This window comes from Homarus americanus, unplaced genomic scaffold, assembly GCF_018991925.1.
Source record: "Homarus americanus isolate GMGI-L3 unplaced genomic scaffold, GMGI_Hamer_2.0 scaffold32583, whole genome shotgun sequence".
Lineage (NCBI taxonomy): Eukaryota > Metazoa > Arthropoda > Malacostraca > Decapoda > Nephropidae > Homarus > Homarus americanus.
Genome location: NW_024713129.1, coordinates 615743 through 687831, shown reverse-complemented (window position 1 = coordinate 687831; position 72089 = coordinate 615743). Strand labels below are relative to the sequence as shown.

General features: G+C 42.6%; 1 protein-coding gene across 1 annotated transcript; it reads left to right on the top strand.

The window, feature by feature from the left end:
* The first annotated feature begins 23441 nt into the window (after positions 1–23441).
* Positions 23442–49506, top strand: LOC121865841 (trichohyalin-like). Its single transcript, XM_042365395.1, has 7 exons — positions 23442–23643; positions 23831–24095; positions 24397–24538; positions 45295–45875; positions 46154–47006; positions 47099–49317; positions 49407–49506. Exons 1-7 carry the CDS (start codon positions 23442–23444, stop codon positions 49504–49506), a joined length of 4362 nt encoding a protein of 1453 aa, XP_042221329.1.
* The last annotated feature ends 22583 nt before the right edge of the window (positions 49507–72089 follow it).

The window sequence follows — 72089 nt, the reverse complement described above, 5'->3', positions numbered from 1 at the left end:
GTTTAGTTTGAATTAAGAGTGATAGTGAGGGGAGGGGTAAGGTGAAGGGTCAAAGTGGAGTAACATAACAGAGTGGTGGTCAGAGAAATAAATGGCGAGAGGAACCAAAAAAAAAGGGTAAGGTAAGGTAAATTAGGATGAGAAGGAAGAGGGGTTATGTGGTATGGAGAGGAGGTAGAAGAGATAGGGCTGGGAGCGGACGTAGAGGGAGGAGGATGGGGCTGGGAAGGGGAGTAGGATGGGCAGAGAGAGGAGGGAGTAGGTGGGGCAGAGAGAGGGAGGAAGTAGTGATGGGGCAGAGAGAGGAGGGAGTAGTGATGGGGCTGAGAGAGGGGAAAAGTGATGGGGCAGAGAGAGGAGGAAGTAGTGATGGGGCAGAGAGAGGAGGGAGTAGTGATGATGCTGAACAAGGGAGTAGTGATGGGGCAGAAAGAACAAGGAGTAGTGATGGCAGAAAGAGGAGGAAGTAGGATGGGCAGGAAGAGGAGGGAGTAGTGATGAGCTGAGAGAGGGAGTAGGATGGGGCACAGAGAGGAGGGAGTAGTGATGGGGCTGACAGAGGGAGTAGTGAATGGCAGGGAGAGGGATGGAGTAGTGATGGACATGGAGAGTAGGTAGGTAGTGATGAGCTGAGAGAGGGAGTAGTGATGGGGCACAGAGGAGGGGAGTAGTGATGGGGCTAACAGAGGGAGTAGTGATGGGCACAGAGAGGAGGGAGTAGTGATGGGCAGGGAGAGATAGAGTAGTGATGGGCAGGAGAGGAAGGACTAGTAATGGGCAGGGAGAGGAGGGAGTAGTGATGGGGTCCGGAGAAGAGGGAGTAGTGATGGGGCTGGGAGAGGAGTAGTGATGGGGCTGGGAGAGGAGGAGATGGGGCTGGTTGAGGAGGGAGTATTGATGGGATCGGAGAAGAGGGAGTAGTGATGGGGTCGGGAGAAGAGGGAGTATTGATGGGGCTGGGAGAGGAGGAGTAGTGATGGGGCCTGGAGAAGAGGAGTAGTGATGGGCTGGGAGAGGAGGAGTAGTGATGGGGCTGGGAGAGGAGGGAGGAGTGATGGGACTCGGAGAAGAGGGAGAAAGTGATGGGGCTGGGAGAGGGGGAGTAGTGATGGAGTAAGGAGAGGAGGGAGTAGTGATGAGGCTCGGAGAAGAGGAGTAGTGATGGGCTGGGAGAGGAGGAGAAGGATGGGGCTCGAGAAGAGGGAGTAGGATGGCTGGGAAAGGAGGAGTAGTGATGGGGTTCGGAGAAGAGGGAGTAGTGATGGGGCTGGAGAGGAAGGAGGAGTGATGAGGCTGGGAGAGGGAGTAGTGAGGGGTTCGGAGAAGAGGAGAAAGATGGGCTGGGAGAGGAGGAGGAGGATGGGGCTGGGGAGGAGTAGTGATGGGGTTCGGAGAAGAGGGAGTAGTGATGGGGCTGGGAGAGGAGGGAGTAGGATGGGGCTGGGAGGGAGTAGTGATGGGGCTGGTTGAGGAGGAGTATTGATGGGGTCTCGGAGAAGAGGGAGTAGTGATGGGGCTGGGAGGAGGGAGGAGTGATGGGACTCGGAGAAGAGGGAGTAGTGATGGGGCTGGGAGAGGGAGTAGTGAGGAGTAAGGAGAGAGGAGGAGTGGGGGCCTGGAGAAGAGGGAGTAGGGATGGGGCTGGGAGAGGAGGGAGAAAGGATGGGGCTCGGGAGGAGGGAGAAAGATGGGGCTGAGGAGGAGGGAGTAGTGATGGGGTTCGGAGAAGAGGGAGTAGGATGGGGCTGGGAGAGGAGGGAGGAGTGATGGGGCCCGGAGAAGAGGGAGTAGTGATGGGGCGGGAGAGGAGGGAGGAGGATACTGAGAAGAGGGAGAAAGGGATGGGGGCTGGGAGAGAGGGAGTAGTGATGGAGTAAGGAGAGGAGGGAGTAAGGATGGGGCCGGAGAAGAGGGAGAGATGGGCTGGGAGAGGAGGGAGTAGGATGGGGCCGGAGAAGAGGGAGAGGATGGGGCTGGGAGAAGGGAGTGGTGGGGCAGGGGAGAGAGGGAGGATGGAGTAAGGAGAGGATGGAGTAGTGATGGGGCTGGGAGGGGAGAGATGGGGCCCTGGAGAGGAGGAGTAATGATGGGCAAGGAGAGGGGAGTACTAGGGCAGGGAGAGAGGGGAGAGGATGGGCAGGGAGAGGAGGGAGTAGGTGGTGGACAGGAGAGGAGGGAGTAGTGATGGGGCTGGGAGAAGGAGAGGATGGGCAGGGAGAGAAGGAGTAGTGATGAGCAGGGTGAGGAGGGAGGAGGATGAGCAGGAGAGGAGGAGGTGATGGGCAGGAGAGGAGGTGAGTAGTGGTGGACAGGGAGAGGAGGGAGTAGTGATGGGGCTGGGAGAAGGAGTAGTGATGTGCAGGGAGAGGAGGGAGTAGAGATGAGCAGGGAGAAGGGGGAGTAATAATGGGCAGGGAGAGGAAGGAGTAGTGATGGACAGGGAGAGGAGGGGATGAGAGTGATCCCTGGTATTAAGGTATCTAGGATTCGCTTCTCACGCTGCATTGATGATCCAGTAATGGAAGACAAGAGGAGCTTCACGAGGGCGTCTGTGAGGCGCCCCTGGCCCGGCATAATGACCCAAGCTGCTCCGGTACTGCCCTAGTGTGTTACTCACGACCTCAGTGTGTGTGTGTGTGTGTGTGTGTGTGTGTGTGTGTGTGCACAGGGTGGTGTAATGTGTTTAGTGTGTTAAGGTGCAAGCACTGCTTGCTTCATATCGCTTTCAGCGACTGCCGCTGGCTAGTCCCCGTGGCGAACAGGGAAGCAAATTGCATAAGTCATCCCCTGCCAGTACACAGCCTCTTCACCATCAAGACTCCTGTTGTGCCTCCTCGTGGCAACACACGGTAACTGGGTGCCTCGTGGACCCAGGCAGGGAATCTCGGAATAACAGTGGGACCCAGAGGGACGGCGCATAGGCCCACTGGCATGTGAACACGTCCTGGTGCCTACCAACCACTGCCCCACTGCCTTGCAGATTAACCTTGGTAGGTATAAGGCTACGGGAGTAAGCACCTAATGAAAAAAATGCGGTGGAGCCCCGCATCAGGTAGACATGATTACAGAGCTCCAACTAGACCCCAACAGCAGAATAGGCGAAAGAGGTGACCAACATGGGAACCCAACGACTACACCGGCGGAAGAAGGCTCTGCATGATGGACAGGCTACTAAGGCGAAACACAGAGATTAGCCCACCCGAAAGTGTACTACTACTACTACTACTCCTACAAATAATAATAATACTGATACTACTACTAATACTACTACTACTACTACTACTTTTTTTTTTAAACGTGGCCTCGTGGCCTCCAGCCTCCCCCAATAGCCACACCTTCGCCTCCATTTTATTACCTTAATAATAAATACCCTAATACATAAGTAGCTATCCCAGCTGTGCCACACCTTCGCCTCCATTTTATTACCTTAATAATAAATACCCTAATACATAAGTAGCTATCCCAGCTGTGTTGAATTAGTTGAGCCGCAGATCTATGCGGCATTCAGTAACTGTAGCCTCATAGTCAATATCTGCAGCTGTTGTCGGCTTTGGGGCCGAAACTCTCGTTCCCCTGAGGCAGAGCAAAGCCTACCGAAGGAGAGAGAAGGACAGTCGACATCTCATCCAAGCTGTAACATAACTTCTGGGCTGCTGTTTCTGTTCGGAGATCACCTCCGCGAGTCTGGCGTAGAAACATCTTGCACTTGGTCCCATCCCACCAGAGGTTGTGAACACTAGAGGAGTGAAGCTGCCTTAATCAACGTTCTGAATTCTCTCCCCGTATGCCCTTATCTTGTCGTTCTCGTTCCTCCTGTGTGCAGCATCGAGAGCTAAGTTAAGGTGACATGCGGCCATGGGATAAAAAATTCTGATGTCGAAGAGGGCTCGCTGTCCCTTCGTACAGAATCCTCGAGCACTGACGTCAACACGGGCTTCGTTGGATGTGTTTGAAGTCCTATGTTGGAATTTCTCACCGTCCAATGGAAGGAGAGTTGGTTCTACCATGACATCACGGCAGATTTCTTCAACATATTTGCTGTGAGATCCCTTACTTCGTCATGCCTCATGCATATGAAGCCCCCTTTCTTGCACACCATGGTGTGATCGACGTCATAGGAAGAGCCACATCCGCATTGGGAGGGCAAACCTTCCACTGGCCTACCGTACCTTAGAGCATTGGCAGAGATTAAGTAAACAAATCACTATGTTCAAAGTATAAGAAAATACTTGTTTTCTCTTAAATAATACATTCCTTGTATTAAATATAACATTAATGAAGACTTCGTCACATAATTATATAATAGAGCTCAATCATCAAAATCATCATATTCCTCTTCATGGACAACGTCTAGCATACTACTGAGCTCAAACTCTTCATGATCTTCATCATCATTATCATCACCTAATATTCCCTAAAACTCAGGTCTGCTCATCTGAGCGTTTGTTGGTGACCAATAAATCGGCCAGCTCAGTTGGCATACTTCCACCGATCCATTTTGGAGTGAGTGTCCAAATGAATCCATTTGCCAGCCATTATTGGTAGCATGAGGGATATATGGCTGTGCATGGGTGGCATTTTTCCATATGAAAACTTGATAGTTTGCCCTCAGAATGTGTTGCTGTAATGATGCTTCACAAGGGGGCAATAAACTGACATCCACACCAGTTGAACTGCTGATGAGGGAACCGTGGGGAGAGTAGGACTGCACATTCTTTTGTATCTAACTTTGTTGACCAGGCGGTCATTCTGATATCCATAAATTTTACAAGTGAAGTCCTCCAAATCATTAACTTCTTTATTAGTTAGATCTGTACGTTCTTCAATTTTCTGAAAACATTTCATGAAGGTTGGATGTTTCACCAGGTACTGTAGGTCCATGGATGAACATTACCTCTACGATCGCAGCCCGTGAATGCATTGAGGCCGAGCAGAGATCGGCTTAATTCCCTTCCAGCTTTAGTGACAATGCTCTTTACATCTATCATTACCCGTTTATCGCCTGCTCCAGAATCCGTCATGACTTGGGTTTTGAAATTGTTTACAGCATAATGATGGACCGGCAGACATAACATATCTGTGTCAGATGAAATGAATTTTTGTTTTTGCCAATTACAGCGGCTAGTTTATTGTGTTCCCAATACTTATCCTGTGAACTATACGGCAAAAGGATTACAGAGTAGAGTTCACAAAGGGTCAGTATAACTAACCTCCGTGGCCAGGATATTATGGCATATTGTGTTTGGTTCTATACATGGGAACTGATATAGCTACTAAATGCAAAAAAATTGATACAATCTTAATATATCGGCTATCTTGCCGTTAGAGATAAAGTCTTGTGCCATTTCACACTTAGTGTGCTTGGACCATCCCTAAAAGGTTCTATCTTCACACAGTCGAGGATGTAGTGCTCGAGTGTGTGGCCACATGTCTGGCCACACACTTTACATTTAGTCTTGTTCACATCTGCTTAAGGGATATACTGGCAGAGGTACTTATACCCTATTGATATTGATATCGAAACAGTTTATTTAGCCAGAAGAACATAGATACAGAGTTGAAAACAAATAATAATATTAACGTGGCTGAGCCAGTGAGAGCCTGAGCTTTCTTGTAGACACCTGATATATACTGTACAGCCTAGTCTAACGGTTACAGCATCTTGTAATCTAGTAATCTTGTTACTTGTTCCGTATACATGTTTTACTCGATATATATCATTATGGTAAGGAATGTTTTTGTTAGACGTGCGTTTGGTGAGGGCATCAACTCTGTCGTGTTCTTTGAGGCCTATGTGGGAGGGGATCCACAAAAGCTTGATCTTGACACCCGAGTCGACAAGGTACGCATATTTGTGTCTGGCTTCAGAGACAAGCCCGTGACTCTTGAGTTGAGGGTGTCGAGGACAAGTAGTGAGGATAGAGAATCAGTGATGATAAGACTGTCAGTGACAGTGGTTTCAATAAATTTAATAGCTGTGAGTATGGCAACTAATTAAGTTTGTAGAGTGGATGCCCAGTTGTTAATTCTAACTCCTTTTTCAATTGTATTACCGTTAGGTTGAATCACAACGATAGCACTTCCAGCCTTCCCAAAGGCGGTGTTAAGAGATCCATCAGTGTATTCACATTCTTCTACCACAGTTCTCTTCCCAACTGGACTACAGTAGATAGAATGAAGCATTTGTCTTTGTTCGTGGAGTTCAGTCGAACTTCATTGAGTTTATTTGAATATTCAGGTTTGGACCGCTCTTTGAGGAGTAGGTCAATGATTTGTATTTTAGTACTGCTTACGCTTAAGAAATTCATCCAGTTTGCGGGAACTCTTGTCAATGGTTCGCTGAAGACGAATCCCTTTCCTGAACCGCGGGTTGTTCTTTCTTGATATCTGATGCTCAGCGAATGGTATGAATCAGTCACAAAGTTAACCCTACCCTATTTGACTCGTAGCAAGCATTGGAATATCATCGATGCCAGCCCTCCAAATGTACTGGGTTGCTTTTGGAGAGTATAAAGCAAAACATTTCCATAAATGATGTGCATGAGCTCCCCACTTGGAGGTTTTTCTTCAATGGAATCTTTTCTTATGATGTGTTGCAATATGGACTTGTCAGTTTTAATCAAGTATCCATCATGAGTTGCAAGGCTCCATGGAGCAATGCAAGTAGAAAATGAAAGGACTTTTTCTAAATCGATGTAATTTTTAGCTGCTCATACTGTTAACTGAGCAAATACATTGCGTGTGAGCACTGAGCAGTTTAGAAAAAAATCATTAAATATTTAGTTTGGGGGTGTAATAGGTTTGAAAACCATGCTAACCCCCTCTACCACTTATGAGAGTGCTAATAAGTGGATTCATATTGCCTTGGGTCACACCAAATTAGAAATACTCCTTAGCAAAATAGCCAAGGGGAGTTTTGGTCTCTTCTGCTGGATAATATATATATATATATATATATATATATATATATATATATATATATATATATATATATATATATATATATATATATATATATATATATATATATATATATATATATATATACACATATATATATATATATATATATATATATATATATATATATATATATATATATATATATATATATATATATATATATATATATATATAAAACGCTAAATAAGGATATTTGCCGATTAGCGAAAATCCCTATGTATTTATCGTTTTTCGACACAAACACACACACACTGTACAGCCCTGTAAATGTATTGAACGCATATCATTATGTCTAAATCACATGCAAGTTTGTATATTTTCAACCACCGGCTGCAACTCTATTAATAAACCGTTTATTATTATTATTACTATTACACACACACACACACACACACACACACACACACTACATCCCTGACCACCGTAGGGTCAAGACCTATTCAGGCGCTGCTCCTGCTGAGCAACTGCCTCCCTTGGCCAATGTTCTGCTCATTCCACAAGTCCTCTCCCCGACCCATCCCCACCACCGGGATATCTACATAATAAAAAGTGACAATTTCGTTTCGGAAAGAAGTGGGATCAGTGATGAATAGTGATGAACAGTGTTTAAGCCAGTGAATTCAGCACTAGACAGTACCAGTGAGAGCCGTGACCCACCAGTGAGATAAGCACCCCTGGGAACTGACCGCCATCTTCTGACAAGGAGATGCTAATCAGTCCACCCTGGAAACACCAGTGGGTCTGCTTCTCTCCTGACTTCGAAATAACACAACAACACCCAGTAGGGTGGGGTACTGTGACACCACCCGGTGTCCCCATGACCACGTGAGGTCCTTCATATCAACACCTGAGGACGATTTACTCCACCACGTAAGCACCACACCACCCGGTGTCCCCATGACCACGTGAGGTCCTTCATATCAACACCTGAGGACGAGTTACTGCACCACGTAAACACCACACCACCCGGTGTCCCATGACCACGTGAGGTCCTTCATATCAACACCCGAGGACGAGTTACTACACCACGTGAACACTGCACCACCTGGTGTCTCCGTGACCAGCCAAGGCTCGGGCCATCAACTGTAAACTATAATAATTTGTATGTTAAATTCATGCTCCTTCTTTCAGTAATGAAAGCTTGTGTTAAACGACCCACCCACCCCATGTCTTTGTATGTAATAAGTCATTGTTGTCCAATGTATATTTTCAGCCTTCGGGCTGCATAACTTTTTTAATAAACCGTTAATTATTATTATTACACACACATACAATATATATATATATATATATATATATATATATATATATATATATATATATATATATATATATATATATATATATATATATATATATATATATATGCTTATAACCACAAGGAAAAAGAAAACACGAAGTTCCCAAGTGCTTTCGTGTAATTCACATCTTCAGGGGTGAGTACAGACTAAGGAGAAGTACAAAACAAGGTATATATATACAGAGGAGGGTGAGATCAAGTCCACAGTTGTCAGGTATTAGGTAATGACCCTACTAATCTTTAAAAAAGCACCACAGCGGTCGGTAGTCAGGTCAGAGGGTAAGGTGACCCAACCTTCTCACCCAGTTACAAAACTTCTTAATTACGAAATTATCCAATTTGTACATACCATTACTCAAATTCATGTTGACGGATTCGGTATGTTTAATGAGACTAGATCTCACCCTCCTCTGTATATATATACCTTGTTTTGTACTTCTCCTTAATCTGTACTCACCCCTGAAGATGTGAATTACACGAAAGCACTTGGGAACTTCGTGTTTTCTTTTTCCTTGTGGTTATAAGCATATATATATATATATATATATATATATATATATATATATATATATATATATATATATCAACGACCTCACCAGCAAGGAATCGAACCCTCGACCTACTGGGTGTGACTAGGGAACGCTTACCGGCTAGGCCACAAGGACACTAAAAGCAGTTCTAGACTCTGTTATATTTCACACAAAGCCTGTTCATCGAGCTGATGGCGCCGTGAACCTCATTGGGAAACTGCCCGTGCCTCTTATGTGGTGTCAGTAGCATTTTACCGAATCCAGCTGGTATGAAACGCGAGGTACATATATATACTTCATTTTTAGTCCATATAACACGCGGACTTTGAACATATAATCAACGACCTCACCAGCAAGGAATCGAACCCTCGACCTACTGGGTGTGACTAGGGAACGCTTACCGGCTAGGCCACAAGGACACTAAAAGCAGTTCTAGACTCTGTTATATTTCACACAAAGCCTGTTCATCGAGCTGATGGCGCCGTGAACCTCATTGGGAAACTGCCCGTGCCTCTTATGTGGTGTCAGTAGCATTTTACCGAATCCAGCTGGTATGAAACGCGAGGTACATATATATACTTCATTTTTAGTCCATATAACACGCGGACTTTGAACATATAATCAACGACCTCACCAGCAAGGAATCGTTGAAAAACTAATATATATATATATATATATATATATATATATATATATATATATATATATATATATATATATATATATATATATATATATATATATATATAAATACAATTAACACCTCAACCCGCCAGAATTCGAACCCACGTCCCACGAGCCCATGACTGTGACAGGGGAACGCTAACCATCGGACCACCAGGATACTAAAAGCAGTCCTTGACTTTGTTATATTTCACACAAAGCCTGTTCAACGAGCTTATGGCGCCGTGAACCTCTAATGGGGACTACCAGTATCATGTAGGTGGTCAGAGTAACGTTTTACCAAATCCGGCTTCGAAACACGAGGAGGTGTTGATTGTATGTAGAAGTCAGCATGTTTTATTGGGCTAATGAAATATATATGGATCCTCGTGTTTCGAAACTGGATTTGGTAAAACGTTACTCTGATCACCTAAGAGGCACGGGTAGTCCCCATTAGAGGTTCATGGCGCCATAAGCTCGTTGAACAGGCTTTGTGTGAAATATAACAGAGTCTAGGACTGCTTTTAGTGTCCTGGTGGCCCAGAGGTAACGTTCCCCGGTCACAGTCATACAATTGTGGGTTCGAATCCTGGCGGGGTGAGGTGTTGATTATATGTAGAAGTCCACGTGCTTTATTTGGCTAATGAAATATATATGGATCCTCGTGTTTCGAAGCCGGATTTGGTAAAACATTACTCTGATCACCTAAGAGGCACGGGTAGTCCCCATTAGAGGTTCACGGCACCATAAACTCGTTGATCAGGCTTTGTGTGAAATATAACAGAGTCTAGGACTGCTTTTCGTGTCCTGGTGGCCCAGAGGTAACGTTCCCCGGTCACAGTCATAGGATCGTGGGTTTGAATCCTGGCGGGGTGAGGTGTTGAGTATATGTAAAAGTCCGCGTGCTTTATTGGGCTAATAAAATATATATGGATCCTCGTGTTTCGAAGCCAGATTTGGTAAAACGTTACTCTGATCACCTAGGAGGCAAGGGTAGTCCCCATTAGAGGTTCACGGCGCCATAAGCTCGATGAACAGGCTTTGTGTGAAATATAACAGAGTCTTGGACTGCTTTTAGTGTCATGGTGGCCCAGAGGTAACGTTCCCAGGTCACAGTCATACAATCGTGGGTTCAAATCCTGGCGGGGTGAGGTGTTGATTATATGTAGAAGTCCGCGTGCTTCATTGGGCTAATGAAATATATATGGATCCTCGTGTTTCGAAGCCGGATTTGGTAAAACGTTACTCTGATCACCTAAGAGGCACGGGTAGTCCCCGTTAGAGGTTCACGGCGCCATAAGCTCGTTGAACAGGCTTTGTGTGGAATATAACAGAATCTAGGACTGCTTTTAGTGTCCTGGTGGCCCAGAGGTAAAGTTCCCCGGTCACAGTCATAGGCTCGTTGGTTCGAATCCTGGCGGGGTGAGGTGTTGATTATATGTAGAAGTCCGCGTGCTTTATTGGGCTAATGAAATATATATATATATCTTGATAAAATCACACGGGGAAAAGGGAAACAACGGAGCACCTTAGCTTTCGTCTTTATTCAAGACATCTTCAGAGGCAACTGGATTACATGGACATAAGCAATGTCGACGTAGGGAACAAACTTGCAAACAGAGATCACAAAGAAATTAGATTCCAGTTAGATTCAGGGCAGACCTATGGAAAATTCCACAAAAGTCGCAGATTTCAGAAGGGCAAAATTTGATAATTTGAAGAGGCAGTTGAGGGAAGGGGTATCACGCCTGGGGGTGATTCACACCGACCTCACCCCACCCATGAACCTGACGGTTGACACCGACCTGATAACGAGATCTAAGATTGCCGAGTTCCACGACAATTTAAATAATGAGTTACTTAAAGCACAAAGGCAAAACATACCATACAAAAAACTCAGATCAGACAAGAATGACCCTAAATGGATAAATAATTATTTAAAGAACATTATTGGCCAAAGGAAGGCTATAGGTAGAAGGATAAATCGTGGCGAAATTTACCTCTGGGATCATTATAAGGTATTGGCCGGTAGGGTTAAGACCGAGATAAGGAGAGCAAAGAAGAATAATGAACTGAAGATAGCAAGGGAGGCGAAGACAAACCCCAAAGGATTCTACCAAATGTATCAAACTAAAACACGAGATAAGATTGGGACAATACAGTCAGATACCGGTGAGCTAACTGATAACGACGGAGAAATGAGCAATAATCTGAATAAATTTTATTCAACAGTTTTCACCACCGAAAATTTAAACATGATACCCAAGGCACCGACTCTATTCAGAGATAGTGAAGATAACAAATTAAGCGAGATAGTAATGACTAGTAACGATGTTAGTAAGCAAACAGACAAACTAAAGCCTAATAAGTCACCTGGTCCCGATGAGATATTTGCCAGAGTATTAAAGGAATGTAAGGAAGAGCTTAGTATGCCCTTCGCAAAGTTGTTTAACATGTCCTAAAAAATAGGTGTAATACCAGAATCCTGGAGGATAGCGAATGTAATACCGATTTTCAAGAAGGGGGATAGATCACTATCCTCTAACTACAGCCCAATCAGTCTAACATCAATAGTAGGCAAATTACTGGAAGCAATCAACTCAAACTCTATTCGAAATCACGTGGAGAAGCACCAATTGATCAATGATTCCCAGCATGGCTTCATAAGCGGGCGTTCATGTCTAACTAATCTATTGACATTGTTTTCATCAGTTTTCGAATCAGTGGACGAGGGGCACAATTATGATGTGGTATATCTCGACTTTAGCAAAGCCTTCGATAGAGTCCCCCACGAAAGACTAATAGGAAAGGTAGAAGCACCTGGCATTAAAGGTAATTTTCTAAAATGGATTAGGGCGTGGTTACAGGACAGGAAACAGAGAGTGAGCATTAACGGCACTAAATCCCATTGGAGCAACGTCACTAGTGAAGTTCCCCAAGGCTCAGTACTTGGACCATTATTATTTATTATATACATAAACGACATAGATATCGGCATAGACAGCAACATGAGTAAATTTGCTGATGACACTGAAATAGGATGGGTTATTAAATCTGACGAGGACTCAGCAAAACTACAGGAAGATCTAAAAAAAAAATTTGAATTGTCTGAAAAATGACAGATGAAATTCAATTTGGAAAAAATGTGAAGTACTCAGTATAGGAGATGTAAACAGGGAAACCAGTTACCAGATGAACAAAAATGCCATTGTGAAATCCGACTGTGATAGAGATTTAGGAGTAATGATAAGTAGGAATCTTAAGCCAAGTAAACAATGTGTTTTTTTCGTAACAAGGCTAATAAAGTACTTGGGTTCATACAAAGGAGTGTTAGTTACAAGACTAGCGAGGTCATCTTAAGATTATATCTTGCGCTTGTGAGACCTCACCTGGATTATGCAGTTCAGTTCTGGTCACGGTATTACAGAATGGATATAGAATCCTTGGAAAGAATCCAGAGGAAAATGACAAGACTAATCCCGGGCATTAGGAACCTTGAGTACAGAGACAGGTTAAAGCATCTTAATTTGCACTCCCTTGAGAGATGTAGAGCGAGGGGCGACATGATAGAGGTGTATAAATGGAAGTCAGGGCTAAACAAAGGGGACATTACAAAGGTACTCAAACTAGCCAACCAGGGGCGAACTCGTAACAATGGTTTTAAATTAGACAAATTTAGATTTAGGCGTGAAATAGGTAAACACTGCTTTGGAAACAGAGTAGTGGATGAATGGAACAAGTTACCAAATATCATCAATAACTCGAATACGCTGGATAGCTTCAAACATAGGTTGGATGCTTATATGAGCAATAGGGGTTGGGTGTAAATGGGACTGCCCAGTATGGGCCAATAGGCCTGCTGCAGTTTCCTCCATTCTTATGTTCTTATGTTCTTAAGTGCCTATTGGACCAGTGGAAATTTTCAGCGAACTATAGAAAGTCTTCAGAAAACTATATGAACCATTATGAAGTGATCAGTGCAGAACGTAAAGTGTCCAGTGAACTACAGGAATTGCTCGAACACTAAGCGGAATTGCTCAGGGTTCTACAGGAAGTGTTTAATAAACTAGCATAATTGCTCAGTACATTAGAGGACGCGTTCATTGCCTTACAATGAGTGCAAAGTGCATTTCAGTAAGTGCTCAGTGTTGCACTGAAAGGGCTAAGTGAATTAAGAGAAGTGCTCGGAGCACTAAATGAAGTGTTCAGCGCCCTACATGCAATACTCGGTATGCTACAAGTAATGCTCAGTCGAGCACAGGAAGTGCTCACTTATTGGGCGGGGAATAAAATATTACAGGCAGGTATTATTTGGTAATAGTAGGAAGGTATTTTTGCCGCAGCCAACAAAACTATTCCAGCAATTAGGAGGCGGTGAATATGAGCCTTTATTAAGCCCCGGAGTCACAGTTATTTCCCTGCCCGCAGTCTATTTTACCTACAGTTTATTCAATTTTTCAATTTCAATTGTTTATTCCTTGATAGAGGAAGCGGGATCCTAGTGCTATCACTAGGTACCCCTGTACAATGACACCAGAAGCATCTGGCAAGTTTATGGATATATTTTTACTAACATAATTTTGGTTGGAATTTTAATCTCAGATATATATATATATATATATATATATATATATATATATATATATATATATATATATATATATATATATATATATATATATATATTATCTGATACAAGAAATAAATATAGGCAGGGAATACATGGATTACATTCACTATGTAATAATGTTGTTTTACGATGCATGCCTCCTTTTGAATGTTTAAGTTCCTGAGTGTAATTTTAAATTTGCAGACGAATGTCGGAACGAAAGGAATTTATGTATTGATGTATTGACGTATGAGTGTATATATAAAGGATTTCATGAAAACATAAGGGAGACAAGAGCAAGTTGACACAGTAGTTATTAAGTTACCATAAAAGAAAGTTCACACAGTCCTAATACAGTTAGAAGACACTTTTAAGACGGTGATCATAAATTACAAGGTCATATTCCTCCAATTGTCCAGATGATGTCAGTAAGACTGAACCACTAACTGAAACCTCTTTTCTAGGGTGGATGAGATAAATCTTGATAAAATCACCCAGGGTTCTGGTAAAGAATGGAGAACCTTAGCTTTCGTCTTTATGCAAGACATCTTCAGAGGCATTTTATAGTTGAGTCAAGTTTGATTAGAGAAATTAATTCTTTAAACCTTAGTGATGGTCAGTACAAAACTGATAATATATTACACACATTTATTTGTCAGTGGCCCAAGGTTAAATATGCTTTGGAAGCATTTAAGGTAGATGTTGGATGGATGATTAGTGGGTCTCATATTTTTTGCCTGACTTGACATGACAAGTTATTTCGCCCATTCTTATAAGCTATTGTTTTGTTTGCTGTGTCGTTGGTGTGTCGATTAGTGGATATCATGTTTTTTAACCTGACCTCATGTTTTGTAAGGTCACCCTGTGTACATAAGGTCTCTCTCAGTCTTTGTAATTCAGTTGCCTCTGAAGATGTCTTGAATAAACACGAAAGCTAAGGTTCTCCATTGTTTACCAGAACCCTGTGTGACTTTATCAATATATATATATATATATATATATATATATATATATATATATATATATATATATATATATATATATATATATATATATATATATATATATATATATATATATATATATATATATAGGCAAGTAAATCACTGTAGTTGCGCGTGATCCAGGTATATGCTGATAACCACAAGGAAAGAAGAAAACACGAAGTTCCCAAGTGCTTTCGTGTAATTCACATCTTCAGGGGTGAGTACAGACTAAGGAGAAGTACCTTGTTTTGTATTTCTCTCTCTAGTCTGTACTCACCCTTGAAGATGTGAATTACACGAAAGCGCTTGGGAACTTCGTGCTTTCTTCTTTCCTTGTGGTTATATATATATATATATATATATATATATATATATATATATATATATATATATATATATATATATATATATATATATATATATATATATATATATATATATATTTCATGTAAATCCACAATGAAAACGTGATAAGATAAATTTGATATATATATATATATATATATATATATATATATATATATATATATATATATATATATATATATATATATATATATATATTTATATATATATCTGTATTATCTATGAGTTATGAGGTAGGCTTCTTCCCCAGTCAGACTATCTGTTTTTTCCTCACCCACTGTGTTTAGGAACTACCGGAAGTTATGGGCCAGATATTTAACTGTTGATATTTATATATTACCATTATAATACCATGTATTTTAGCTCATATTAATTACATATTGCATTCTCATAAATATTTTGACTTTCTCCCATTTAAAACCTTGCCTTGTGGTATATGTAAGCTAGTTAAATTAAATAACGTTCATCTGGCATGTGCCGATGGGTGGAGTTTACTTGGTCGCCAGCCTGGTATGATCCAGACTATCTCCTCTGTTCTACACCAGCCTGACTTGAAGACACTCTAGTTCCAGTTCTGGCCTGAGCAGCATGTCTGACTATGTCCTTGTTCCAGCTTTGGCCTGTAAACGTGTCTGTTTTGGCATCTCTTCTATGTCTGAGCCATTTGGCTAAGGTTTGTCCTTCCTGTCCTAGGGATTGTTAGGTGGGAGTCAGTGGTGCTTATGCCAGCTCCCAGTTAGGTAGGAAGTGCATTTTTTTATATTGTCTTGTACCTTATATTTGTAATTATATATAAATAAGACAGGTTTACCTAGGTGTTTCTCTTGGTCCTTTTCACCCACGATTATAATCTTCAGCCATGACTGAGTATTTCATGAAGGCTACCCTACTAAATGCTAACCATAGTAGTATATCACCGTTGTTAAGCTCTGTGTCTTTTGGAGTAAGCTTGGGCGAGACATGGGGTCTTGATAGATTGAGGCATAGGTCTGGGAATGAATAATTTGTACAAGTCATTTTTATAAAAACTAAGGTATTTGTGCAGTTTCTGTCAAGTCTTATGCAACATGTTCTACACCATTTAATTTATTACAGTAGACATGTGTTTCCCTCGCCTTATTGCACTCAGTTTAGAGTGCATAAGTTCACTGTTAAGCTTGTTTGTTTTTGTTTTATATTACCAACAATTCTGGTGGGTGAGGTAGTATCCTGGTGAGGTTGAATTGACCACACTACTGTGGTTATTTGAGTTATTTGAGTGTTTGAGGATTTTGTGGCCCACTCATTGTAGGTTATGTATCTATGCTACTGTGCCGAGTAGCATTTATATATGTAATTACGTGGCAACACTTCACGTGTTATGTGGCAACATTGCCCAGAGGCTGCCATATGACAAGGCAGTCTCAGTCTGACTCTGTGAATCGTGCATGGCACACGCTAGTCACCACTTGTATTGCTCCTATCCGTTAATAAATGGACTTCAGTGTTACCCGGTGTTTCCCTACCCATCACTGCCTTCTTCAGGGAACACTTGGAACCTTCATGGCGCAGTGAGTAGGATCTGTGGACTTACAAGTGTGTGAACAATGGACAGTTAGCCGGCGATGTGAGACTGCCGGCGATGTGCGCTTCGACTCTTAGTGTGTTGTGTTGTGTTGCGTTGTGTTTCGCCGCGACGTGCAGAGTTGCGCCGTCACAGTGCGTTTTAGTGACGGTGGCAGTGTTAGTGTCAGTGTATTAGTGCGTCTAGAGCTAAGAGTTGAGCATTGGCCTGTCTTTTGTGGTACCCATGGAGCACGCAGGCGTACACCCTTCTCGTGTGACATCCGGGGAGACACTGACGTTCTTCCCTCCGCAGTGGCCACCACGATCTACTCTCTGAGACACACACACACACACACACACACACACACACACACACACACATGCACGCACGCACGCATGCACTCACGGACAGAACAGTGGACTCTATGCGTTATTTCTGCGCTGTTTATGTCATATGTATGTGGTTCGAGCTGATGAGGCGCCACTTTATATACTAATCAGCGCAGTTCAAGCATACTAAGATGGGCGGTAAGAAAGGACAACATCAAGATGGGAGACACGACTCCCCACCACCTTCCCCTCCACCGGGCGCAAACTCTCATCCTCCACCTCCAGTGACGAACATTGCCAAAATTCTGAGGTGAATGGACGACAGGGACGAGAGACGCAGAGAGATGGAATTTCAGAGGGAGGAGATACGAAGAGAGGAGGAAAAGGCGCGTTTTGATGCACTATTGGCGACCCTGGCGCTAACCCACCCTCCCTCACTCTCAGGTATCACACACTAAGGCGCCAGTACCCTCACTCCTCCACCACACCAGCGTCCTCCAGGCACTCTTGCTACTCCAACAGCTCCCAAGGCATCTGTTCAATCCCCACCCGCCCTCTCACCAGACGTCACGTTTCAGCTTTTTCGTGAGTGGAGGCGGCGGTGGACAGATTACTCCACGATGGTGGACCTTGACAGCATGCCTCCAAACAAACAGCTCATCCAACTGCGGCTGTGTTTGTCGCTGGAGACCCAGAGAGTTTTGGAGCACACGTTGCAAGTGCCTCCCGATTCTACCTCTTCAGTGGCGGATGTGCTCGACCTTTTACAGGAGCATGTTAAAGGTCGGAATAACGAGGCTTTGTGTCGCCGCCCCTTCACCAGCTGCAAGCAGGCGGAGAATGAATCCTTTGACGACTTTTTTGTATGCTTGAAGAGTTTGTCGGAGGAGATCGACGTCTGCAAGGCGCACAGCCGGGAATGTGAGGAAGCCTGGATCAAGCACGGGAACTTGACAGGTGTCAGGCAAGAAGAGTTGGTGCAGCGACTCATCCCCCTGGATGCTTCCTCCACACTCCAGGTGGTAGTGACTGAATGTCGGTCATACGAGGCCACCAAGTCCGCCACCTCTGCCTTACGGGCCCCACCTGCTGTGAGAGCTATCTCTCAGTACAAGAAGGGTAAGAAGGCGGCCAACAACGTGAAGGCTGCCGCACGTTCTTCTACGCCTCCGCCTAGTGCTTCCTGTGGACGCTGTGGAAAGCAGCACACTTCCCTCGGGGTGCTTCGCACGCAGCCCCCTTCAAGCGGCCCACGCAGCCCCAAGCCACAGCAGAGTCACATCAGGAGGGTGGAATCGACCACACGCCCCAGGGCTACCCCTTCCCCTACCATCCGCGTCGCCGTCACACACGGTGATGTGTCGGGTCACATCGAGGTGATACCGGACACCGGCGCTGATACTACGGTGATAGGCCTGAAGCACCTCCAGAAACTGGGCCTCACCAAACGTGACCTGGGGCCACCGCCGCAGCTACAGTACTACAATGCGGACGGTTCCCAGTTGCCGGACACTGTGGGCTCCTTTCAAGCGGAGATCACCTACGGCGACAGGTCGTGTCACGGATGGATCGACGTGCAACCTACTCTCGCTACACCCTTGTTGTCGTGGGAGCACTGCAAGGAGTTAGGCGTGGTGCCCAGAGACTTTCCCGAGCAGATCCCAGCTGCTCGGTACACCACCAGCAGGGTGCGTGAATGAACGAGCGACGCGCCTGGCGCTGCTGCACAGAGCTGCCCAGAACCCGCGTCCACTCCCACCCACACAGGACGCTCCCATACCCATATCCTGTATGGTCACCCTCTTCGCTCTTGCGTTCCTGCACACGCCAGGCCTTTGCGAAGGAGTGGCAGACCAGAGCCGAGAGCTGCGACCGCCGCGCCGCTACACGTGCCCAGGACGCCAAGGCTCGGTATGACGGCCGTGCCCGCCCTCTTCAGCCATTGGAGATTGGTGCACCTTGTCCACATCCAGGACCCGACAACGACACGTTGGGACAAGGTGGGCATAGTGATGGGCGTCGGCCGGTCGCGGGACTATAAGGTCAGGATGCCGAGCGGCCGCGTCTGCTGGAGGAACCGCCGCTTCCTCCGGCCAGTCCCACCCCCTGCTGCTGGCCCCCTGACCGAGGACGAGTCCCCTACACCTCACGAGGATCCGCCCCACAGTGCACCTCGACGCTCGGAGCGACTTAGGACTAAGAAGTCCGCTCAAGACAAAGACTATGAGCGTGAGGGGGGGAGGGAGATGTAGGTTATGTATCTAAGCTACTGTGCCGAGTAGCAACCTTGTATATAAGCTACTGTGCTGAGTAGCATTTATATATGTAATTACGTGGCAACACTGCACGTGTTATGTGGCACATTGCCCCGAGGCTGACATATGGCAAGGCAGTCTCAGTCTGACTCTGTGGGCCATGCATGGCACACGCTAGTCACCACTTGTATTTCTCCTATCCGTTAATAAATGGACTTCAGTGTTACCCGGTGTTTCCCTACCCATCACAGCCTTTGTCAGGGAACACTTGGAACCTTCACTCATCAGTGGAGGTTCTTAGTGATTTAACTAAAGCTCAATGGAGTCAGTTAGCCGCCCACTTTGGTTTGGAAGTTCAGTCCACACACAAGAAAGACGGGATTCGGACTCTAGTGTGTAAAAATTTGTTGGGAGAGGCAATTCTCAGTGAGAAGGATTTGGAATTCCTTGGTCGACCTAGTGAAGTAGTTGTATTTAGACGGTTGGCACTGGAGACCTGTAACCTTGAGATCGAGAAGTTACGTGCTGAGAATGTGAGTTTGCGCCTTGACCAGGCTTCACACCTTGCATGGGGTGAGGGACTGTTGCATTTTAGTATAAAGAATGCAGCCCGCTTTGTACCAAAATTTAACGAGGAAGAAGCTGAAGGATTTTTCCCTCTTTTTGAGAGAATAGCCAAGCTTCATGATTGATCTGTGGATAAATAGGTACTGTTGGCACACAGTTCTTTTGTTAGGAGAGCGAATGAGGTATTTGCTACATTAGACACCACTCTATCTGAGTACTACTTTGTAGTCAAAACAGCCGTGCTTAATGCATATCAGCTCATCCGCAACAGTTTCGCAACTGCCAGAAAGCCGACAAACAAACATTTGACGAGTTTTACCGGCGGAAGTAGCTTCTGTGTCGTAAGTGGGTCGAGAGCGAGTTGTCCATCCTCGGATATGGAGAATTATTAGAATTGTTTAGACTCAGTAAATCAAGCATTGTATCCTTGCTTGGGTGGGAGCTCATATAGATGATCGTGGGTTCCACACCTTGGCAGCAGCTGGTCCTGCTGCCCTCTCACTAATTAGGATAATTTTTACAGAGTACATGTGCCGTTATTCCAGTCCTCTCAACCCAAGTCATAACCCATCATCAAGTTCACACAAGGAGCAAGCTACCAGGACTAGACTGCTGGATGCCGTTATTGTCAACAACCTGGCCATGTCTTAGCCAACTGTAGGAAGTTGGCTGTTAAATGCAATTCCTCTGGCCACAGCAGACCTGTTCACCATTCAGTGTTGTCCCTAATACAGTGGAATTATTTGACCCCCATGCCAGTGACAAACTTGATTCAGTATGCACACAGTCTGGAGTTGCCCCTCCTAATGTACCACCTTCATTTACACCATTTTGCTCACAAGGTCTCCTAGCACCCATAAGGAATTAGTCCAGCCCTCTCTCCCTGTTAGTTTTACGAGACAAAGGTTCTGATTTGTCTAGCATACTTAACCCTATAATGACGCCGGTGACGATTTCGTAATGCTCGAGATAAGTGGCTGCCAGGCACATGATACAGAGAGTATGGAGCTGCAGATTTCGTTACGCTCTACTGAGCGTATTTAAGAGTGCTGTTTCCAGCTTCGATTGTTATACGAGTGAGATTATTTTAATCAGGGTTACCTGGAACTCCTAGATATCCTTTGTGTAAAGTTTACCTTATTTGTGCTTTTGTCTCTGGATGATGTGCCCTTAGCAGTAGTGGACAGTCTGCCAGTCGCTGGTATCTCAGTCTTGATAGGTAATAATCTTACCGGAGACCAAGTTTCACCTTGCCCTGTAGTCGCCACCAGACCTACTTGTGAGAACAACACCCTGGAGTTAGAAAGTAAATTTCCTAAGCTATTTCCTACTTGTGCGATCACTCTCAGCATGAGCCATAATGTGCTGAAGTTCCTCGTAACTTAGGAAAGTCCTTTTATCCTTGTGTCTGAACCAATCGATGAGCCTTGTGACATTCAAGATGTTCTCTCGGAGGATGTTTCTCTCTTTAAATTCTTCGATGAGTTCACTCATGAGTTAAATTCCGCGCTACCAGGTCCAGAGGATACTTCTAGTCCTAATATCATAAGCTTTGGGGATTCTCCCATCACTAGAGTTAAACTCATTCAAGAGCAGTCTCGTGATTTCGATTTCAAATGGTACTACGATCACCATATTGATGAATCTGATGTGCAGAATTTATCTAATTGTTTTTATATTAAGTATGGTCTGCTCGTGCGTAAATTCATACCCTTAACATCCCAGGCAGATCACCCTTGGGACACTGTCCAGTGTCCATCAGAGAGTTTTTCTGATGTCCTTACGGCAAAAAATCCTTATTATCGCTCATGATCGTGTAGGCTGTCACCTTGGTGTTTGTAAGACAAACACTAAGACTGTGTCTCTTTTTTCTGGCCAGAGCTTAAACAAGATGTTAGCTCATACTGTAAGACCTGTCACAGTTGCCAGGTTAAAGGTAAAGCCGGACTGTCACCAAACCAGTTCCTCTTTACCCGATCCCCGTCGTAGAAGAACCTGTCAATAAAGTAGTCTTAGATTGTGTGTGACCGCTACCCAATACTAAACGAGGTCATTAATTCCTGCTAACCATCATTGATTTTGCTACCCGGTATTCCGAGGCCATTCCCCTCCGGAATATTTCCACGAAGAGTGTTGTTCGACTCTGATCCATGTTTTTACACAGGTTGGTCTACTTGTCACTGTGCAGTTTGATCAGATATAAAATTTTACCTCTGGGTTGTTTGAGCAGGTACTGAAAACCTTGGGAGTCCGTCAGTGTCGTTCGACGGCTTTCCAACCTCAAAGTCAGGGAGTCACAGAGCACTTCCACCACACCCTTTAACTGTGATTAAAGCCTTTTGCTCAGATATGTATCAGGATTGGGATGAGGCCATTAATCTTTTGTTGTTCTCTGTGAGGGACAGTGCACAGGAAAGCTTAGGATTTACCCCTTTTCAATTGATTTATGGATTGCTGGCTGAGAGAAGGATTTTGCTCCAATTGCTGCATACGCTTTAAATTTAAGGAGCACCTAGAGGTAACTGTTAGAGTTGCTAATACTTACTTGGCTAAGGCTTCGAACTTTAAAGGAAAGTGGTCAGGTCTTAGCTCGGCTACCCTCAGTACTCTGGTCCTTATCGTGTAGTACATCGTGTAGGGGATGTTAATTATGTCATTGGAACCCCAGAGAGGCACAAGAAAAGGCGTCGCATTCATGTGAATGTCTTGAAGAAGTACTATGCTAGGGATAGTGATGAGTTGGATGTGATTAGTAAAGATAATGTAGCACTGGTAACAGCTAAGGGAGTGGATGATATAAGCGTTGATGACCCTTATCCTTTTGTCAGATCCAAATTGTCTAATATTGAACTCTTAAGAGATCCCAGTGAGAAACTTGTACACTTGCCGATATTACTTGTCTTCTTCAGGAGCAACATGACATCGACACTCGAGAAGCCTATCCCATTATTGCCTCAATTCTGAGAAGATGGAATTCCTACAGGCAGAAGTCAAATGACTACAGGAACAGGGCCTGATCCGTCCGAGCATTAGTCCTTGGGCATCGCCAATGGTCCAGGTGGAACCTTCCGCCCTTGCGTTGACTACCGGAAGGTATATAGTGTGACCGTGCCAGATTCCTTTCCCTTTCCCAGGATGCACGATATTAGCAACGGCCTGGGAACTGCTCACTATTTCTCCAAGTTGGATCTGCTGAAAGACTACTACCAAGTCTCCCTTATGGAAGGGGCGATGCCGGCCTCTGCTATCATCACTCTTTCTGGACTCTTCGAGTTCATGGTTCTCCCATTCGGCATGAGGAATGCCCCTGGGACCTTCTAGCGTCTGATGAATTACCTGACGGCTGACCTGCTTGGTATTCGGGTCTACTTGGACGACCTCGTCATCAAGAGTGATACTTGGGAGGAGCACGTACGACGACTTCGGGCGTTGTTTACCATCCGGTCTCCAGCCAACTTGACGGTTAACCTTCCCAAGAGTGAGTTTGGGTATGCACATAACACCTACCTTGGACATGTGGTGGGCCAAGGTCAGGTTTGTCCTATTATTGCGAAGGTGAAGGCTATCATGGACTGCCCTGTACCTTTCGACAAGAAGGGAGTGATGGGGGTTTCTCGGCATGGCTGGCTATTACCGCCGTTTTTGTCGGAATTTCTCTCAGGTCGCTGCTCCTCTGACTGACATTTAAAGCTCACAAAGGGTCTTTCTTTTGACAGATGATTGCCAGAGGGTCCTTGAGAACCGAAAGAACCTCCTGGCGAGTGCCCCTGTGCTTCAGGTACCGGATCTTTGGAACCTGTTTCTTCTCCACATCGATGCTAGTGTTTATGGTGATGGTGCTGTACTCCTACAAGAGGCCTCTGATAAAGTGTTACACCCTATTTTCTATTTCTCACAGAAATTTGAGTGTTATCAAAAGGCAAATGTCAGCATTAAAAAGGAGACATTAGGAATTGTCTTAGCCTTTGAAAAGATTAAAGTGTATCTCTCTACCAGTGCTTACCCCATATATTCTTTCACTGATCACAATCCAAGTTAAATTTAAAAATGCATTTATGTTATGGTGGGCTCTGGCTCTACAGCCCTTCCACTTAAAACTGAAACACAAACGAGGCTGTGGGAATCTGTTTGGAGACAACCTCTCTCGTGCATAGAGTGTGGTGTTAAGGTGACTTCTTAATTTTAATTTAGGTTTAAGTTCTTTTTTAGTGTATGTATTTGTTTGTATACCTAATTGGGAGTCCAGCATAAGCATCACTAATTCCCCCCTAACATTCCCTAGGACAGGAAGAATAAACCTTAGCCACATGGTGCAGAATGAGAACAGAGAGAGGCCAAAACAGTCATGTTTACAGGCCAGAGCTGGAACAGGGACAGAGACAGACATGCTGCACAGGAAAGAGCTGGAACCAGAGTGTCCTCAAGTGAGGTGAGGTTGGTGTAGAACGGAGGAGACGATCAAGTAAACTCCGCTCATCAGCACAAGCCAGATAAACGTTATTTAATTTACCTAGCTTACATATACCACAAGGCAAGGTTTTAAATAGGAGAAAGTCATAATATTCATGGGAGTGCAATATGTAATTAATATGAGCTAAAATACATAGTATAACAATGGAAACATATAAATAACAACAATTAAATAACTAGCAACTCAAGTGACTGCGCTCTTGACTTCCGGTGGATGATAAAATACCTCCTCCCACTTTGGCTAACCCACCACATGGTCATGAACAGATTGGTCCTAAGCAGTACAGGGATACATTAAAATGTTGTATTAATAATTCAATAAAGGGTAACATAGGAACCGAGTCTGCCTGGGTAGAAATTGAGGAAAGAAGAGAAAAACTAATTACGGGAGTGATTTACAGGCCCACAATTCTTGATAAAGAAGAAGCTCAGCCCATATGACAGGAAATGAGTAGGCCAGCAAGATACAACAACCTGTGCATTATGGGAGATTTCAACTTCAGAAATATTGACTGGGACAATATTATAGGTGACTATGAATCTCAAGACTTCCTAGACACAGTAAAGGACAATTTTCTAAAACAACTAATTACAGAACCTACTAGAGGTGACAATATATAAGACCTAGTATTAACATATACAGAAACTATTATCAGAGATATCACAATAGGGGAAGAACTAGGGAACAGTGATCACAGATAAATCAGGTTTACCTTAAATTGGGAAACGAAAAATAATGACAATATGGTCAGAGTCCCAGACTTTCGATCGGTGGATTATGATGGGCTAAGAAGGTACCTAGGTGAAGTCACCTGGGAACGGTCAGGTCAGTCTCCGGTAGGAATGGGTGAGGTCACCGGCGACACAAAAATTGATCATGATTATGCTGAATTTACTAGTATATTACGTAAAGCACAGGAAAAAAATATACCATACAGAAAAATTAGGTCAAATAAGAATGAGCCAAGGTGGGTGACCAAAAAACTTAAACATGGCATAGGAATAAGGAAAAGAATTTATAAAAAATTCAAGGGAGGGGATGAGCATCTCAGAGATAGGTATAATGAACTATCTAGGAATGTTAAGAAAAATGTAAGGAAGCCAAAGAGGGACTACGAAATCAGGATAGCAGGAGAATCCAAGGCAAATTCCAAGGGTTTTTTCCAGGTATATAGGACAAAGGTCAAAGACAAATTGGGGCCTTTAAAGTTAGAGAGAGGGGAAGTAATTGATGATAGTGAGGAAATAAGCAAAGCATTAAACAGCTACTTCTTATCAGTTTTCACAGAAGAAATTCACGAGATGCTACAGGTGGAACTGATATTTAGGGGAAATGAAGAAGAGAAACTAAAGAATATCACTATCAGAAAAGAGGATGTTCTTAAGAAGATAATTAAATTAAAGAAGACAAAATTTGCATAGCCGGATGAAATTTTCCCTCGAGTTTTGAAAGAGTGTAAGGAACAGATTAGCGGACCCCTCGTAAATTTATTTACAAAATCATTAGACATGGGAGTTGTACCAGACTTGTGGAAAGAGGCACATGAAGTACCCATATTGAAAAAGGGAGACAGAGCATCAGGGTTAAAATTACTGGCAGATTAGTTTGTAGTCAGTAGTGAGGAAATTTCTTGAAGCAATTATAGCAAATAGCATCCGAGCACATTTAGAGAAAAACAAATCAATCTACGACTCTCAACATGGATATACAAAGGGAAAATCTTGTCTAACAAATCTGCTGACGTTTTTTAGGAAAGTCTATGAGGTAGTAGATAATGACGAAAATTATGATATTATTTACTTAGACTTTAGCAAAGCGTTTGACAAAGTACCGCATCAGAGGTTTCTGAGAAAAGTTAAGGTTCATGGTATCGAGGGGAAAGTCTTAAATTGGATAAAATCATGGCTCACCGATAGAACATAGAGGGTCAGCGTAGATGGTCTTAAATCGGAGTGGGGCTGTGTAAATCGTGGGGTTCCCCAGGGATCAGTACTGACCCCACTCTAGTTCGTAATCTACATATACGACCTAGATACTGGGATCAGCAGTGACATAAAGCAAATTTGCGGATGACACCAAAATAGGGGGCACATTAATTCAGGGCAGGATGCAAAAGCACTACAGGAGGATTTAAATAGATTAAAGCAGTGGTCAGAAAAATGGCAAATGGAATTCAACATCAGCAAGTGCAGCGTACTTAATATTGGAAGAACAAATACTGTGAATGTATACAGCCTAAACAACATCAACCTAGAGAATTCGACTTGTGAAAGAGACTTAGGGGTACTTGTAAGCCAGGACCTTCGGCCTAGAAAACAGTGCGTTAACGTTCGAAATAAGACAAACAGAGTATTAGGTTTTATAACTAGAAGTGTAAGTAATAAGAGTGGGGAGGTCATATTGCAATTATATCTTGAGCTAGTCAGGCCGCACCTCGATTATGCTGTCCAGTTCTGGTGCCCTTAATATAGAATAGATATCAATTCACTGGAGTCGGTGCAGTGAAGAATGACACAAATGATTCCGGGACTTAGAAACCTTCCATATCAAGATAGATTAAAGAAACTAAACTTGCATCCCTGAAAGAAGAAGAATGCGGGAAGATATGATAGAATTATTTAAGTGGGTGAAAGGAATCAATAAAGGAGACATATATAAAGTTCTTGTAATATCCGAGCAGGACAGGACTCGTAGCAAAGGGATTTAAGTTAGATAAGTTTATTTTTAGGAGGGAGTTATGAAGAAACTGGTTCATAAATAGGGTGGTAGACGAGTGGAACAAGCTTAGCAACTTTGTAGTACGTGCTGGGACACTGGAAAGTTTTAAAAGGAGGCTAGATAGATTCATGGACCATAGAGAGTGGTTGTAACTCTCGACAGGAGCTGCCATGCACAGGCCACCCGGTCTATTGCAGACTCCTTATTTTATTATGTTCTTATGTTCTTATGTACATATCAACTCCATGTAAAAAAAAGTGAGAATCGTGGTATCATTCTCATATCTATTTCCTATCATCATGTTACGTGTACTAATCCAGATACTAAATGATATATAATAATTCTTTGAGATAAATGTACAGTATATATCAGCTCAGGCTCTATTTCTTTTTTCTTTTTTTTACGGGGAATAGCCAACCTGGGCACAGGTCACTGACCCACATCGGGCCTGGGGAACAACAACAGCAACAACAACAACAACAACAACAACAACAACAACAACAACAACAACACCAACACCAACAACAACAACAACAACAACAGCAACAGCAACAGCAACAGCAACAACAACAACAACAACAACAACAACAACAACAACAACAACAACAACAACAACAATAATAATATAAAAAATATATAAAAAATGAGAAACAATATACTGTATGTTGTGTTGTCAATTGTATGAGAAACAATTGAGGCCCTGCAATTGCGTGTAAATGAGGCAGAAAGTCAGATCAACAACCTGGGACTTGGTCACAATTTTTGTGATGCCATATAGCAGCAGGGTCTACCATTAGACAACACATTATGCTTCCAATATCTTCCCAGGCGGTAGTGCCTCCCTGTTTGGTAGCTGCCTACTACCTACTACCTGTACATGGCTCAGCCATGTCAATATTGTTATTAATGTCCATGCTGTATCTGCATATTTTGATATCAATATTAATAAATATCAAAGTATGTCTGCTTATTCCAACCATAGCTACAAAGTGGAAGCTGTTACAGACTTGAACGTTCACGCACACACATTACATGGGTCCCAAGGTTGTGTGTGTGTGAGTGTGTGTGTGTGTGTGTGTGTGTGTGTGTGTGTGTGTGTGTGTGTGTGTGTGTGTGTGTGTGTGTGTGTGTGTGTGTAAGATATTGCAAATACTGTATTAGCTCCAATTTAACCATACGTTTTTTTAATCCTCATAGTTGTGTTAGTCAGCTCTATGAATGCACCTCATAATTGACAGTCTGCTTGCCCCTTTATCCGTGTCTTTCAAGAAATTCTCACTGACGGAGCTTATGACCGATCTACGGTGGCGTTAGCACTACTGATCCTTGTCATAGCTCCTTCAGCCCTCTTTTTCTTTATATGTTAACGTTCAGTCCTTGGGGCTCGTATGAAAGCCAGATGCTGTGAACCTTCCACCACTCACGCCATCCCCGGAAGCCTCATATAAGAGCCGGAGCCGGAGGCTGTGAACCTTCCATCACTCACACCATCACTTGGAGCTTAATCCACTACAGCACATAATAAGACCCTCAGCTGAGCATCCTCCCGGCTGAACTGAACGGAAGCCTTGAATGCACTTTTGTTCCACCACGTGTAATTTAGCTCACTCAGGAGAACGTTTGCTAAAGTGCTAATGATACAGAATATAATTTGGTGTGTTTATTTTTTCAGCTGAGGAAGGGACTATGCCTTCTTTAATATCAGACTAACAGATACTTATTAGTTAATTACGTAACTTACAAGGTCTTCAGTTATTATTCTAATTCAAGAATGTTGATATTGACGAATCGACACACATTAAATCTTTAATAAAATATCTGCAAATGTTTCGGTTGACAGAGATTGTGAAATAGACAACTGTAGCTCTTTTTTAGCGATAGTGGAACATAACTCACCGACAGGATGGTGAGATTTTCTCTACTCACACGTACACACTCATTACCAGATTTTGAAGTGTGTTTTCCTCAACCTGGATAGCAGTAAGTATAGTAGAATATAGTATTTATAGTTGCAGTTCTCTAGTTAGTGCGATTAAATAAAAAAACATATTGTTTTTTACGTTCACATCATAATATTAGTCTGTGGCAGATGCCTATCCTCAAAGGGAATATACCAAAGTGATATTATCTTGATTAAACGCCTTTGTGTGAATCTACAAATCTGTAGACACACTTTGGACGTGATAGTGTCACAGCTGTAGACCTGCGTCAGATCCCAACAATAGGAGGAGTTAGCGAAACGTTGCTTGATAAGACAAAACTCATCTGGAGCCTTCTTACTAAAAGTGGTCAGACTATAAAACTCTTGACAGGATACTATACGAATAGTGGAAACGGAGTGACAGGATAATACGCATGTCAGATTATTATTATTTCTGAAACGGAATCGGAATAAGAATTGATCTAACATGTGGCTATTGTGACACCAGTACACTGTGTTAAGGACTTGGATAATTATTGTTGGGTCTGGTGAGGTACAGGTCGGTGCCCAGTAGTATGTTGGTGCTTCTTGCCTGTCAAAAACTGAAATCCATTTTTATTAATTCGTATTGTGCTGCTTAGTTAATAAATGTAAAATTTTCTTCGAAATTCTACTTACCTATGCTTTAATAATTTAGATATTTACTGAGTTATTCGGATAATGAATTAATTGTGTCTACTTTGGAATATTAAAGAAGGATTAGTGTCACATAACCTATTGTCAATTAATGTTATTTTTTCATAATTTAGTACAGGATGAACATAAATCACAAGAAACTTTATCAAGTATGTTACTGACATGCGAGAATTAGTTTATCAATAGAGCCAAAAAGAACAAAGAGCTATAATACACAAGTTCAATGTGAAACAAGGGAAAAGCAGCACTTCTTGTGTGGACACACAGGAGGGGATGAGGTCCAGCCAGCCATCACTCACACTTCTTTGTCCTCCCGCACACTCTGCCAAGACCAGCCGTAGTTTTTCTTACGCCTTAACTTCGCTGACATCGACAGACTAACCTCGAATAATGAGCAGATAATATATACCCAACTCTCACTTTGTGAACCCGGAAGTACAAAGTCTTTCTCTAAGTTAAAGGATAAGTTTTTGGCGATATATATTCAGTCCCAAGTTCCTTGTCTGGTCTTCCTGTTGACTTATATCTATGCCTGATGGAAAAAAATAAATGGTCAGGTACCAACAGTATAGGATAGTGTACAAGTAATGCACGAAATTCCTGTGTTTTACTGTGGTTAACACCCCTGGCAATAAAAGACGTAAGATTTCCAGCAACCTGTAGACAAGGCTGGCAGTACGGTACGGTACAATATTTTTTTCGTTTTTCGTACCTGTAAGAAATACCGTTTCTTAATTTCGTACCGTACCCTAAATTTTTCCGTACCGTACAGTACGGTAAAAATATTGTACCGCAATTCCGTACCTTTTCCGTACGGCCTTGAGTTACCAGCTGTCTCCAGCAGTGTTTGAAGAATCTTGAACGAGACTGTACCTGTTATTTGCAATTATATGTAAATAAGGTAGACTTACCTAGGTGTTTCTGTTGGTTCCTTTCATCTAAGATTTTATTCATCAGCCATGACTGAGCATTTGGGTCACCTAAAGAGTAACTCATTAAGTCTACTTAAAGCTCGCACTAGCAATATCACTTTGTCTAGCACTGTGTCTTTTGGGGTAGGTTTGGACCTAGACACATAGGGTTGTGATAATAGCGTGATGTGGGGTGATGGTTGCGTGACGAAGGGTGAGGGTAGTGAGATGCAGGGTGATGGTAGCGTGACGAAGGGTGAGGGTAGTGAGATGCAGGGTGATGGTAGCGTGACGAAGGGTGAGGGTAGTGAGATGCAGGGTGATGGTAGCGTGACGAAGGGTGAGGGTAGTGAGATGCAGGGTGATGGTAGTGTGACGAAGGGTGAGGGTAGTGAGATGCAGGGTGATGGTAGCGTGACGAAGGGTGAGGGTAGTGAGATGCAGGGTGATGGTAGCGTGACGAAGGGTGAGGGTAGTGAGATGCAGGGTGATGGTAGGCGTGACGAAGGGTGAGGTGGTGAGATGCAGGGTGATGGTGTGTGACGAAGGGTGACGAAGGGTAGTGAGATGCGGGGTGATGGAGTGACGAAGGGTGAGGGTAGTGAGATGCAGGGTGATGGTGAGAGGGTGGTAGTGATGCAGGGTGATGGTGAGTGTGATGCAGGGTGTAGTGAGTGCAGATGTAATGTGATGGGTGATAGTAGTGTGAGGGTGATGGTAATGAGGGTGATGGTAGTGTGATGCGAGAGGGTGATGGTAGGTGAGGGTGATGAGATGCAGGGTGATGGTGTGATGATGATAGTATTGTGATGCAGGTGATGGTGATGGTGATAGTAGTGATGTAGGGTGATGATAGTGTGATGCAGGATGATAGTATGGTGATGATGGTGATGGTAATGATGGGGTGATAGTAGTGTGATGCAGGTGATGGTAGTGTGATGGATGATGTAGTATTGTGATGGTGATGGTGTGATGCAGGGTGATAGTAGTGTGATGCAGGGTGATGGTAGGGTGATGGTGATGATAGTATTGTGATGCAGGTGATGGTATTGTGATGCAGGGTGATGGTGATGGGTGATAGTAGTGGATGGGTAGTGTGATGGTGATAGTAGTGTGATGCAGGATGATAGTAGTATGATGCAGGTGATGGTATTGTGTTGCAGGGGTGATGGTAGGGGCATGCAGGGTGATAGTAGTGTGATGGTGTGATGGTGTGATGCAGGATGATAGTATTGTGATGCAGGGTGATGGTAATGTGTTGCAGGTGATGGTAGTGATGTAGGTGATGTGATAGTATTGTGATGCATATGATGGGTTGGAATTGTGATGGGTGATGGTAATGTGATGCAGGGTGATAGTAGTGTGATGGGTGATAGTAGTATGATGCAGGGTGATGGAATTGTGATGCAGGGTGATGGTAGGGCATGCAGGGTGATAGTAGTGTGATGCAGGGTGATGGTAGTGTGATGTAGGGTGATAGTAGTATGATGCAGGGTGATGGTATTGTGATGCAGGGTGATGGTAGGGGCATGCAGGGTGATAGTATTGTGATGCAGGGTGATAGTAGTGTGATGTAGGTTGATAGTAGTATGATGCAGGGTGATAGTATTGTGATGCAGGGTGATGGTAGTGTGATGTAGGGTAATGGTAGGGGCATGCAGGGTAATGATGGTAGTGCAGGGTAATTGTGCCTTCATTTGTAGGGTGATGCAGGTGATGATGGAATGATTCAGGGTGATGGGAGTGTAAGGTGATATTAGGATGTTGTTGGTGATAGATGATGGGTGAAGGTAGGATGATGCAGGGTGGTGCAAAGTGGTGAAAAGGTCGTGCAGGGCAAATGGTGGTTCATGCAGGGTGACAGTGAGGTGATGCAAGATGACAAGTCGGTCAGACTGGAAGATGTTGGAGACATGCATGGTGATGGTGGGGCCAGGGTGGAGGTTGACAAGGGCTATGATCCGCATCTCTGAACCATGTTGTGTCTGTGGTAGTCTCAACAGCCTTTATTGTGTGAAGAAAGAGTCAGAAAGCAAAAGGTCGAGGTGTCTCATTGTACTGTCTTACTAAAGATTTACCTCTGATTTCCTCCTATCCGTCACACTTTCACACTGCTTCCCTATTGTCTGTTTCTATTTATTCTTGCAATATTCCACACATAATATCTGTAGCTCCTGTCATCTATTATATGTAGTTTCTGCCTCACTTATTCTCTCTTCGATTTTCTTCAGTAACTTTTGTATCATTTTGTTTCGCATCACTACTTTCTTCTTGTTATTTAGCATTTCCACCCATTTGACTAGCTTATCTTGATCGGGTGTAGTATTTCAGCTGCAAGGAGTGTGTGTGTGTGTGTGTGTGTGTGTGTGTGTGTGTGTGTGTGTGTGTGTGTGTGTGTGTGTGTGTGTGTGTTTCACCATTTCCTTCACTGAACTTCTTCCTCCATCATAATCCCCTGTGTTCTCCATCTCTCTCCTTTTGAATTTTGAATTGAAACTGTTTATTTAGCCAGAAAAACACAGATACAGAGTGGATAATAATAACAATATAAACATGGCTGAGCCAGTTGAGAACCTGAGCTCTCCTGTTGGCACATGATACATACATTTATCTCAAGGAAGTATTATGTAACATTTATTAACATCTGGAATAGCATGGTGGTAATAAGAACATCTCGGAATTTTACAAGGGTTATCACTTCAATATTTATTTATTTTATTTATTTATTATTATTCTTTTTTTTTATTATAAGTATACACATAAATTACAGTGGAATTGAAAAACATAAATATAATGGGGAGCAGTAAAACATGGGTTGTACACTATTAAGGTTGAACAAAAGGACAGAGCTGTCAGGATTATGTCTAGTTGGCAAATATATAGTAGGTATTACAAGAAATATTAATACTTAGACAATAGATATTTTTTAAAAGATGATTTAAAGGAAGGGAGCGTAGTGTTTGCTCGGATGTGTGGGGGTAAGTTGCTCCACACCTTCACACCATGATATTTTATGGAGGTCTGGGACTGAGAGGAGCGCATGGTGGGTGGTGTTAATAGCTCTGGGTTCCTTAAGTTGTATCTCCGCTTATTCCGGAACTGGAAATAATTATTGTCAAGCAAGTGATTGATAGATTTATAAACAAAAAGGGCACAGCAGTAGGTGTTAATATCTACGAATTTTTACATTTTCAATTCAGCAAATTTTTCGTTTGTGTGATTTGTTTTGTCTTTTCAAGTAGGTCATTGTCTGTACAACTCTATTTTGTGCAGTAACCAGGGATTGTGTTTTTGAAGATCCAAAGCCCTCCCCCTATAGTGCGTGACAGTGTATCAGGTGTTGGTAAACAAGATCTGATTGATTTCTTTCATTGCTGTGGGAGTGAGTGACTGTCGAGTGTGATACATGATACCGCACTGTTTATTGACTTTACTGCGAATGGCTTGTATGTGGTTTCTCCAGTTAAGTTACTCATCAACAATAACTCCGAGGAATTTAATATTTTGTTCGCGTTTGAGGACTGTATTATCAAGGTACAGGGGGTCCAAGTCTGGGGGTAAGTTTTTCTTTCTGTGAAAGATCGTGTAGTGGGTTTTCTCAAGGTTTAAGGTCACTTTATTACGTATTACCCAGGTCCTGACTTTAGTCAATTCAGTGTTCATAGTTCTCATCAAGGAATGGAGGTCTGAGTTGCTGGTATAGAGATTACTATCGTCTGCAAATATGTTGTATTTTATGAGTGTGCTGGTGTGGACTATGTCGTTTATGTACAACAAAAACAGTACTGTACCGAGAATGGAACCTTGGAGGACGCCATACAAGATTGGTGAGGAGTCAGATTGGTGATTATTATAGCAGACATACTGCATCCTGTTGGACAGATATGAGGTAAACCAATTGTGGGACAGGCCCCTAATGCCGTAATGTTCAAGCTTTGAAAGGAGGATGGTATGGTCGACAGTATCGAAAGCTTTAGAGAGGTCGAAGAATATATCGACTGTGAACTGACTGTCATCAAAGGAATTTAAGATGTCATTAGTAAAGGATAGCAGAGCACTCTCAGTCGACCTTCTAGCTCTAAATCCAAACTGGGAGTCTGTAAAGATGTTAATGGCATTGCAGAAGGAATTTAGTCTACTACATGCTAGCTTCTCCAGTATCTTACTCAAGGCTGGGAGGACTGATATGGTGCTGTAATTCTTGAAGGGATCTTTCTCCCCAGATTTTTTATATGCTGGGTGAACTTTAGCAATTTTCAGTTTGTCCGGTAAGACACCACTAGAGAAGGAGGAGTTACAAATGTGTAGGAGAACAGGTAGTAATAAGTGGGCTACTTTTTTAATGATGCTCATTGGTATATTGTCTTCGCCTGCTCCTGCACCTTTGGACATTTTTATGATAGCCAGTAACTCATCAGCTGTGACAGGGGATAAGAACAGCCCATTTTGCTGTCTGTTTTGCAGGTAGGCTCTAAATTCCTCATGGTGGTCAGGGATGATCTCTGCAAGATTTTTGACATTAATAAAATATTAATTGAAGTGGTTGACAATGAGGACAATGAGGGAGGGTTCCGTTACAACTGAATCATTTATCATAAAAACTGAGTGGGAGGCCGAAGGCTGAGTGTTCCTGTTCTGAATAGAATTTATGACATTCCAGGTTTTCTTACCGTCGCCTGATGCTGACTGGAGCTTATTTGTATAATAACTACGTCTGGAATTTCTAACTGCTTGAGTTACTCTATTTCTGATACTTCAGTAAGCATCCCTAAAAGTTATGGGTGTTTTTGCAAAGTTGCTTTGGAGTTTGTATTATTCTTTTATCATTATCTTAATTTCGCTTGTGATATAGGGTTTGGAAATGGATACAATTTTCACTGACTTAGTCTTGAGGGGGAAGCATTTATCAAAGCAAGCATTGAAGATGGAAGAGGAGTTGCACCTGTTCACGTGAGGGTTGTCGGAGGCATAGACAAGATCCCAGTTAGCATTCATTAGGTTGTTTTCAAAAAGGAGCATTTTGTCGGTGCAGTAGTCTCTGTATTGTACCGAGACTCTACTAGACCTTTCAGGTCTTGTGGCTGTTTTATACATGGCAAAAATGGGAAGTGTTCTGATTTATTTTTTATAAATAATTCCACTTGCAAGATTGTTAGGAGTGTTGTTAGTCCAAATGTGATCTATCACAGTGGCAGAGGTGACAGTTACTCTAGTGGGTTTGGTTATAGTGTTGAAGAAGAGCTTAGAATAACAGGTAGCAAGAAGGTCTAATACTGAGGTGTCGGTTTCTGATTTTAATAGATCAAAGTTGAAATCTCCCGTAATTTAGCAGAGTTTCCTCTCTGTACTTATGATAGAGATAAGCTCCGAAAATTTTCAAGAAAATGTCTTCCATTATTGTGGGGTCTTCTGTAGATTACTCCTACTAGGATATTCCGTGTGTTGTTATGTAATTCAGTGAAAACACTCTCCATGTACTCCTCCTGATCCTTCTCATTTTGTTCCCAATTGATATATCTGTCTCATGTCTGGTGTTTATCCTGATTCTTCCTCCTCACTTTCCTTCCCATTCCATCCTTCTCTTTCCTGAATTCTCCTCTTTTCCTATTCCACACCATCACCCCCCTTGCTGCTTGTGTCGAGGGTGGGGTGTAGCTCATCCCCGCCCGCCCATCACTTCCTGGCCCACAAGGCAGCATCACTGTGAATATTTTAGGAGGAACTGCTGCTCTTCCCCGCTCTTTATTTTTTCCTCTTCCTCCTCGACACCTCCTCCACCCAGCTTCACTCTCAACACCCCCTCCTCCACCCAGCTTCACTCTCAACACCACCTCCTCCACCCAGCATCACTCTCAACACCACCTCCTCCACACGGCTTCACTCCCAATACCACCTACTCCACCCAGCTTCACTCCCAACACCACCTCCTCCACCCAGCTTCACTCTCAACACCACCTCCTCCACCCAACTTCAGTCTCAACACCACCTCCTCCACCCAGCTTCACTCTCAACACCACCTCCTTCACACAGCTTCCTCCCAATACCACCACCCACTTCCTCCGAACACCACCTCCTCCACCCTGCTTCACTCTCAACAGCACCTCCTTCACTCAGCTTCACTCTCACCTCCTCCACCCAGCTTCCTCTCAACACTCCTCCACCTTCACAACACCACCTCCTCCACGTGCTCAACACCTCCTCCACCCAGCTTCCTCAACACCACCTCCTCCACCCAGCTTCACCACCTCCTCCACCCAGCTTCACTCTCAACACTCCACCCAGCTTCACTCTAACACCCCCTCCACAAAGCATCACTCTCAACACCACCTCCTCCACCCAGCTTCACTCTCAACACCAACTCCTCCACCCAGCTTCACTCTCAACACCACCTCCTCCACCTAGCTTTCGCTCAACACCACCTCCTCCACCCAGCTTCACTCTCAACACCAACTCCTCCACCCAGCTTCACTCTCAACACCACCTTCTCCACCCAGCTTCACTCTCAACACCTCTTCCTCCACCCAGCTTCACTCTCACCCACCTCCTCCACCCAGCTTCACTCTCAACCTCACCTCCTCCACCCAGCTTCACTCTCAACACCAACTCCTCCACCCATCTTCACTCCGAACACCACCTCCTCCACCTGCTTCACTCTCAACACCACCTCCTCCACCCAGCTTCACTCTCAACACCAACTCCTCCACCCAGCTTCACCCACCTTCACCCAGCTTCACTCACACCACCTCCTCCACCCAGCTTCACTCTCAACACCACCTCCTCCAACCAGCTTCACTCTCAACACCACCTCCTCCAACCAGCTTCACTCTCCACCACCTCCTCCACCCAGCTTCACTCTCAACCTCACCTCCTCCACCCAGCTTCACTCTCAACACCAACTCCTCCACCCAGCTTCACTCTCAACCTCACCTCCTCCACCCAGCTTCACTCTCAACACCACCTTCTCCACCCAGCTTCACTCTCAACACCTCTTCCTCCACCCAGCTTCACCTCAACACCACCTCCTCCACCCAGCTTCACTCTCAACCTCACCTCCTCCACCCAGCTTCACTCTCACACCACCTCCACCCAGCTTCACTCTCACCCATCTTCACTCTCAACACCACCTCCTCCACCTAGCTTTTCTCAACACCACCTCCTCCAGCTTCCTCTCAACACCAACTCCTCACCCAGCTTCACTCTCAACACCACCTTCTCCACCCAGCTTCACTCTCAACACCACCCTCCTCCACCCAGCTTCACTCTCAACCTCACCTCCTCCACCCAGCTTCACTCTCAACACCACCTCCTCCACCCAGCTTCACTCTCAACCTCACCTCCTCCACCCAGCTTCACTCTCACCCAGCTTCACTCTCAACTCTCCTCCAACAGCTTCACTCTCAACCTCACCTCCTCCACCCAGCTTCACTCTCAACCTCACCTCACCCACCTCACCTCCTCCACCCAGCTTCACTCTCAACCTCACCTCCTCCACCCAGCTTCACTCTCAACCTCACCTCCTCCACCCAGCTTCACTCTCAACACCACCTCCTCCACCCAGCTTCACTCTCAACACCACCTCCTCCACCCAGCTTCACTCTCAACACCACCTCCTCCACAAATATTTGCTTCAGCTGTGAGGTTTTCTTCAGATGTCATCCAATGTAACACTTTCTTCAGTGACCATTCAATGTAACATTCTCGCTCCAGCTGTTATTGCATTGTAATATTTCTCCAGCTGTCACCTGGTCTAACTCTTAATGCCAGCTTCTATTCACTCCAGCTGCTATCTGCTGTAACGTTTTTGGTCCAGTTGTCATTCATTCAATAGGCTTGTTGTCTGTTGTTAGTCACACGGCGGTCTCCCTTCGCCTCTCTCGACAGATTGAAATTTATAACGATTTTCTTCTTTTTATTGTTAATCTTCATAGTTTTTCTCCTTTATTCCTCTCTTGTCAATTGTGTCATTTACACACAATTGGAAGGACTCAATTGTTTCTCTTACTTTGACAACAAAAAATACATAAATAATTTCTAACTCTTTATTTTTTATGGCACTCTAATATTATTATTATTAAAATTTTCATAACTTTTGATTAGTATTATTAGTATTTTCTTTATTTTAATTGTTATTTATAATATTTTATTGAGGGTCTTTATAAAATGACCTGTGCCCGAGGGCTAATGCCCGTATATATATATATATATATATATATATATATATATATATATATATATATATATATATATATATATATATATATATATATATATATATATATATATATATATATATATATATATATATATATATATGTAGATCCACAATGAAAACGTGAATAAGATAAATCTTGATAAAATCACACAGGGAAAAGGGAAACAATGGAGCACCTTAGCTTTCGTCTTTATTCAAGACATCTTCAAAGGCAACTGAATTACATGGACAGAGAGAGGCTTAAGTACACAGGGTGACCTTACTCAACATGAGGTCAGGTCATAAACATGACATCCCATATTTTTTACCTGACTTGACTAGTCATGTCGCCCTTTCTCTTAAGCTTCTTTGCGTGTGTGGTGGTGTTGGTGTGCGGTGGGTGTTTTCTTGTTTCCCTGTGGTTAAGAACATAAGAAAATAGGGAGTCTGCAATAGGCCGGTTGGCCTGTGCATGGCAGCTCCTGTCGAGAGTTACTACCACTCTCTATCATCCATTAATCTATCTAGCCTCCTTTTAAAACTTTCCAGCATTTCAGCACTTACTACAAAGTTGCTAAGCTTGTTCCACTCGTCCACCACCCTATTTGTGAACCAGTTCCTTCCTATCTCCCTCCTAAACCTAAACTTATCCAACTTAAATCCGTTGCTACGAGTCCTATATCCTGCTAGGATATTATAAGAACTTTATCTACATCGCCTTTATTGATTCCTTTCACCCACTTAAATGCTTCTATTATATCTCCCCGCATTCTTCGTCTTTCTAGGCAATGCAAGTTTACTTTCTTTAACCTATCTTGATATGGAAGGTTTCTAAGTCCCGGAATCATTTTCGTCATTCTTCGATGCACCGACTCCAGTGAATTGATATCCATTCTATAATAAGGGCACCAGAACTGAACCGCATAATCGAGGTGCGGCCTGACTAGCGCAAGATATAGTTGCAATAAGACCTCTGCACTCTTATTACTTACACTTCTAGATATAAAACCTAATACTCTGTTTGCCTTATTTCGAACGCTAACGCACTGTTTTCTAGGCCGAAGGTCCGGGCTTACAAGTACCCCTAAGTCTCTTTCACAAGTCAACTTCTCTAGGTTGATGTTGTTATGACTGTATACATTGACAGTATTTGTTCTTCCAATATTCAGTACGCTGCACTTGCTGGTGTTGAATTTCATTTGCCATTTTTCTGACCACTCCTGCAGTTTTTTAAATCTTCCTGCAGTGCATTTGCATCCTGCCCTGAATTAATCGGCCGCCCTATTTTGGTATCATCCACAAACTTGCTTATGTCACTGATGATCATAGTATTTAGATCGTTTATGTAGATTATGAACAACAGTTGGCCCAGTACTGACCCCTGGGGAACCCCACTGGTAACACAACCCCACTCAGATTTAACACCATCTATGCTGACCCTCTGTGTTCTCTTGGTGAGCTATGATTTTATCCAACTCAAAACTTTCCCCTCGATACCATGAGCCTTAACTTTTCTCAGAAGCCTCTGATGCGGTACTCTGTCAAACGCTTTGCTAAAGTCTAAGTAAATAACATCGTAATTTTCGTCATTATCTACTACTTCGAAGACTTTCCTAAAAAACGTCAGCAGATTTGTTAGACAAGATTTTCACTTTGTAAACCCATGTTGAGAGTCGTAGATTAAATTGCTTTTCTCTAAATGCGATCGGATGCTATTTGCTATAATTGATTCAAGAAATTTCCCCACTACTGACATCAAACTAATCGGCTGGTAATTTGACGCTGATGCTCTGTCTCCCTTTTTGAATATGTGTACTACATTTACGTGTTTCCACAAGTCTGGCATAACTTCCATGTCTAATGATTTTGTAAATAAATTTACGAGGGGTCCGCTAAACTGTTCCTTACACTCTTTCAAAACTTGAGGGAAAATTTCATCCGGCCCTGGGGATTTTGTCTTCTTTAATTCATTTATCTTCTTAAGAATATCCTCTTATATGATAGTGATATTCTTTACTTTCTCTTCTTCATTTCACCTAAATATCAGTTCCACCTCTGGAATTTCCTCGTGAATTTCTTCTGTGAAAACCGATAAAAAGTAGGAATGCTTTGCTTATTTCCTCACTGTCATCGATCACTTACCCCCTTCCTGACTTTAAGGGCCCAACTTTGTCCTTGACCTTAGCCCTATATACCTGGAAAAATCCCTTGTAATTTGCCTTGGATTCTCTTGCTATTTTGATTTCATAGTCCCTCTTCGTCTTCCTTACATTATTCTTTACATTCCTAGATAGTTCATTATACCTATTTCTGAGCTGCTCCTCCCCTCCCTTTAATTTCTTATAAATTCCTTTCTTTATTCCTATGTCATGTTTAAGTTTTCTGGTCATCCGCCTTGGCTCATTCTTATTTGACCTAATTTTTCTGTATAGTATATTTTGTTCTTGTGCTTTACGTAGTAAACAAGTGAATATATTATAGTCATGATCAATTGTTGTGCCACCTGTGACCTCACCCATTCCTACTGGGGACTGACCTGACTGTTCCCAGGCGACCTCACCTAGGTACCTTCTTAACCCCTGATAATCCGTCAATCGAAAGTTTGGGACTCTGACCATATTGTCATTGTTTTTCGTTTCCCAATTTAGGGTGAACCTGATTTCTCTGTGATCACTGTTCCCTAGTTCTTCCCCTATTGTGATATCTCTGATAATATTTTCTTTATTTGTTAATACTAGGTCTAATATATTGTTACCTCTAGTAGGTTCTGCAATTAGTTGTTTCAAAAAATTGTCCTGGACTGCGTCTAGGAAGTCTTCAGATTCATAGTCGCCTACAATGTTGTCCCAGTCAATATTTCTGAAGTTGAAATCTCCCATAATGCACAGGTTGTTGTATTTTGCTGCCCTACTCATTTCCTGTCATTGGGCTGAGCTGCTAATTTCCCAAGACTTGGAGGCCTGTAAATCACTTCCATAATTAGTTTTTCTCTTTCTTCCGCAATTTCTACCCACACAGACTCGCTTCCAATTTCACCCTTTATTGAATTATTAATACAACATTTTAATGTATCCCTGACGAAGAGTGCGACCCCTGCCCCCCTTCCTACCTTCCCTGTCCTTGTGAAAAAGTTTGTACCCTTCTATGTGGTACTCTGATAAAAAGTTTTTGCTCGCTAGATTCATCCAAGTTTCGGTGATTGCTATGACGTCTACATTCTCGGTACATACTACAGCTCTCAGCAAGTCTGTTTTATTTCTAACGCTCCTACTGTCTGTATAGTATACATTTAAACCTACCCTTCCCTGGTCCTGTTTTACCCCTTGTCCTGAGTAACCAATTTTACTCCCCAGGACCTGCTTGTTTTTTTTACTCAAACTTACCCCGACCTCTCTCTACTGGCGTCCCCCCCCTCCTTTGGAGTGACAATTTCACGCTCCAGGGATGCAGACAACGTCTTTACCGGGGGATCGGTACCGGTACCGGTACCGTTCTTGCCTCGCATGCGAGATGTCACGGGTTTGATTCCCGGGTCAGTGGAAGTTGTTTGGACTTACTTCCTAGCCTCCATTAGTTCCTGTTCACCTGGCAATAAAGTAGGTACCTGGTGTAAATCGAAAGTTGCGAATTCGTATTCAGGGAAAGTTGTTGGAGCTTCCAATAACTTGATGACATAAACCACTGACTCTTCAGGCTTCTACGCCCTTAACTCGTGAGACATAAAGGCAAGCATGGACTTAGCATGCTTCCCTGTTTGGCGCTGTAAACGCTACTGCGCTTCACCTTACACAAGGATGTAAGGGGGTGCCCAATAAAAAAAAAAACGTCTTTACCCCCACGCAAGACAAGTGTACTCCGTCACGACTGTACAGGTAGTCGTTGCCATAGAATGGTTGCCAGTTATCAATGAATGTCCAACCATTGCTTACACAATGTTTTTCCAGTCGTCAATTTATAGCAATTGCCCTGGACAGCCATTCACGACCAACTCCTCTTCTAGGCAAGACACCACATATTATCGGGATCCCTCCCCTATCTGTGTAACCTTCCCCAGCGCCTCCCTTTACCTCTTGAAAAGTTCCTCACTCCTAACCTTTCCTATGTCGTTACCTCCCACACTAAGACACACTACTGGCTTGGTACCCTCCCCTGACAAAACCCTATCTATCCTCTCAGCTACATGCCCTATCCCAGCCCCAGGAAAACACACCCTAGTCCTACGTTTCCTATCTCTTGCACAAAAAGTTAAAAACCAGAACAAATCATGATTAAGTTAATGAGGAAAGAACAGGTTAGTGATAGAAACAAGTGAGTGTAGAGATTGAGTTAGAGGAGGAAGAAACAAGATGGTATTAAAAACAAGTTAACGTCAAGAACATGTTATTGAGACAAGAGAAAATTAGTGACAATAAGTAGTTAATGAGAAATGAAAAAATTTGAATCAAGAATAAATTAGTTTCTAGAATATGTTATGGAGGAAAGAACATATTAATATCAAGAACAAGTTAAGGAAGTGAAATCAAGTTACTGTTAGGAATATTTTAAGAAAACAAGAACGAGGTAGAGTTAAAAAAAAAGTTAAGAAAGACTAAACAATTTTGTGTTAAGAACAAGCTATGGTAAAGTTCAAGTTAATGTCAAATACAATCTAGACTCAAGAAGAAATTAGGGAAAATAAGAAATTAAGGTCAACAAATATTAGAACCAAGAAAGTTTAAGTGAGTGGCATTATAAGTCATGAAAGTTGGAAAAACATGTAAGTATTGCCAGGTAGTTTATTTATTGCCAGGCAGTTTATTATTTGTCAGGGAATTTATTTATTGCCAGGCAGTTTATTTATTGCCAGGCAGTTTATTATTTGTCAAGCAGTTTATTATTTGTCAAGCAGTTTATTTATTGCCAGGCAGTTTATTATTTGTCAGGCAGTTTATTTATTGCCAGGCAGTTTATTTATTGCCAGGCAGTTTATTATTTGCCAGGCAGTTTATTATTTGTCAGGCAGTTTATTATTTGTCAGAGAGTTTATTTATTGCCAGGTAGTTTATTATTTGTCAGAAAGTTTATTTATTGCCAGGCAGTTTATTTATTAGCAGGTAGTTTATTTATTGCAGGGGAGTTTATGTGTTGCCAGGGAGTTTATGTGTTGCCAGGGAGTTTACGTGTTGCCAGGGAGTATACGTGTTGCCAGGGAGTTTATTTATTGCCAGATAATTTATATGTTGCAAAGGAGTTTATTTATTGCCAGACAGATTATTATTTGTCAGGGAGTTTATTTTTGCCAGGCAGTTTATTTATTGCCAAGGAGTTTATCTGTTGTCAGGGAGTTTCTTTATTACCTGGGAGTTTATGTGTTGCCAAGGAGTTTATATATTACCAAGGAATTGAAATATATAGAGAAGGTTACGAAAAAAACATAACCAGAAAGTTTACATATAATGTAAGAATAGAAGATAAGTTAAGACTGACAGAGAGACGGAACAAAATAAGAAAAGTTACTTAGCGGCAAATACTGGACCAGGAACCATCATTGGTAAGACAAATACACTCAGCTTTCACATGGTATCGGGAGAGAGAGAACAGTAACGTGTACAATGTATGTGAACAAAACAAGGCACGCACACACACACACACACACACACACACACACACACACACACACACACACACACAACGAAAAAACAAAAACATATCATGAATACGGTGCAAAGAGGACAGGAGAGAGAAAATAACCACAATATAACAAGCGATTGAAGAAAAACAAACCGAATCAGCAGCAAAAACGTCACAAAGACAAAACAAGCTGGGAAAAACAACGTCATCCAGGAGGGAAGAGCGAGAGGTAGTAGAGGCGAGACTTCGTACGAAAAACAGGAATGAGAGATGTTTTTGAGGAACACAGCGCGACATGATAGTAAGTCGACAACCATGGGAAATAAGTTTATGATAGTAATACGACCATGGAAGACAGGGTCATGGTAGATAAGTTCATGGTAGTAATACGACCATGGGAGACAAGACCATGCTCATAATGTGACCATAGAAGACAGTATCATGGTAGATAAGTTCATGGTAATAAGATGACCGTGGGAGACAAGACCATGCTCGTAAAGTGACCAAGGAAGACAAATTCATGGTAGTAAGAGACATGAAAGGCAAAACCATGGTAGTAAGACAACCATGGAGGACAAAATCATGTTCAGAGAGAGAGAGAAACGTAACCGAGAAAAAAGTCACAACAGAAAACAATCAAAACTGAAGACTAAAACATTCAGGATAGCAGAACAAGAGAACCAGGGCAGCAGAACAAGAGAACCAGGGCAGCAGAACAAGAGAACCAGGGCAGCAGAACAAGAGAACCAGGGCAGCAGAACAAGAGAACCAGGGCAGCAGAACAAGAGAACCAGGAACACCACAGCAGAACAAGAGAACCAGGGCACCAGAACAAGAGAACCAGGACAGCAGAACAAGAGAACCAGGGCAGCAGAACAAGAGAACCAGGGCAGCAGAACAAGAGAACCAGCAGAGAACAAGAGAACCAGGGCAGCAGAACAAGAGAACCAGGGCAGCAGAACAAGAGAACCAGGGCAGCAGAACAAGAGAACCAGGGCACCAGAACAAGAGAACCAGCAGAACAAGAGAACAGGGCAGCAGAACAAGAGAACCAGGGCACAGAACAGAACAGAACAAGAGAACCAGGCAGCAGAACAGAACCAACAGAACAAGAGAACCAGGGCACCAGAACAAGAGAACAGAACAAGAGAACCAGGGCACCAGAACAAGAGAACCAGGCAGCAGAACAAGAGAACAGGGCACCAGAACAAGAGAACCAGGGCACAGAACAAAACAAAGCAGGGTTGAGAAAGACCAGGCAGCAGAACAAAACAAGAAGGGCAGCAGAACAAAACAAGCAGGGTTGAGAACAGACCAGGGCAGCAGAACAAGAGAACCAGGACAGCAGACCAAAACAAGAAGGGCAGCAGAGCAAGAGAACCAGGGCAACAGAACAAAACAGCCAGGGCAGCAGAACAGACAGGGCAGTTGAACAAAACAACCAGGGATCAGAACAGACCAGGGAAGATAAATAGACCAGGGCAGCAGAACAAGAGAAACAGGACAGACAGAACATACCAGGGCAGCAGAACAAAACAACCAGAGTAGTGGAAAAAGACCAAGGCAGCAGAACAGACGAGGGCAGCAGCAGAGAGACAGGGCAGCAGAGACAGACGAGGGCAGCAGAACAGACCAAGGCAGCAGAACAGACACAGCAGAACAGACGGGCAGCAGAACAGACCAAGGCAGCAGAACAGACAAAGAGACAGACCAAGCAGCAGCAGAACAGACGAAAGGGAACAGTAGAACAGACCAAGGCAGCAGAACAGAACAGGAGCAGCAGAACAGACCAAGGCAGCAGAACAGACAGAGGAGCAGCAGAACAGACAGCAGAACAGACCAAGAGCAGCAGAACAGACCAAGGCAGCAGAACAGACCAAGGCAGCAGAGACAAGGCAGCAGAGACAGACAGAGGGCAGCAGAACAGACGAGGGCAGCAGAACAGACCAAGGCAGCAGAACAGACCAAGGCAGCAGAACAGACCAAGGCAGCAGAACAGACCAAGGCAGCAGAACAGACCAAGGCAGCAGAACAGACGAGGGCAGCAGAACAGACCAAGGCAGCAGAACAGACGAGGGCAGCAGACAGAGCAGCAGAACAGACGCAGAACAGACCAAAGCAGCAGAACAGACCAGGACAGACAACAGACCAGGACAGCAAAACAGACCAGGGCAGCAGAACAGACCAGGACCAGGAGCAGCAGAACAGACCAGGCAGCAGAACAGACCACAGCAGAACAGACGAGGCAGAACAGACGAGCAAGAACAGCAGCCAGGGCACTCAGAACAGACCAAACAGAGAAGGACCAGCAACAGAACAGACCATGAACAGACCAGGGGAGGGCAGCAGAACAGACCAGGCAGAACAGACGAGGGCAAACAGACCAGGCAGCAGCAGACAGGAGCAGAACAGACCAAAGCAGCAGAACAGACCAGGACAGACAGACAGACCAGGACAGCAAAACAGACCAGGGCAGCAGAACAGACCAGGAGCAGAACAGACAAGCAGAACAGAAAGCAGAACAGCATGGCAGCAGAACAGACCAAGGCAGCAGAACAGACCATGACCAGGACAGCAGGACCAGGACACAGAACAGACCAAGCAGAACAGACCATGGCAGCAGAACAGACCAGCAGAACAGACCAGGAGCAGCAGAACAGACCAAACAGCAGGACACCAGGACAGCAGAACAGACGAGGCAGCAGAACAGGAGCAGCAGAACAGACCAAAGCAGCAGAACAGACAGGACAGACAGAACAGACAGGAGCAGAACAGACAGCAGCAGAGACCAGCAGCAGAACAGACAGCAGCCAGGGGCAGCAGAACAGATCAGCAGCAGCAGAACAGACCAAAGCAGCAGAACAGGACAGACGAACAGACCAGGACAGCAGAACAGACCAGGAGCAGCAGAACAGACCAGGCAGCAGAACAGACCAAGGCAGCAGAACAGACCAGAGCAGGAAGCAGAACAGACGAGGAAGCAGAACAGAGACAGCAGAACAGACCAAGGCAGCAGAACAGACCAAGGCAGCAGAACAGACGAGGGCAGCAGAACAGACCAACAGAACAGACGAGGGCAGCAGAACAGACCAAGGCATCAGAACAGACGAGCAGCAGAACAGACCAAAAGCAGGACAGAGACAGACCAGAGACAGACCAGGGCAGCAGAAGAGACCAGGAGCAGCAGAACAGACCAGGCAGCAGAACAGACCAAGGCAGCAGAACAGACCATGGCAGCAGAACAGACGAGGGCAGCAGAACAGACGAGGGCAGCAGAACAGACAAAAGCAGCAGAACAGACCAGGACAGACAGACAGACCAGGACAGCAGAACAGACCAGGAGCAGCAGAACAGACCAGCAGCAGAACAGACCAAGGCAGCAGAACAGACCATGGCAGCAGAACAGACGAGGGCAGCAGAACAGACGAGGGCAGCAGAACAGACCAGGAGCAGCAGAACAAAACAACCAGAGTAGTGGAAAAGACCAAGGCAGCAGAACAGACCATGGCAACAGAACAGACCAAGGCAGCAGAACAGACCATGGCAGCAGAACAGACGAGGGCAGCAGAACAGACCAGGAGCAGCAGAACAGACCAGGACAGCAGGACAAACCAGGACAGCAGAACAGACCAAGGCAGCAGAACAGACCATGGCAGCAGAACAGACGAGGCAGCAGAACAGACCAGGAGCAGCAGAACAGACCAGGACAGCAGGACAAACCAGGACAGCAGAACAGACAGAGGGCAGCAGAACAGACCAGAAGCAGCAGAACAAAACAACCAGAGTAGTGGAAAAGACCAAGGCAACAGAACAGACCAAAGCAGCAGAACAGACCAGGACAGCAGAACAGACCAGGCAGCAGAACAGACCAGGAGCAGCAGAACAGACCAGGACAGCAGGACAAACCAGGACAGCAGGACAAACCAGGACAGCAGAACTCACCAGGACAAGCGAATAGACAAGGGCAGCAGAACAAATCAGGGTACCAGAAGAGACCAAAGCAACAGAACAGTCTATGGCAGCAGAACAGACCAGGGCAGACAATTAGGACAGCGCAGTATAAAAAGAAAACCAGGACAGCAGAACAGACCAGGGCAACAGAACAGACCAGGCAGAAGAACAGACCAGGGCAGCAGAGCAAGGGAACAAGGGCAGAAGAACAGACCAGGGCAGCAGAGCAAGGGAACAAGGGCAGCTGAACAACAACACGGCAACACAAACACCCCCAGGGCAGCAGAACAGACCAGGCAGCAGAACAGACCAGGGCAACAGAACACCCCAGGGCAGCAGAACAGACCATGCAGCAGAACAGACCAGGGCAACAGAACACCCCAGGCAGCAGAACACCCCAGGGCAACAGACAGACCAGGCAGCAGAACAGACCAGGGCAACAGAACACCCCAGGGCAGCAGAACAGACCAGGCAGCAGAACAGACCAGGGCAACAGAACACCCCAGGGCAGCAGAACACCCCAGGGCAGCAGAACAGACCAGGCAGCAGAACAGACCAGGGCAACAGAACACCCCAGGGCAGCAGAACAGACCAGACAGCAGAACAGACCAGAGCAGCAGAACACCCAGGGCAGCAGAACAGACCATGCAGCAGAACAGACCAGGCAGCAGAACAGACCAGAGCAGCAGAACAGACCATGCAGCAGAACAGACCAGGCAGCAGAACAGACCAGGGCAACAGAACAGACCAGAGCAGCAGAACACCCCAGGGCAGCAGAACAGACCAGGGCAGCAGAACAGACCAGAGCAGCATAACAGACCAGGGCAACAGAACAAACTAGGGCAGCAGAACAAACTGAGGCAGACAAACAGACCAGGGCAGCAGAACAGACAAGGACAGCAGAACAAACTAGGGCAGCATAGCAGACTAAAGCAGACAAACAGACCAGGACAGCAGAACGCGAGAACCAGAGCAGCATAACAGACCAGGGCAACAGAACAAACTAGGGCAGCAGAACAAACTGAGGCAGACAAACAGACCAGGACAGCAGAACGCGAGAACCAGAGCAGCATAACAGACCAGGGCAGCAGAACAGACCAGGGTAGGAGAACAGACCAGGGCAGGAGAACAGACCAGGGTGAGAGAACAGACCAGGTGGAGGGCAGACCAGGGCAGGAGAACAGACCAGGGCAGGAGAACAGGCCAGGGTGGGAGAACAGACCAGGGCAGGAGAACAGGCCAGGGTAGGAGAACAGACCAGGGTAGAGAACCAGGGCAGGAGAACAGACCAGGGTAGGAGAACAGGCCAGGGTAGGAGAACAGACCAGGTAAGAGAATAGACCAGGGCAGCAGAACAGACCAGGGTAGGAGAACAGACTAGGGCCGGAAAACAGACCAGGGCAAGAAAAATACATCAGGGCAGCAGAACAGACAGGCAACAGAACACCCCAGGGCAGCATAACAGACCAGGGCAGCAGAACAGACTAGGGCAGGAGAACAGGCCAGGGCAACAGAACAGACCAGGGCAGCAGAACAGACCAGGGCAGGAGAACAGACCAGGCAACAGAAAAAACAGAGCAGCAGAACAGACCAGGGGCAGAACAGACCAGGGCAACAGAACAGACCAGAACAGAACAGACCAGGGCATCAGAACAGACCAGGGCAGGAGAACAGGCCAGGGCAACAGAACAGACCAGGGCAGCAGAACAGACCAGGAGACAGGGGCAGCAGAACAGACCAGAGGCAGCAGAACAAACTAGGGCAGCATAGCAGACTAAGGCAGACAAACAGACCAGGACAGCAGAACGCGAGAACCAGAGCAGCATAACAGACCATGGCAGCAGAACAGACAAGGACAGCAGAACGCGAGAACCAGAGCAGCATAACAGACCAGGGCAGCAGAACAGACCAGGGCAGCAAAACGCGAGAACCAAGCAGATAACAGACCATGGCAGCAGAACAGACCATGGCAGCAGAATAGACCAGGCAGCAGAACAGACCAGGGCAGGAGAACAGGCCAGGGTAGGAGAACAGTCCAGGGTAGGGAGAACAGACCAGGCAGGGAACAGACCAGGTCAGGAGAACAGGCCAGGGTAGGAGAACAGCCCAGGTAGGAGAACAGGCCAGGGTAAGAGAACAGACCAGGGTAGGAGAACAGACCAGGGCAGGAGAACAGACCAAGGCAGGAGAACAGGCCAGGGGTAGGAGAACAGACCAGGGCAGCAGAACAGACAAGGACAGCAGAACAAACTAGGGCAGCATAGCAGACTAAAGCAGACAAACAGACCAGGACAGCAGAACGCGAGAACCAGAGCAGCATAACAGACCAGGGCAGCAGAACAGACAAGGACAGCAGAACAAACTAGGGCAGCATAGCAGACTAAAGCAGACAAACAGACCAGGACAGCAGAACGCGAGAACCAGAGCAGCATAACAGACCAGGGCAGCAGAATAGACCAGGGCAGCAGAACAGACCAGGGTAAGAGAGAACAGACCAAGGCAGGAGAACAGGCCAGGGTAAGAGAACAGACCAGGTAGGAGAACAGACCAGGCAGGAGAACAGACCAGGCAGGAGAACAGGCCAGGGTAGGAGAACAGGCCAGGCAGGAGAACAGACCAGGCAGGAGAACAGACCAGGTAGGAGAACAGACCAGGGCAGGAGAACAGGCCAGGGTAGGAGAACAGACCAGGGCAGCAGAATAGACCAGGCAGGAGAATAGGCCAGGGTAGGAGAACAGATCAGGTAGGGAGAACAAACCAGGCAGGAGAACAGGCCAGGGTAGGAGAACAGACCAGGTAGGAGAACAGACCAGGGCAGGAGAACAGACCAGGTAGGAGAACAGACCAGGTAGGAGAACAGACCAGGTAGGAGAACAGACCAGGGTAGCAGAATAGACCAGGCAAGAGAATAGGCCAGGGTAGGAGAACAGACCAGGGTAGGAGAACAGACCAGGGTAGGAGAACAGGCCAGGGCAGGAGAACAGACCAGGGTAGGAGAACAGGCCAGGGCAGGAGAACAGGCCTGGGTAGGAGAACAGACCAGGGTAGGAGAACAGGCCAGGGTAGGAGAACAGACCAGGGTAGGAGAACAGACCAGGGTAGGAGAACAGGCCAGGGTAGGAGAACAGACCAGGGCAGCAGAATAGACCAGGGCAGTAGGAGAAATCTATTAAACAAACAGAGTGTGGGTGGGAGGAGACGCGAAGACCCTGTTGTCTTGGGAAGGACTATCACGTTACCATAACACCGTGAAGCAGTGGATTATTATCAATTTATTCTGTGGAGTGCGTGTTCGTGCTCTTTCGTCACTGCGTCTCCCTCACTCGACTCTTCTCATACACAACTTAATTATACAACGATATTAGATATTACATAAATACTTTTGTTTTGTCCGAGAAAAAAGGAAAAACTTGAATATATAAAAACAAATATTGAATCCTTCTTAACGAGGCCTCCACATTGGGGATTGCGCAGAGGTTATATAACGTCCCAAACTCCTTTATGGTAAGAGAATACTGGAAGTGCAAAATACCGGTATCCCTATGGTACTTTCAACTAATATGTGCGTTAGATATAATCTAGATACACTTCGTACACTGCGTATGTAAGTTAATGACATGGGGAGGTAGTGTGTGTGTCTTTACGTCTCACCACTTCCCTCTACTATTGTTCCTGACCCTTTCTTTTAGGTTCTGTAATCCTCAATCTGCCCCACACAGCACTAGGAAAAGATAAATAATTAGAGAGTTGGATTGATCGATATATCTAAAATATCTAAAGGGAAGTTCCTCCTTTAAAGCACCCATGAAATTAACAGTGTGAAAAATGCAAATTTTACATTTTTATGCTTGGTTATAATACCTGTATAACCAAGTATAATTATCGAAAACAAGATAAAGGCACATAACAGCTTCAGGATTATATAGAGCTGAGAACTACATAGTCTAACATTAGTAAGTCTTACAACATGAAAATTTGTCAAAATGTTTCTTGATAGATTGACAAAACATTAGAATTTTATTAATGTAAACTTATATTTTTGTTTTCAATTCTCTTTTAAATCGATCCACATGAGGAACACAGCGAGACACAGAAGGCATTAATGAGCATCTCCGTTACACTATACTGCGCCTCTCTTCAGCTTTATCGGTTTCTGCTGCTGTAAAAATAACTTAAAATTATTCTCGTCATGAGTTTCTGTATGTAATTTATTAATCAAAAGTGTATGTTAAAACCATCTAGTATAAGTGCAGTAGTATATGTCTTATAGATATCTTAATATTTAAATGAATATCAACTTCTAACTTTTTATCAAATTTACTTATAATTAAGTTTTATTTAATCATGAGGTATACACCAGTGACTGAACTTTTGTCGCTGAAATATGAATAAAAACGTGAAGGGTTAAACTATAGTAGCTAGTAGGTCACAGGTGAATGCAATATGCCACCTCGTGTCAACCGGAGAGACTCCATATTACTAATGTCTATAAGGACTGTTGCATGGTGCCCTGAGTAAAATGTTATTAAGACTTGTCAAAATATAAACAAATATAGGACACACACACAGCCAATCAGAGCGAAGTACCAACCAAACCTAATTTAAAGGAGAAGGATAAATCCGGTAGATTTAGTAAAGCAACGTTTAAACCAATAATTGGTATCACTCTCATCACGGCTGTCACCTCTACCAGGTACTCTCACCAGATGCAGGAGCCACTACCACCGGTAAGCTTATTAGTGCTGGCATGTTGTATTGTACAATTGGTGGACGTTCACTGTACTGGTTTCAGTGCTGTCCCCATTACATGGGACCAATCAAGGTTCTAAAAACTACACAAAATCAAACCAATATTGGAAGGTCTGACAAACGACTTAGGTCAAAGCGTTTCACCATCACCATCTTAGGTGCTAATATAAAAAAATTATAAAAGTTTTTTTTCTAGTACTTGCTACGAGCAAAATACGAGAGACAACAACCTTCCTCTCTGTTGATGGCGGCCAGGAGACCTGGTCAGTTGGCGGCCTGCTCCTCGACAACCACCTGCTGCTAGAGGGTCGCCGCCTCTACACGTGAGTTTCTTTGACCTCCCCAGAGCTTCTTATATATCTCACTAGACCCTATATTTTATTATCGTCCTTGATATACTGCCTTCCTCCCTGAACGTCTTGCTTGATGTACGTCTTCCTTCCAGTACGCCTTCCTTGATGTACTGTACGTCTTCTTTCCTGTACGTCTTCTTTAATATACGTCTTCCTTCCTGAACGTCTTCTTTGATGTAAGTCTTCCTCCCTGTACATCTTCCTTGATGTACGTCTTCCTTGATGTACGTCTTCCTTGATATACGTCTTCCTTGATGTGCACCTTCCTTAATGTTACTAAGACATTGAGAAGGCACTAAAGGTGACCTTTACCGCCGATATGTGTGTGCAGTACTGGCAGTGACTGTGACTATTACCGTCGCACTGGCCTAACCACACAGTGACGCTCCACAGAACAGGAGACCCTTCTGGTGAACAACAGGAAGCAGCAGATCGTAGGAAGCTGTTAATAAGTCTACTCAGCTCGAGTAAAATCATCTTGCCCAGCCCACTACACATCTTAACTCATTAGGCTTATATTTTTTTCGCATCTTTGATATGTAAATTGTTTCTTTACGAGATGTAGTCATCACAAGTCCCAGTTCATTCCCAAATCATTATATTTTTTTCTGAATGTTTAGCTTATATCAGGTAAAGTAAAATACTTATTTTTTTCCTAGTAGTATGACAATATTACTTCCAGTACCACGCTACTTAGCTTCGGAAAAGCAAGATCTTATCAGTAAGATTAAAATTACACAATATAAAGTTGAATTATTTTAATTTTTTTATTGAACACCTTAAATAGTTTTAAGAAGACGTAAGTTACTGTACGAATGTACGTTAGACCCGAATAATATTTAACCACATCTGACAGTGTCTTCGCCTGTCCTGGTAAAATCAAGTTGTCTTGGCAAGCAGCAAGTAATGCAGCACTTGAGAAAGGACTGACTGCCGTGTGAACTTTGACATTCTTCGGGTAAAGGCCAGCCAACTCTCGTATGCACGAGGACTACTCATTCACATTTAAAAAGCTTCTGACATAAAGGGAGCAGCGTATTAGTATGCCGAATAAACATGCGAAAGAGGAGAGACTGTTTTCATTGCTTTCGCAGAGAGAGAGAGAGAGAGAGAGAGTTAGGCGGACTGACAGATGGATAGAGAGAAGGAAAATGAAAGATAAAGACAAAAGAAAGCAATAGAAACACGTTGACAGGCAAACAAGGTGTTTTGTTTTGAAAAAGATGGAGAATTTTTTATGGACTAGCACAAAGCCTTGCATAAGTGAAAGGTAAAGATTCACCCCTTGCTAATAATTAATCAGCTCCTGAGTATTATTAAAAAACAAAAAACCAAAAAACAAACAGATCAGCGTGGGATGCCATTGCATTATCAAGACATTAGACCAACAGCTAGAAGCAGCTGGAAGGATCTAGACACCGTTATGCAGAGAACTGGATATACAAATAAAAAAGTCGGGCACGAGTGAATACTGAAAGTGAGGGCACTTAAAATTTACCGCACGGGCGAGCAGGAATTTTACCTCGTTATATACGCCACAGAGTGTAGAACATTACAAATATTAGATAAAAAATTAGGAAAACAGGTGAATCTGTTTTTATGTTGTAATATCTAAAGTCGCAACCCATCATAAAATAAAGTCAGAACTATCCATCCAAGAGAATCCAGGAAATTAAGTTGTAATGCATATTTCTTAGAGCATCTTTCCATGCTTTCAGCATAGTAGGAGACATATGAGCGCCTTAAACATTTCCCCCCAAAATCTCCAGAACAAAGTGAAGACGCCGACATATCCCAGAATCACACCAACACAGTCTCGCTGACTGTGAACTGTCTTCAACACTTATTTTGACTCGCGTATTTTTTATTAATTTTTTGGTTAATATTCTTTTTCGGGCTTAATGTTCCTTCTTCTCTATTATTAAAAAACAACAACAGTAAAATATATACAAAGAAGTAAGAATCAAGCAACTCCATACATACTCATACTTACTAGGTCGCGTTCATGGCTGTGACAGGCAAGGAAACAAGAGGTTATTTGCTCAGATTCACACAAACACGAACTTATATTGACAAACTACACAAGTAAGTATACAGTATGTAGGTAAGCACACGTCAAATCTCAACAGATAAGTTTACACACACCCTTCTACTGGTGCGCTTACCTCCTGTTGCACGGCCGTAATGACCCCAGTAGTTGACGGCCAGGCAATCAAATCAAATTCTGTCGCAAGTTCACGCCAAATGCGACCCCAGTTCACTCAACTGTAAACGGATATTTAATTTTACATTTAACGAAATGAGGGCATTAGAGTGCAGTGCCGGTTACATTACCCGTTGGTTTAATATACAGTGTATTGTATCCACATTGTTCCTAAAGGAGGTTCACCTTAATGCGACCCACTTTTACACCCTTGACCACAACAGTGTAGGGGTAGATTACGCATCGTCTTGCAGGTCAACAGTAATCCATCGAGGACCAGTCTGTCACTCCCATCCCACAACGCATCATCTTCCATTTTACATCTGGCTTGTGTAAAAGAATCTCACACTTTATCAACACAATCCTTGGAAACTTTCAGTAATTTGTTTCCCTTCCTCAGAGTAAAGTAACAGCATTTTTCCTATAAATAAATCGTTTTTACAAAAACCGAGTTTTCAATCACACATATAAATGCAGAGATCTCGACGGTAATGTGAAACAGAAACATCCCCCCTCCCCCGCCTAAAAAGAATATGTTACTAGAAAATATATTACAAAGCAATGACGCTAAGTCAGAGAAGATTAAAAAGAATATTAATAATTAATTCACAACAAAACACATAAGTAAAGAAAGGAGTTATTTTAGTAAATATTACTTAATAAATCAAAGAACCAATCTTCTAAGATTTTTCATTTCTCCGGGGATGCAGTTTTTAATTTAATTCTTTCACCCCCAGTCTCTGTATTCCCCTGGCCCTTCTACCTTCAACTTTAGCCCATTGATATTTTCAAATAATTCCTCATCCTAATCAGATGACCAAAGTATCTCATTTCCGTTTTTTATGAAAACTTCAAGTATTTCTGTGTAAGTTTTTGCTAATCTTAGTAATTCTGCATTTGCTTTTCTGTTATCATTCACATTCTTCTTTAACACCACATTTCAAAGGTCTCCAACCTCTATCTGGTGTATGCTGAAAGTGTCCACGCTTCTGACCCATACAATAGTTCTAACCATACATAGCATTTCAGCAGCCTTTTCCTCAAATAAATGTCCCTTGTCATTAAATGTTGTTTTTGCATGACCAATTCTTGTTTTATTTCTTCCTTACATCTGCCATGTTGGCTAACGCAATTTTTATTTTAGGATTTAGTTCTGATTTGGAAACAACCATTATTTTTAGTTTTTACAGCATTAACTTTTAACTCACATTCTTGACCTTCTTTCCGTTAATGTGTTTACCAGTTTTTGTAATGCGTCTTTACTATCCATGATAAGAGCAGTATCATTTGTATAGCGTCCATTTGATATTACTTTACTTTACCACTAACTTTTATTTCTTCATCGTCACTTATAACTTCTCTCATTTAGAATTTTGAATATATAATTATAAAATGTTGGAAATAGAACACAGTCTTGTCTTACTTCCTGTCTAACTGTGAACCAGTTATTTACTAACACTGTAACCTCCTGTTGCCAGTAAATATTTTTTAGAATTCTGATATCTCCCTCATCAATCCATATTTTATTTTTTTTCTACAACATCTCTAAATTTATTGAGTTATACTTTATCACAAGCTTTTACAAAATCAATAAAGCAGATATTTATTTTTTGGGAGGACCTATAAAACCCTCACCCTCAAAATTTTCAAAAGAAATTCAGCTTCTCTAGTTTCTTTTCCCTTTCCAAATTCATTTTGATCTTCAGATAACTCACTGCCTATTCTAAATTTTATTCTACTTAAAATTATGTTTAATAAAACTTTGCAGGCAAGACTTAAGTTAATTATTCTAAACTGGCTGCAGATTATGGCTCCTGGGTTTTTAGGCAATAATACAAAGTTATCAGAACCTGTAATGTACAAATGTGTTGTCTATGGTACATCTTGCTGCCACATGGCATCACGAAATTGTGACCAAGTCCCAGGTTGCTGATCTGACTTTCTACCTCATTTACACACAATTGCAGGGTCTCAATTGTTTCTCTTACTTTTGACAACACAACATACATATACTGTTCCTCACTTTTGATTTTTTTCCCACTTGTTGTTGTTGTTGTTGTTGGTGTTGGTGTTGGTGTTGGTGTTGGTGTTGTTGTTGTTGTTGTTGTTGTTGTTGTTGTTGTTGTTCCCCAGGCGCCGATGTGGGTTAGTGACCTGTGCCCGGGTGGGCTAATTCCCGTAAAAAAAAAAGTCAAAGTAAATAATTTTCACTGGGTGCAGGGACTCGAACCCGGACCACCATGTGGATAGTTGCCTGACTGCCAACCTTAGTGGTCCAGGTTAGAGTTCCTGCACCCACAGTTGATTTTATTTATATTTTTTTACATTTATAATAACACAAATAATGATTTGATTACATCACTGCGAAGGTGTCATTTGAAGTACGTATAGCTGCATATATTAGTCAACTATTTAGTCCCATTCTTGCCCTTTTGTTTTATAAATTCTGCTGGGAGTTGATCCGCCCCACAAGCGTTATAATTTTCCAATTGGGATTTCTATTTTTATTTTATTTTCGTTTCTTTCCTCTACTCTATCCTTATCATTGCATAGTTCTTCTACGTACTCAGCCCATCTCTCTTTTACTTCTTCTGCCTCAAACAGGATCTTATTGCTTTTGGTTTAAATAGTTCCACACCGTTTGTTTCCTTTTTCCGGTTTATTTGTTTTATCTTTCTTACATTTCCCTACAGTTATCTTCTGTCATCATCGTCTACCTTCTTGCATTTCCTATTTAAAAATTCTTATTTGGCCTGTCTACAGTCCATTTAGGTTTTCTGTCAAGTTCTGTGTAAGGTTCATTGCCTCTTCTCCTAATCATTTTCTTTAAAATTTATTTTGTAATCAACTCACTTCTCACCTCATTCCTCCTATGCTCTATAAGTTTTTCCCTCTCTCTAATGTTATTTCTTTGTCATTATTTTCTTCATCAAAGTCTTCCTCTAGCAACAATGAAAATCTGTTTTCAGTTTCAATATCATACTCTATCCCTGCCTCTGTTTTGACCTCTAAATCCCATTTGATTTTCTCCATTGTTTTTCTCATTACTGGGATGTGGTCTGACCCACAATCTGCCCCGGGATTGGTTTGGTTCGGTATATTGAATTTCTGAATCTTTCTTGAATGAAAATGTAATCTATTTGATTCCTGACAATGTTATTTACATTGTTCTGGGTTGATATACATGTATAGAGATGCCGAGGGTGTTGTTTAAACCATGTTTTTTTTTTCCTTTTTAATTATCCCACATACATTACCCAACCCGTGTGGTCCTACTTCTGGTACTACTTTCCCTTCATAACTATTGCGTTAAAATGATCCATTATAATGAGGCATTCATTAAACTTCACGATGTCTTTTGTCTTCTTTAAATCTTCATAAAATGAAATTGAAATAATTAAAATACAAATAATTAACTTAAAAAAAGGTAAATAAGTATGAATAAAGATAAAAAAAATTCCAGATGAAATATACGTATATCAAAATAATATAATATTTCATACATCGACCAACACACATGTTCAGTGACACCTTCAGGCTAACACTTCTTACTTTATCCTGGTACTTCACTTTTTATCTATTCCAGCTTCTTCTTCCCTCCATCTCATTCGTAAACTCTTCTTCATATACTCCCACAGTCATCAATTACATACATATACCATCTTAAAACATCATACTTTACAGATCTGCCAGCCTTTGTATCCATAACACGTTTAACAGAGACCTCCTTACTAGTTCGCCTATCTACTCAACTTACACAACATCCTCAGCTTATAATATCCATTTCCACAACATGAACTCTTCTGCTGTTATTAATAAGGCATGTCGTCCATACTAAACACTCTTGAACAGTGTCTAGCAGACACTGCCAGAGCCTGAAGACTATCTTTCCCTCAACACCTTATTGAAGGATTTTAACATTGTAACAGTGCATGATTTTTAGAGTAAATTATATCTTGTTTCGGAGAAAATGTATGAAAATTCAGTAAGGAAACAAAGGACCTGCCCAAGTGTTCCCACTAAAACTGACCAATGACAGTGTGAGTGCCTTAGGCCTGAACCAATTAGGAGAGCCTGTGAGACGTGACGTCATGAGCAAGTGGCGTCCCATAGGGACGTCTTTGTTTTAAGGCACTCTAGGTTGGTGAGTGTCAGTAAATATGGCAGTAAATAGAGAAATAAAGAAAATATTACCCATTTATTACAAATGGTGACTAATGGTGGTTTACTTCATAAACCATCGTCCTGCGTGCCTTAACCGTTCGACCACGCCCACAAAACGTAGTTTTAACGTTTACAAATTTTGTATTTGATATTAATAATAGATTTTAGAAAGTGATAATTGTTTCTCTTGTTGAGTTTACTGAGATAATCTTGAGGTTGATTTTGATGTTGAAGTGTTTTGATGCTATCATTCTGTTTCATGAATACACTTTGAGATGAAATAAGGTAAGCGACTAATGATGGGGAAACGGGGACGAGACAGGACAAGGCAGCCCTCACCCCGTCCCCACTTCTTCACCCGCCACACCTTACCTCTCGGGACAACCTCAAGTGCCCAGCCCTCAACACCGCTACCCCTCTCTTCCCACCCGCCCTCACCCTAACCTCACCTCGCTTCCACCAACAGCTCCCTCACCCTTACACCTCCCCTCGCCCCTCACACTTACTCGCTGTCCGTCCAGCCTTCCATATCCACATGATACTTCCCCTGCCACACACCCATACCTCCTCACCCTGCACTTACCCTGTTTTTCTGTTTGTATTTAGTTATTAGATCATAGGATTTCTGTAAAGACCTTCCCTAGTGACCTGTCCACTGCTATTACACCTGTAGCATGTATTTGAAAGTTAATGACACCTTTTCCATGGCATAACCGCCTATAGCCATCTCTCTCGCTATCCTGCATGGGTTACTTTCGGATTAACGAGACAGGCACTGCGTTGAATAATATCATGAAGGCACTTAGAGATGTGATAATGCTAAAGTGAAGGATATTCACTTCTAGATATTCAGATTAAGGAAGAATTAGATCCCCCTTGTTGGATGTCACATTGTCTCACAATATATGGTTGAGTTTGGGATTTACCTGAGATACCTGAGGATTATGGGTAACTGTAATCTAAAGAGTGTGTACACAGCCTCCGGCCCCTAACATTCCAGTAGAACTCCGTAAGGAGATTGATGAGCTCAAACAAGCAGTATTGGATATCAAGAAATTCTTGGTGAATCTTGTGCCATATAGTGATGTTGCTGTTGTTAATAAAGATAGTTTAAAAGAAAATGAAACATTAGTAGAGATGGAATCAAATATTTTTATTGTGGATAGCAATCTAGAGCAAAATGGTAATCATAGTCTGTTAGAAAATAGAGTTGGTTAGGTTAGGTTAGGTTAGGTTAGGTTAGTTTACGTTAGGTTACGTTAGGTTTCTAAAGAGAATGTACTGTAGTAAACAAGGAAATGCTTGGTGATCTGACGAGCATTCTTGACTCTGTTTTGGAATATATGGAAAATCTATTGGACGACGTCAAAAAGAAAGCTCCTATTTCGGTGAAGAATATAAGGGAGAAAGTATATTCTAATGGATCAAAATGTCAGGTTAATTTCCTGGAATGTTAATAGTTTAAAAAAAAGGTTAACGGATCTTCCTGCATAGGTTCATTCTAGTAGTATTGGTGTCATAGCTTTGCAAGAGGTTGGGACAAACGGAATATCTTTGCGACTAAGAGGTTATCAAGGTTTTAAATTACCAGCTGATTTGACTGGAAATTGTAGAGGTTTGAAGACTTATATCAAATATGATATTCCAGCATCTTTTCATTCCGCTCTAAAAATAAACGGTACCGAGTAATTGTGTGTTATTTTTACGCTTCAAGATGCTACACTGTTCATTACTAATGTTTATGTGCATGCGGATTCATTGACAGTTGATGATCTGCCGGACATTATTTTTGCTGATGGTTGTTTACTAATTGGTGATTTGAACGCTAGGCATAACAATCTTGGCAGTAGAGGTTCTCAAAAACATAATGGAATGGTTCTGAAAAATATCTTAGACTCTATAGAAGATGCTAAGGTCCTTGGAGCTGGTGAGCCGACACATGTTAAAGGGGGTAGACTTGATTATGCAATACTTTTTAATATGTTAGATGCGCATGAAAATTTGGATATTGTGGATACGCTTTTGAGTGATCACTTTGCAAATAAAGTGAAGTTTCATTTGAACAAAATCTTTTATGTTAACAATAGGAAAAGGTATACAATAACAGTAGGCCAACATAGTGAATTTGTAACAAAAGTCGGCGAGTGGTATAAAGAGTACAAAAAGCTTGGAATTAAAGATGAAAACATATTCTATGATGATTTGTTAGGAGTGATTGATTCCATTTTGAATAAGCCAAGGAAACAGTATGGGAATACCACAAAACCTAAGCCTAGGTATTATAATGATAAGATTGTAAAGGGGTGGAATAAGTTACTGAGGAAATGTCATAGTAAGTGGAGTAAAGATCCTAGAAATGAAAAAACCGGGAACTCTGATTGAAGTGGCAGAGTGTACAACAGAGTTAAATTACTAAGCGAGAAGTATGTATTGGAGTGGTTTATGAGAGAGATCACTCAATCAAAATCTTTGAATCAGGTTTGGGATGGTGTGAATAAGGTAAGAGGAGTCAAAAAGAAATTTAGTGTTCATCCCAATCCAAACGCCAAAGCTAATGAACTAATGAATAAGTGGGCGTATGCATCTAATTATGAGTGTCTCCCAAGTAATGCTCAGATTTGCATGAGGAATTGAAGATCTATGAGGCGAAGGTTGGTGAATATCCAAAGTACTGTAAGTGAGGAAACCTGTGTTCCTTTTACTTAGGATGAAAGTCGGAATGCTGTAAAGAAAGGGAAGTCTAGTGCTCCTGACAGGGATGGTCTAACCTATGATGCTATCAATTAACTTATAAGTATGGAAGACTGCCAGTGAAATAGAAAATGGCACTCATTGTTCCTGTGCCTAAGGGCAATAATGATTATAGACCCATATCCTTAACATCTTGTCTATCTAAAATGATGGAGCGAATGGTATTAAATAGATTATTGATGGTCTCTTGTCTAGTAATTTGTTTGGATTTTTAAAGGGTAAAAGCACTACAGATTGTGTGATTAAATGTCTTAGTAATGCTTATGTCAACTGTAGACTGTTTGTAGACCTTAAAAGTGCCTTTGATAAGGCAAATAAGGAAGTGATCTTAAAAAGTCTTGTAAGTAAAGGTATAAAAGGGAAATTATGGATGTGGATTACATGTTACTTAACTAACAGAAAAGTGGGTGTCTGGTTTCAAGGTCATGAATCGGAAGAAATAAGTCTAGGGTTGGGTACCCCACAAGGTGGCGTTCTGTGCCCTATGCTTTTTAATATTCTTATGGACAGAATAGCTAGTTACAAACTCCAGGGCGAGTCCCAAGTAATCATATATGCTGATGACATTCTGATCCAATGTAAGAATGAGGAAGATATGTCTAGGGTCATTGATCAGCTGCAGTATCTTTGTCTCTCCTTGGGACTGGTCATTAATGAAAATAAAACCACATTTCAGTCAAGGGCAGTAAATGGAAAAGAATTTTGGCTAAATGGAATAAATTTGCAAAAAGTATCCAGTTACAAATATCTGGGAATGTTTGTGGGTATAAATAATAATGTTAAGGATCAGATTACTTATGTCAAAAATATATGTACAGCGAGGCTAAAACCTCTGAAAGTTTTGTCAAGTAGAGCAAATGGTGTTGGTATACCAGTTTTAAGATCTATGTACTTAAGTACAGTTAGGAGTATCGTTGATTATTCAGCTCCAGTTCTAGCTTCTTACTCAGGAAAAGATCTTAGGCCATTAGAGCTTATTCAGAATGAAGCAATGAGGACTGTGCTTGGTTGTCCAAGGACAACAAGAATAGAGATTATGCGGATGGAGCCAAATGTCCCGAGCATAATACACAGAATTAGGGAGTTGACTGTCATTTCTACTCTAAGGCTTATTAGGCGTGGTGATGGTTATCTGAAGTCTGCTGTTGATAAATTTACTAATGCAATAACTAGTAATTTTAAGATGAATACGTATACCAAAAAACTTTGTCAGATGTTGTGTAAATATAATATTGAAGATTTGTGTACCTTTGCCGAACAAAGTTTATTTGAAACCTTGGTTCATAGAGAGTGTATCTGTAAGAATGGATAAGCTAGAGTTAAATAAAAATGTAATCCTTTTGAGTTACGGCAAATACACCTTGAGAAAATATCTGAGTCCCAAAAGGAAAATGTTATTCATATGTATACTGTGACGGTTCAGTTAATGGGAATCTGGCCCGATGTGGCATTGTTATTAGGGAATTTTTTGAATATGGTATTAGTGTTGAAGAAAGAATATCCAAGAGAATTGGGATATAAGTTCCAGAACCACTGCTGAACTTTATGCTATATATGTGGGACTTAAGTATGCCTTTGTGAGGAAAAAAACAGTTTTTGGGTTTGTTGACAGTCAAAGCGCTCTATTTGCTCTAAATTCTAAAGTGCCTCTTAGTGATGATTTAGTTTTAAAATGTAAGAAGTGTATTCATGACATAAAATCACTTGGATATTATTTAAGTTTTATGTGGATTTCATCCCATTGTAGTATATATATGAATGAGGTTGCTGATGATTTGGCTAAGCAAGGGTGTGGCAAAGTATTTTTAGAATACGATTGTATTTTGGGTATTAAAAGAAGAAAATCTGGAATGGTAAAAATCCGACAGCAACGGGAAATGGACACTATTCGGAAAATTCTTAACAACGGTGGTAGTAGTAGTTTGAAACATTATGTTCGAGTTTTGAATTCTACAAGTTCTACTTATGGTAAGGCTTCGGTTAAGTATGATACATTTGTGATGAGACTACGCTTTGGATACAAAAATGATTGGCAATATATTGAAGGAAGTGATGGCATTCCTTGTTAACTGTGTGGCTATGTAAAGTCCCATACATTATATCATTACATTATGGAATGTAACTGTTTCTCAGAATTTAGGGGTGATGGTATTACTGATATTACAGAGATGGTTTGTTATTTAATAAACAAAAATGTGGTTAAGAATATTACGAAAAAATTCTATAAGTTTACCATAAGATTGTAGATTTCATGCATATCTATTTGTTGTATACATATCTGATTTATGAATAATACTACATTAAAGAGCTCTTGTTAAGACTAGTTTTGGGCGGGCTAGTTAGCATGCTAACCAGCTCCTTTTGATGTATTTGTCAATAAATGTTTTGATTTTGAATTTTAATTTGATTTGACTTGAGTTCCATGTTGCATAATGTAATCATATATTATTTAGCACACAAAAGGGTGATGGAAGTGGAAAAGGTGATTATGGTATACGTTGTTTGATTTATTGGGGTGTAATTGGTTATCTCTAATCTAAGGCTCGAAAGCCAGAGAAACACGTAACCTTTACCTCCCCGCACTACTGCTGCCCTTCCTTGGGTAAGGACAGTATGGGGAAACAGGTGCCAGTCAATGATTGATGTCGACCAATTTCTTTGTTATAATTATTTTCCAAATCCGACAAATAACTTTAAGCTGAGACACATTTTTAGGTGATTCAACTGCTCTTCTATGCACATTATATTTCATGGAAGCATTAATAAAATATAATGAAACCATATGCTGTCGTAAGTCACGTTTCGACCTAACCATGCACCGGGTAAACCAAGATGACCTCTTTACACTTATCGTTTTAATATGGTGATTCTAGTGGTATGGTGCTACGAAAGATACTGACAAGTGGTGGCCAATGACGTGTAGGTGCGTAATGCCGTTATCAGCAAAGAAGGTGAGTGGACAGGATACTAAAGTGAAGAATTTACATCAGTGAAAACAAGCCTTTTCCAGAAGTCCAGTGCCTAATGCCGACAAACCAAGACAAGTTGACAAGTTTGCTGGCACTGTGTTCCTCCGTCGATGATATCTGATGCCAAAGTCCATCCTCATAAGAACATCAGAATGGAGGAAACTGCAGTCCTATTTACACCCAACCCCTATCGCTCATATATCCATCCACCTATGTTTGAAGCTATCCATTGTATTCGAGTTAATGATGACGTTTGGTAACTTGTTCCACTCATCCACTACTCTATTTCCAAAGCAATGTTTACCTATCTCGCTTCTAAATCTAAATTTGTCTAATTTAAAACTATTGTTGCGAGTTCGCTCCTGGTTGGATAGTTTGAGTACCTTTGTTATATCACCTTTGTTTAGCCCTGACTTCCATTTATACACCTCGATCATATCGTCACTTATTAGGACAGCCTTCGTGAAAGCAAATATCCAGCAACCTCTCATGAGTTTCGCTTTCACTAGGTCGTCACTCATACTTCTGAGTGAAAAAATGCAATATAATTTTGTATACTTTATTTTCTCATCAAAAATATATGACTAGTTTATTTTCCGTTATGATAACAATCACTACTTGTTTCATTTCACGTAACTATACAACTTCCCATACTATTTTTATTGCAATATTCCTATCCTCTAAAAGAAAGTTTATTATAAGAATGGGTATTATAACTAAATATTTGGTCAACATCAACCATTGACTGGCACCTGTTCTCACATGCTATTCTTACTAAGAATTGGTGCGGGAAGGCTAAGATCGCGTGTTTCACTGGCCTCGAACTTTAGATTAAAAATGGCCATTTACAGTGAAAAAAATCAAACATTGTAATACTACCGGAAAAAACGTTTTCCTAAATTTAATAATCCCTTCTACTTCCATCACTTTGTAATGCATAACATGAAATATGACTATATTATGCAACACGCAACTCAAGAAGTCGCCCTATATTTCCCCCTCCCCAAGCCCTCCCACCCTGTACACACACTGTTACCAGATCGTCAGCTGATTCTACCTCTCTGGTCGTCTAGCTGGGTGTTCAACGTGGAAGAGTCCGGGACTGTACCATCATCAATTATGAGATGAGAGACCAGTTGATCAACAGAAAATAAGATGTATGTGTGTGTACGTGGGATAAGATCCATGATATAGCAAAATATGTAATGAACAGTATATGTGGAGTCATCTCCGAGAATGAAAACCAGAGTTAAAAGTGAATTAAGATGATAAGTGAAGAAAATCTATGTTTTGAGAAGTTCTGTAAATTGACTTTGAAAATTAATATGTTGAAATGTTAGTCATTTTGAAAATTGATGTTGAAGATTCATGAAGATGATTTTTTTAATAAGAACCAGACAGAGAGAAATTAAATTTACAATAAAATCCATCATCTATATATTCGTTTCCTGCATGACTGGTAATTAAGCCTTTTGTTTCCCATTTGAATGATTTTACTATGAATTGTTTTCAGGAATTTCATGCCTGATTGGTCTTGAATTTGTTATATTGAATTGATGCCTAATTGAATTGAATTTTTATGAGATTATTTTGATTTACCATTATTAATGATTTTTATTCTAGAATGATTTCTTTACTGACTTTCTTTTTTATATTGCATTTGGACAAGTTGTTGGAGCTTCCAAAAACTTGCTTAGACATAAACCATTGACTCGTCAGGCTTCTACGCCCTTAACTCATGAGACATAAGGCAAGCATGAACTTAGCATGCTTCCCTGTTGGGCCCTGTAAACGCTTCTGCGCTTCACCTTACACAAGGATGTGGGGGAGGAGGTCCGGGGTGCCCAATAAATGATAATAAAAAATCTACTTACATACCTTTTTGTGACAATTTATATTGTCAATTTGATTATTGTGCTAATTAAGTTAAGATATTTCTAGCTAGGATTAGGAAAAAAAATTGCGAAATATTTTGTCAACATCTCCCAACTTCTCAGATAAGCAACCAGGGGAAGCTGTAACAGTATCATGATTTCAGAGTAAATTATATCTTGTTTTCGAGAAAATATGTATGAAAATTCAGTTAAGAAACAAAGGACCTGCCCAAGTGTTCCCACTGTGAGAAGTGACGTCATGAGCATGTGGCATTCCATAAGGACGTCATTGTTTTAAGACAGTCTAGGTTAGTGTGTGTGTCATTGAACATGGCGGGTGTCGATGGTGAGTAGGGTAACAATAATTAGCAAGTACACTTAAGGTTTTATCCGTTTCAGAAAATGTATTGTAATTCATGTGACTCCGTTTAACTAGCTAAGACAATAGGTTAGTGTTTTGAAAGTCTAACTGTCCATTAATAAACGAAAAACCTTTAAGAATAGTTCTCAATTCCCTTCACCTGTGTATGGAGTAGAATATTCCTCATAAGTGTCTTTGTGGTATACAGTGATACAGTGACCATGAGTAACAACATAACTATCACATATTTTCCCTGGGTTTAAGTTATTACATGTTAGCCCTATCCCCCTCCCCCTAGATATCGTTTCCCAGTTATTCCCCTCTCTCCTTATTCTCCCCTTCTATGGGTGCCCAGGCCGACCCTCTGGTGGGGGGAGTGACCACAGGAAAACCCCGACCTCCTTCAACCACAGGCCTACTTCCTCCTCCTCTCCCTCGCTCCCTTCCTTCACCTACCGAAAGAAAGAGAAAGAGTAAAGAAGAGAAGCAGAGAAATTATAAATAATAATAGTATGTAAACAGAAATAACAGAAATAATACGCATTTATTACAACATCCTCATCTTTTAGAATTCTTATAGAACTATTAGTTAAATGACCACAACCTCACAAAAAATATCCTCCATATTTATGGAATGCTGAACTCGCTCTAACCTCTTTCTATTCTTAGTTCTATTTTTCAGACATGTTGGCATTCACCTTCAACTTCCTCATCCCACACACACTCTTTCATATATCAAGACAATATCCCATTAAATTTCTCTGCCATCTTAACACCATATGTACATCGTCCCATCTTGCATCTTTCATCAGGGTTTGTTCAATCACACTCCTGTCTAATAGTTGATATACCCTATATACCAGGGGTACTCAATTGGCGGACCTCAGCACGCTGAGGTCATGGAAAAGTTGATGAAATTTGTCAACTTCCTGCAAGCAACATCAACACTACAGCATCGCCTACTTAGTAGCTTGTAGACAGAAGTCAGTGCCAGGTATGATGATTTACTCCTGCACAATTGAGATGGCTTAGTAAAGGCAAGGTCTTGGATCGATTTTGGGCCATTAGGAAAGAGATACAAAATTTCATCGAAGACCAAACGAGTGCCAAGGCAAATCAGTTATCAGAGTTTTTCAAGATGAAAAGAAAATGGAAATTGTAGCATTTTTAACAGATATTACATCTCATCTCAATGCTCTCAATCCCAAGCTGCAAGGAGGGAACAACACAGTGTGTGATCTGATATCAACTGTTCGAACTTTTCAAGCACGATCTTCAGGGAGAACTTCTCTACATGCCCAAAGAAAGGAAATATCGTAACCATATGCATGCTCAGTTCATCGTTTTGATGGTTTCTCTCTTGGAAGACTGCTACTGCATATAGTAGCGGCCAGCGTGGCACGGGCGTGGTGGAGTGTCCTCCCTGATCTAAAGTGTTATTGAGGGGACATATTCGGAGTGTGGGAGCGGGAATTTCACAGTGTGTCGATGAATATCGGATGTCACCCTAAGCATTGTCACCGAAGGTTCTTCTCATCCCTTACGGCATTAATCGCAAATATTCCGTGTGTTCACTGGCGATCACCAAGCGAGTTGGGAGTGCTTTGTGGGAAAGCTGGTGCCTAGGATGTCCCATGAGCACTAAAGTACTTAATATGAGGAAAGAACTAGGTATACCCATTGTCAAAGATAGAATAGTTGAAGTCAACTTCATGATAGCCCTGAGGTTCCTGCGTGGTGATCTTGATAACATTGTTTCCTTAAAATTGCTAGAATGTATGAACCTTGGGACCGGTGAGTCTAAATGGATCCAAACTACAGCTACACATATGAAGATGTTTGGGCTAGATCACCTGTACAAAGTTGAGACACAATAGCGCTTTCTGCCACCCTGGCGGACAGTTCCCTTCGATATCACAATACCGACGTATCCGCCTAAAAAATTAAATTATACAAAGCATTTATCTCCAACACACTGCCAAAGTGAGAGCTCTTGAACACATACACACTCTACAGACTGATGATAATATCACACAGACCATCTACACTGATGGATCTCTTAACACCGCCTGTGGGAGGGCTGGAAGTGCTATTGTTGTGACTCAACCTGAAGGTAATATAATTGAGAAAGGAGTTAGAATTAACAACTGGGCATCCACTCTACAAACTGAATTGGTTGCCATACTCACAACTATTAAATTCATTGAAACCACTGTTACTGACAGTCTCATCATCACTGACTCTCTATCTTCACTACTTGCCCTTGGCACCCTCAACTCAAGTTGTCACGCGCTTGTCTCTGAAGCCAGACACAAATATGCATACCTTGTTGATGGGGTGTCAAGGTCAAACTGTTGTGGATCCCCTCTCACATAGGCCTCATAAAACATGACAGTTGATGCCCTCGCCAAACTCGCGTCTAACAAAGACACCGTTGAATACAATTTGGGTCTGTCAAAAAGAACCCTTAAAACTGTAATTAGGAAAGAACTTATTGATGAATTTGACGTAAGTAGATAAGTGCAAACAGGCACTAGTCGATCCATAGTTTACTATGATGAGATTTATCAAGTGAAACATATATATGGAGCAAGTAACAAGATCACTAGATTACAAGATGTTGAACCGCTAAATAAGTACCTCTGGCAGTATGTTCCTCAAGAAGATGTAAACAAAATTAAATATAAAGTGTGTGGCCAGACATATGGCCACACACTTGAACACTACGTCCTCGACTGTGTGAAGATAGAACCTTTTAGGGACTGGTCCAAGCACACTGTGTGTGAAATGGCACAACACTTCATCTCTAATGGCAAGAGAGCCGACATATTAAGATTGTATCCATTTTTTTTGCACTTACTAACTAATATAACTATATCAGTTCTCATTTATAGAACCAAATACACAATGTGCTTGAATGCTTCTCACGCAAATGTCAATAACAAAGTGTGAGGCCAGACATACTGCCTCACACGCCTGTACTCACGCATTTGTGAATAAGTTACCCTTTATGTATAGAACTAAACAATTAATGTAATTGAAATACTGTGTAATATTCAGTGCCATAATATCCTGACAACGGGGGTGAATTATTATAAACTCTACTCTGTAATCCTTTTGCGCTAACGCTCACAGGATGAGTGTGGGGTGCACAATAAAGTAGCCGCTGTAAGCGGCAAAATAAAAAAAATCAATGGTGCAGGTATCAGGTGATAGTGCCAGTGTCGATAGGCCTACTTTGGCGGGGTTGGCATCAAGACTCTCGTCCCTATGGGGCCAAGTATTTTACGGTCACTCCATGTAGTGACAGCCGACCAAGTGAGTATATATAACTAATCTTACTTCAGCACGACCATAGAAATAGTGGTTATTTCTACCAAGGATATAAAAACAAGTTTTAGGTGTGACAATTCTTGCTCCCAGTGTATCATTCTGATGTGTGGATTGTCGCCCTCAGTGGGGTGGCCTACACACCCACGCGCGCACTTATGCCGCTACTACCCGGACACAGCAGTCCAGCATGTCCCCTCTCCGCCCTTTCCTCATAAGAACTAGTTCGTCTTCTGTATGGGACCAAAGCAGATGTCGGAGGCGGACGTAACTGTCGCCCAAAGTGCGGAACACTATGCCGGGTAACAGACATTGTTGCGTCTGTGCTAGCCAGAACCAAAATTGCACTAGCTGTGATTGTGAGAGAAACAACCGACCATGTGTGGTTTGCAGAAAGGGAAACACTTGTCGGAACCCACATGGCGGGGAGTCGACACAGAAGGCCACAATGAATATCGCCAGGACCCAACCTCCCGATGATATCCTAAATGATAGCAGTGAGTCTACTCAACCAGAAAATGTAGTACCAATAAACGCTGCTCCAATAGTAGCTGATGTCCATGAGGTGAATGAGAGACAGCCACCACAGTGGAATGGCATGTCGATGGAAAATGCAGACATATGGGTTAAAGAAACTTACTCAGAAATTGTCAGGTGGTCGCCTCATAACTGAGTACACTCAGGACTGCTTCCTTGCCCCTTTAGCTCTTCAAATACTGGCAATAATACCACATCTATTCTGTCAGAGGACA

Coding starts and splice junctions, on each gene's coding strand:
- LOC121865841 (XM_042365395.1), top strand. CDS start 23,442: ATGAATTACCTGACGGCTGACCTGCTTGGTATTCGGGTCTACTTGGAC. Junction 24,096..24,396: donor GCCTTTGAAAAGATTAAAGT/GTATCTCTCTAC, acceptor AACATTCCCTAG/GACAGGAAGAATAAACCTTA. Junction 45,876..46,153: donor ACAGAACAAAACAAAGCAGG/GTTGAGAAAGAC, acceptor AGAACATACCAG/GGCAGCAGAACAAAACAACC.